The sequence below is a fragment of the Rhopalosiphum padi genome, chromosome 3 (genome assembly GCF_020882245.1).
Source record: "Rhopalosiphum padi isolate XX-2018 chromosome 3, ASM2088224v1, whole genome shotgun sequence".
Classification (NCBI taxonomy): Eukaryota; Metazoa; Arthropoda; class Insecta; order Hemiptera; family Aphididae; genus Rhopalosiphum; species Rhopalosiphum padi.
This window is the reverse complement of record NC_083599.1, coordinates 62,250,310-62,322,398: the sequence shown is the minus strand read 5'-3', so window position 1 is coordinate 62,322,398 and position 72,089 is coordinate 62,250,310. Positions and strand designations below refer to the sequence as shown.

At 25.9% G+C, this 72,089-nt stretch overlaps 7 protein-coding genes across 13 annotated transcripts in view; 3 read left to right on the top strand and 4 right to left on the bottom strand.

Annotated features, from left to right (window-relative positions):
* LOC132924191 (one cut domain family member 2-like) overlaps nt 1-7,897 on the top strand; it is a 29,153-nt gene extending 21,256 nt beyond the window's left edge. For 3 of the 6 annotated variants that reach the window (XM_060988347.1, XM_060988343.1, XM_060988344.1), the window contains 4 exons: nt 308-379; nt 2,535-2,558; nt 4,456-4,574; nt 4,967-7,897. In XM_060988347.1, coding sequence (XP_060844330.1) covers nt 308-379; nt 2,535-2,558; nt 4,456-4,574; nt 4,967-5,194 — 443 coding nt within the window. In that variant the 3' untranslated portion in view covers nt 5,195-7,897. The remainder of the gene's footprint in view (nt 1-307; nt 380-2,534; nt 2,559-4,455; nt 4,575-4,966) is intronic. The other 3 variants (XM_060988348.1, XM_060988346.1, XM_060988345.1) reach the window with 1 other exon arrangement.
* A 6,007-nt stretch (nt 7,898-13,904) lies between these two features.
* On the bottom strand, nt 13,905-21,074 carry LOC132924584 (TATA box-binding protein-like 1). Its single transcript, XM_060988979.1, has 5 exons — nt 20,540-21,074; nt 17,092-17,361; nt 16,739-16,992; nt 14,356-14,450; nt 13,905-14,264 (listed from the first exon to the last, which is right to left on the bottom strand). The coding sequence occupies exons 2-5, from the start codon at nt 17,353-17,355 to the stop codon at nt 13,990-13,992; spliced, it is 888 nt and encodes a 295-aa protein (XP_060844962.1). The 5' UTR covers nt 17,356-17,361; nt 20,540-21,074; the 3' UTR covers nt 13,905-13,989.
* Nucleotides 21,075-27,051: 5,977 nt separating this feature from the next.
* Nucleotides 27,052-30,671, top strand: LOC132926294 (uncharacterized). Its single transcript, XM_060990641.1, has 4 exons — nt 27,052-27,653; nt 30,009-30,077; nt 30,145-30,222; nt 30,299-30,671. The coding sequence occupies exons 1-4, from the start codon at nt 27,600-27,602 to the stop codon at nt 30,416-30,418; spliced, it is 321 nt and encodes a 106-aa protein (XP_060846624.1). The 5' UTR covers nt 27,052-27,599; the 3' UTR covers nt 30,419-30,671.
* A 450-nt stretch (nt 30,672-31,121) lies between these two features.
* LOC132924313 (protein arginine N-methyltransferase 5-like) lies at nt 31,122-36,712 on the bottom strand. The gene is made up of 2 exons (XM_060988543.1): nt 36,393-36,712; nt 31,122-33,395 (listed from the first exon to the last, which is right to left on the bottom strand). Exon 2 carries the CDS (start codon nt 33,349-33,351, stop codon nt 31,567-31,569), a length of 1,785 nt encoding a protein of 594 aa, XP_060844526.1. The 5' UTR covers nt 33,352-33,395; nt 36,393-36,712; the 3' UTR covers nt 31,122-31,566.
* A 1,407-nt stretch (nt 36,713-38,119) lies between these two features.
* LOC132924314 (peroxiredoxin 2-like) lies at nt 38,120-41,425 on the bottom strand. The gene is made up of 4 exons (XM_060988544.1): nt 41,241-41,425; nt 38,966-39,100; nt 38,523-38,893; nt 38,120-38,460 (listed from the first exon to the last, which is right to left on the bottom strand). The coding sequence occupies exons 2-4, from the start codon at nt 39,094-39,096 to the stop codon at nt 38,381-38,383; spliced, it is 582 nt and encodes a 193-aa protein (XP_060844527.1). The 5' UTR covers nt 39,097-39,100; nt 41,241-41,425; the 3' UTR covers nt 38,120-38,380.
* A 3,539-nt stretch (nt 41,426-44,964) lies between these two features.
* On the top strand, nt 44,965-54,720 carry LOC132926298 (uncharacterized). The gene is made up of 8 exons (XM_060990645.1): nt 44,965-45,401; nt 46,990-48,320; nt 48,415-48,669; nt 49,540-49,665; nt 49,722-49,932; nt 50,040-50,257; nt 51,046-51,279; nt 51,706-54,720. The coding sequence occupies exons 1-8, from the start codon at nt 45,323-45,325 to the stop codon at nt 52,015-52,017; spliced, it is 2,766 nt and encodes a 921-aa protein (XP_060846628.1). The 5' UTR covers nt 44,965-45,322; the 3' UTR covers nt 52,018-54,720.
* A 5,566-nt stretch (nt 54,721-60,286) lies between these two features.
* LOC132924420 (ring-infected erythrocyte surface antigen-like) lies at nt 60,287-70,917 on the bottom strand. 2 transcript variants are annotated; one of them, XM_060988728.1, is made up of 4 exons: nt 70,388-70,917; nt 69,544-69,737; nt 65,193-66,227; nt 60,287-62,031 (listed from the first exon to the last, which is right to left on the bottom strand). In XM_060988728.1, the coding sequence occupies exon 3, from the start codon at nt 66,213-66,215 to the stop codon at nt 65,208-65,210; it is 1,008 nt and encodes a 335-aa protein (XP_060844711.1). In that variant the 5' UTR covers nt 66,216-66,227; nt 69,544-69,737; nt 70,388-70,917; the 3' UTR covers nt 60,287-62,031; nt 65,193-65,207. The 2 variants fall into 2 exon arrangements, with proteins under 2 accessions (XP_060844711.1, XP_060844710.1); XM_060988727.1 differs by lacking the exon at nt 69,544-69,737 and having other exon boundaries at nt 70,388-70,913.
* Between the last annotated feature and the right edge of the window lie 1,172 nt (nt 70,918-72,089).

Here is a 72,089-nt window from a genome sequence, read left to right as displayed (position 1 = left end):
GTAACTAAATATTAAAGGCCAGCTCTAGAATAGCAACGGACGGGATTATATATCGTGTCTCGAACGTAATTTTTATTTAAAAGAAATTTACTACCAGGACAACGATTGGTTCTAATAATCTGATGTAATTCTCGTAATGATACACTGTGTACTGTTTTAAAGGTTTATTCTCATCATGATTAAAATTAACAGTCATTGATTTTTGTTTTGTATTTTTACGGCGTAACGATGGTACCTCGTTATTATTAACAAAGGAAGAGAAAGTTGTCAATTTTGTAAACTAGATAACGTTTTATTTATTTTTCAGGTATGTTATTGGCAGAAAACGGACTGCAAAATGTTACAACACCAAATGTCGGAAATTACATCAACAACATGGGTTAGTACTATAATTATTATATTTAGGTACATAAGTATTTAGTATATACAATAGTGTCTTAAATCTTAAAACATTTTACAATAACTTTTTTTTTTACATTATAATATACGTTCCACTCTTATTTACCGACTAATATAAAAAAAGAAAAATATAATTAAAAGCAGTATTAAATCATAGAAAAATGCAAAATAGTTCCTAAAAATAATAAAACCGCAAATTGTAAGCACGGAATGACATTTTTAAAAATTGAGGGTTGTGTTTCAGCGTTTGATCTTATTCGAATATTTTGTTTTTAATTCGTTAATAATGTACACTTTTCTTTTGGTTCCACTACTACAAAAGTAAAGATATTGAATAAATTGTGTATTAAAAGAAGTAGGTATACAAATAAAATACTTGGTAAAAATATTATTTTATTTTTAACATAAAATAAATCAAAATCTATTCAGTAATATAAATACATCCAAAATAATATGAAAATGATATTTGGTTTTTTTTCTTACCCTCTATATTAACTCGTATTCATTCGGGAACTATTACATACTAATTTTTGAAAAGGTACCATCTGATATTGATTTACCTACATTCTAAATGTAAATTCTAAATTAGTTTTATTTGTCGTACTTAAAACCCCAATTATTTGCTTTTCATAAAACATAAATAGAGGTATCACATATCATAATATTTTTTTTTATGAGTACACAATTGAAAATTTATATTGATATTAAAATGATTTGAGTTATTTATTTTTACTCAATATTTATAATTTTTTATCTATTAATTATTATTCTGATATAATTTAGTTAATAAGTTTAATTTTTCGTACTTTAAATAATACATAGTATATTATTTTATTATTAACATTTTTAGTCTGATTTATTCACGAATCTAAACAATAATCATCAATCAAAACTAAAATAAAATTAACTTTAATTTTATAAAATAGTTAAAAATTAAAAAAAAAATTTAATAACATTTTATAATTTAAAACCTAAAATATATTAATTATATATAATCTAATTATATTAAAATTTAAACTATAATTTACGTTTTTGAACTTACTGCAATAATAATAATACCATAATAATAAATATCATATGTGTCATGTACATTAATCACCATTAATTTAGATTATTAGCTATAATTAAAAACATATTAATAACTTTATTCTAACATTATTTTAAGTTAGGTACAAAAAAAAAACGATTAACCGTATTCAAGACATTTTATTTTAAATATTTTTAATAAACACGTTTTTTACAAAGTAAAATTATAAATTTTTCTAACAGTATTTTTAGTCTTCAAAGTTTTTTTATCTTTTCGTAAGAATTAAATATTAGGAAAACAATATTTATTTTACCCTGTTCAGGATAAAAAAATAAAGCATGTCATTATAATAGAATATTAAATGTGAAAAAAATAAACAAAACTGAACGACCACGTGGGTCAAAAATTAATTTCTTTACTAATATAATGTTCGTGGATGTAAGTTTCAACTTATTCCTTTACACGTTTTAAAAATGTTTTCCTGGAAATCACTAATAATAACTTCCTCTGCAACTCTACTTTAATGCCAAAATCAATATTTTATTCTGATGTTAAACGATATAGTCTTTAATATGGTCTAACACAAAGTTATTTTTATTGATATCCATAACACAATAAAATGAATGTCAATTGTCATCCATCTTGGAGAACTATGCTTACCTATATAAATCGAAAGGATATTTTTGTATCCTTACAAATTACATTAACCGTCATAATCAAATCACTCGGGTCGTCTGTATATTATATTTATTGTAAGCATTGGCTGAAGTATTTCGATTCAATCCAAATGTTTGCTCGTGTTCATCGGTTTTGTCCCTATTCTGGTTTTCTATGATTTAACACATAAACTTAATTCCAATTAACGTTATTCTGCGTAATTATGTATAGGTAGATAGTTAATTTATACTTACATAATTGTATTGTATTGAAACAATAAACTAATATGAACACACATATTATAACTGTTCTCATTTATTGTCTCGAGATAGTACAATGAAAATCAAATCTAGATATAGTTAAAATAAAAAGTTTGATAAAAAAATGTATATATTTGTTTGTTTTATCACCAAAAATACATACGTATAACTTTTTTGTTTTTTTTTCACAGTAGCTCAAATTCCACAGCAAAACCGTAAGTTATCATTTAAAATAACCAGTACAATTATAAATCACCTTTGTGCTAAAAATATATGTAAAGATTCATGTACCTATTAGAAATTAAAGGCTATAAATACAATGAAAATGTTCTTAAAAACTAGTCTCTACTGGGGCAAGTATATTAAATTTAAATCCATGATGGACTATTTCCGAAAAAAGGTTTCTAAGTGGAAGAGCTCAGTTTACTTAATAAAATTTAAGATTTTTGTTAAAATGTGTGCGTTTCCCATGTACATGTTTTTTTTTTTTGTAACTATCTCAAATATCACCTAAGTATTAAGGAATTTAAACAACGACCTTTCTTATTTTACCCCTGTTTCAGTTTTTAATCCACGAACTTTAATTAAAACAGTCGAGTTGAGCTTTAATAAAAAAATATAAAAATAATTATAATATAATACTATGATAAATAAGATTTTTATTACCACATTTTACTAAAAATGTCAGTATTTCTTATTGTTGGTTTAATCATGTTTATTTTTGATACAACATTGTTGAAAGTAATTTATTCTATTTTTATTAATGCCTTGTAAATTTGATATGTTTAAAAATAATAATAATCGAATATAGGTATACCATAGAATGTAGATAACCATTAGCTTAATACATTTTTTCTGAGTTTGATATTTTGTCGTCCAAATGTAATATAATATACAATTTATAAAAAAACTAAGTATATAGGTAAATATAATATAATATATATACGATATGTATTTATATTTTTAATCCAACTTAATTAATAATTAATTAAAAATATCTACATACCATGTACAGTAAACTCACTGTGATAATTATAAATTGTATAAAGTAATATAATTATATATTTTACAACATCATGTTACCTATGTGAAAATGTATTCTGTTTTACTCAATAATGAGTTAATTAAATTAAGTAAATCAAGGAAAAACTTACAAACGAGTTTATAATATGTTTTGTAGACTTAAGTGGGCGTTTACGTATTACACACGTCAGTAAGTGAAAAGCAGGAATATACGATACGCTTTACAACATTAGGTTAGCTCACTCATTCTACATAAAACATAGAAATATTTAATTTTATAATTCCAGACATTTTAAAGTCGTAACTATTCCACCCTATACTCTTTTCATGTATGTAATCATACTGGTTTTAATATTTTTAAATATAAAATATGACATAGTTACGAAATGTTTTGTTTTAAGTACATATTATCTTAAAAAGTCATAAGGTCATTAAAAAAAATTAGTAATTACTAAAAAATACCAAATTTAAATATATAATACTATATATTATTACCTATATAAATTTCTAGAATGCATTAAGTACTATACATTTTTCTCTAATGTGGCCTTTTTTGCATTAATTATCCACAGACCATATTAATATTCAATTAGATTTAAAACTAAAAGTAAAAATATATCGTTTCATATTTTTTTATATATACTATAAAACTAAAAACTACGATTTGATTTTAAAATTGTATTTCCCGAAGCAATAAGCTTATAACTCGTACTTCTTTTTTAAGACAATTATCATTTTAAAACATATTTTATAATTATTCTTCATCATAAGAATCAACTTACCACAAAATTAACAATTGAATAATTGTAAAAATTGAAAAAGCTCCTATCAAGTTTATTTTTTTTAATAATTCCATTTTATTATGACAGTTTTCGACTATGTTTAATTTTGTTTACTCGTATATTATAATACAATTTTTGTAATACTTTGGATCCCTATATACTAATATAATTCGTGAAAAAAATACTTATATAAAATTATTGATTAACGAATAATTTATCAATGTATTTGTATGATATGCACCTAAGTTTACAATTGTATCTTAGTTAATACTAATATTTTTAATTATTGTTTCTTTATTTTTTTTAGCTCCTTGCAAACGAAAAGAAGAATCCCAACCTATTGTTCCTGATCATTCAACTGCACCCAAAAAACCACGTTTGGTCTTTACTGATCTTCAACGACGAACACTACAAGCTATTTTTAAGGTACTTACATAACTATAATAATATTATTGATTTTTTTTTTTTTAACAATATTAAGAAACGTTTAAAATAACACTTTAAAAATATACCACTGATAAGTATCTATTTAAAAAATGTTACGAAATATGTAATTCACATTGTAATATAAAACGATAAAGTTGAAACTTACGTCAAAAGTGGGAAAAAAATGGAAAACGTAAACTTAATCGTTTAAAATAAGGTTAATATTAAAAACGCTAATAATATTTTTAGAGATTTAAAAATTAAAAACGTGTGACCGCCATTATTGCATCTAAAATAAACAAATTATACATAATCAAAATCAAAAACTTAAAAATTAAAAATATTTATAATTCTAGGTTAAAAAACTAACTTTTTAAATGTTAATTCCGTAGGAAACGAAAAGGCCGTCAAAAGAAATGCAAGTGACCATTGCTAGGCAATTAGGTCTGGAACCGACTACAGTCGGCAATTTCTTCATGAATGCCAGGAGACGATCGATGGATAAGTGGAAGGATGAAGATCCAAAAGCAATGGCGGCATCGAACCACCATCAAGACGACATTGTAGTTAGCATGCAAACAGGGACACATATGGGTAACCACCAGTCTGAAGTGTTGTGACCAATAATTAATTAGGATAAATATAGATATTTATTCCAAAATGTTAGAGTACAATATCGAAATGTGATTTATTTTCTGGTCAGTTATACTATAAAAGTTAATAGGTATATATTTTTTTCTGTTTTTACATAAAAATATTATCTCGATATATATATATATATATTATGGTAAGGCAACATAACATATTTCCCTATAATTTTATCCCTATTTGATTTAATCGAAACACTTAACCATAACCGCATGTTCCCACTCGCCATCACAAAATCATGGTAATTGAAAACAAACAAATTATGTAAAAATCGAAAATCGATTGACTTCTGTATATATTCATTATTTGATTATACCAATAAATGTATTTATTTATTTTCGTGGATATCTATAATACCACTACTACGTTATTATAAAATAGTTTATACCAATGATTACATATTTTGTTTTATATAACAACAGTATAATATAATTACGCTTTAAATATTATTATTTTAAAACATATTGTACTGATTTTGTTGAAAACCACTTCACTGATGTTAATACAATATTTACCTAATGATCTCTTCGCATATGTAGCCATATTGAAGTAAATAATATTATTAAGGCCCAACTACAACCTTTAATGATTGTTCAATCGAATAAAATTATCTAGTCAAAAACCGCTCAATTTACATAAAAATTGAAAAAACATATTTATAAACAATTCTTTTGAAGTGTATATTTTTATCGCAACTTTGTGCTTTCACAAATTTTACCAAAATATATTCCGTCATAATATTTTGTAATACCTAACATAAAAACAACAGTAATAAAAGAACATAGTAAAATATGGTCTTAACAAATAATTCATTAAAACAAAATAATTTATAACGAGCTTAAATATTTTTAATTGAATATTAATATTTTTTCATGAAACTGATTACCAAGTAGAAATTCCTACCTAACGGAATCGCATTGTTTGCGTCCGAGTTTCTAATAGAAATTAAATTTTAGTGATACCTTAAGCATTCCATAGTTATTATCATTTCTAGTCAAAATAGTTAGTGCAATCGACTTAATGTCAAATTTAATAATTAGTGATTTTTTTATTATTTTATTTAATTTTAGTTATTAATTTATTTATTTTTGTTTTCGACCCGAGTTTTTTGTTTTGTGGTTTTTCTGAAAACAATGCAATGGTTTAATTTATTTTTATGGTGTTTGAAGTGAAAAAGAAAGTATCAAACAAAACAATAATGATTAAATTAAGGGTAATTTGATTGCTCAGAGATTGTTAATTTATTGATTTTAACTTAAAATCTCTTAAGGAATCAATTACCTGAATCACATGCAATTTTTGTTTTCGTCAACAATTTTTTTTAATTCGTTTTTTTTCTTCTCAACTTTTGAAATCTATAAAATGTATTAATAAAAACGACATTCATTCGTAATATTATCTTTTTACCTGCGGTCAATAGTATTCCACTATTCCAGCCAATTATGATTAAGTATTTTTTACTAATTGATTATTATCCCATTCCCATATAAAGAATTCCAAACATCAGATTAAAATTCAGATTTCTTGCACAGATTCTTTGTCTGTTAAATATTTTATTTTTCATGTGTACATTATAAGAGCCCAATAGTGTGTAGTATAATTTAATGTAAGTTTAGTGCGTATGTGTGGTTGCCTAGCCAGTAAATTATTTTTAATAAAACGAGAATATATTATTATTATATATAATTTGTATCATAGATTTTTCTATTATGCATCCGATTTATTTGTAACAAAATAATTAATACACATGCACATTGACACGTTAAAAAAATCATTACAATCAAATATGATTAGTTGTAAAATATTGTATATATTATATTTATATTTTATAACCTTAAGGTTATATTTTAATATGATTGTATTTTTTGGGCAATTTTCTGTGCGAATATATAAGTATCTATTTAGATTCGAACACGTCTTTTTTTTAATACTTGGCAATTTAATTAACTGTTATTTCAAATGTATTTTTAGTTGTTTAGTATTATTATTATTATTATTATCATTATTATTATTATTATTAAACAAATTTATGTGTTACCTACTATAATTTATATACCTAGTCATTTTTTTTTTTTTAGTTTGTAAACAATTTATAAGAAAATATTGTATACTAAAATGTATTTTTTAAAAAACCGTTTCTAGTCTTGGAATGCTACCAATGTATTAATACTAAATACTAATCTAGTCATGTAAAACCATTGTATGTTTTATACTTAATTTCATTTTCTAGTGATATTATATATTATATTATGTATTAATAAATTGTTAACAATTTTCACAAACCAAATTTTTGATAGACCAATAGACCATAAATATTATTTAGTTAAATAACTATGAAACGTGAAAAAATAATTTACTATGGAAATGTTTTATTTCATGATTATAAAAATAAAAATGTGAAAATTTCTTTTTATTATCCAAAGAAATGTCTAAAAGAATAGTGTATTAGATGTTTCTGAAAGTAATTTAACATTTTATCAGTACTTTAATAATAAAGCATTACTGTAAATTCAACGGAAAAATTATTTTTGTTTAATTTAATATACTAACTTCGGCGTGCATGAAAAGAAAAACTCAAAATTATCTTATAACAAACGATTTAAGGTACCTACCTACACGTTTTTTTTACAGTGCAGTGTATTGATAATTATATAAATATATCATATATATATTTACGTTTATTTCTTTCATGTATAATGTTGTACTATGTAGTACAAACACGTTAAATATAAAATAACATATTGTCCAATACGTTTGTCACACGTATGTCTTATCAACAAAATCAATTATATAGGTAATATGTGAATATTAAAATTATAACCCCACGGCGTCTTGGATAAGCTTTTCAGCCGCCACACCACTATCATGAATAACCTATTTTTCCGTTATTTTATATGACGTATGAAGTGTGATTTTTCTAAATTATATCAAAGTACGATACAACTTACTATAAAAACGTGCCTAAAAATAAATAAGTTACTGAAATTTGTTTTTAGATGGTGCAGTGTTTAGAGTGGATTCAGCATTTAAGTTTACAGTTAACAACGTAATTTTATTTGTTTATTATATTTATTACACTCTGCCAGTTGTTTAAGAAAATGGTTTATATATTAATGTATCTAAATATGATCAGTGGAAGATAATCAAATAAATTTTGTTAGAATAATTATAATATAATAAAATTTAATTTAATTTTAAATAAATTATGTTTAAACTTTAAAATGTTAATTGATTTACTGGATGTTTAAGTTCGTGGAAATTTAATAAATTTAACAAGGTAATCAAATTAAAATTAGAAAAAAGTTTTCAAATTAAAATAGACATTAGTTAACCCTTGTTTGGTCGACCTAAAATGTTCATAGTCCATGCTTGTACGTATAAACACATCACTCTACACTCATTTAATGTAGGATCGGTGAAATCAAAAACAATCAGTTTTAGCTAAGGAAATCCCCACGACCCTCTTTCTTAGACGTATATTGAGTGTATATAGAAATGTTCATTAGACTAATTGGGACTAATAAACGATATTATCATGATATAATTAATAAAATAATTAAATATTGTATATTATAAATGTACAGCAGCAGTGTTATCTGTAATTGCTCCGTGTAGGTATTAAAATATGCATACAGTAAGTAGAGTCTCCAAACTTATTGAACACCGCCACACCGGGTATATACTGTATACTAACCAAAATATATTTAGTTTATTTTTCCATCTATAATAAAAGATAAATGATAATATGTGGATTGTGGTCAATCCAAAATAAAAGAAACGGTATTTTTTTTTTTTTTGTACTGTTTGTATAACAGAAATATATGTATTAATATGAAAATCACTTATTTTACTAGTAACGAACTAACGAGTAGTAACTATAATCGATTACAGTAGGAAAACACAATTGATTTAATCGTTTTGTGTAAATGTATAGACTAATAATTACAAAATAACGAGTATTTGCGTTATGCGTTCTAATGTATATAGAGCAACATCTGTGTCCCCATGTCGTATAACGCGCTTCAATTTTCCAACTATGAGTTAATTTTAATTTTATTTTTTGATTACTCGTGACACTCGACGTAACATTGCACTTATTTTTTTGACTATTTTATTATTTTGTTGTCATATTTAATAATAACAATAATCGTTCGTACTACGCATATCGAACACCAACCGGGACTGCCCACAATATTGCACAATAACAACACTTCTTTCAACAATTAACTATTATACCGGATTACCTATACCCCCAATTTTGCAGGGTTCTAGGTCACTTTGTAACGCGGACACTTGTACGGTCGGGTAAAAAGGTACATTGTAAAACGTGGACACACTTTGTACTATTACGAGTATATACAATTTTATTAAAATTGATACTAAGTTTAAAATTTTAAATATTATTCGGTAAATCTAAGTAGGTATCTTAAACATTCTCCGAGTTTTTGGACAGTTTTGCGGACAATACAATTGGACGAACGTGGCAATAAGAAGCAAAAATCTAATTCTGATGAAAATAATAAGATATTATAACTTTATGTAACCAACACCAAAACAATGAAATAATTTTGAATTTTTAAATTCCATGTATTATATATTTCGGTTGTAACATTATTTCTCGTTTTTAACATATATTTATATTCTACACATTTTCAATTGATTTAAACTGATTATTTTGACTAATAGTAATATACTAATATACTATATTTTACAACGTTTTTAATAAATTTACTTTTTTTATATTTAATTTTTACATTTTAATAATTTACATTATATACACATAACACTTAGTTATATTACTATATACATTAATATATACTTTATGAATATAATAGTACAAAGTGTCCGCGTTATGCAGTTTAAACCGTTTACCATTTTGCAGCTGACGACGATCGGTTCGCGTCAGCCCGTTTGTACTTTCCTTTCGACCGTCCAAGCAAAAACACCTGTATATTATAGTTGTTCTATATATTTTTATATTACTGAATTTCCTTCAACACGGAGTGACTACTGCAGACAATAATCCTCCCAAACAATGTCCGTGGGCTAGAACGTTTTCCGGGCGACCATCGACGATTGACCGGTGCCTGCGGTCCCTAATGTTATTTATATCATATTATTATTATTATTATTATTATATATAGGTATATATAGGTACATATTGTGATTATTATTTTCCTCGTTTAATTATCTGACCAGTACGTATCATTATATTATATTAAAAAAATATTAATGTATTATCACACGCCGGTAACCGTCCATCGGAGCCACCATATATTATATACGCCTTACATAATATAATATAAGACAAGTAGTCTGTTTATACATTATTATTGATAATAATACAATGAAACAAAAGTCACGGAACAGTCTTTTGTCCCGCCGTCCTCGTTATTTATTTATAATATTATTATCTCTGTGTACGTGTTTTTTCTGTCTGAGTCTTATGCTCGTTTGACTTTCTCGGCACTACATTAATTATTTTTTCAATATACATAGTTTTGTTCTACGCATTATTTTTTTTTTACGAGTTCCTCTTTTATTTTCTGTTATTACCTAAATGTTCAAAAACGTGAACTTTTTTAAAATTCACGATGTCCCAGTCTTTGGGGACTCGTATGGTGGTGGTGGTTGGTGACCGTGAACAAAAACGACAGGCGACCACGGAAACTCGACTGTCGTATTTCGGCGAATAGCCGAATGGTCACATAATTTTACACTTTAACGGTAAGAATGGTAAATAGTAGCCTATAGTAAAATTGACTTTTGAAAAATTGATAAGGATACCCAACTTCGTTGAATATTTATGATATATTATTCATGTAAGGTATAATAATACCTTTGGCTGATGATAATTAACAATGTAACACTATTTCAAATATATAAAAGTAAAATATAGGTTCTATATTATAGAATGTGCCCAACTTATTATTTCTACAAACAAAATATACAACTAATACAGTAATTCATTAATTGATCATAAAAAACGAGCAATTTCTGTAAAACATTATTCGACTAAATTTAAAAACTATTTTTGTATAATATACGTTGGTGTAATTGTGTGTATATACCAACTATCAATACTAAAACTAAAATAGATCATATAGATTAATTTTATTCATAACCTTTGTTGCGTACCGAGTAGTGTGTGACTTATATATATATGTATATTATTATCAATTATATTGCCGCGACGATCTACACAGTCGTGATCGATGCGCTATCGATTTACGTAGCCGTCGTCAGTCGCTTGAACAAACTCGGAAAGCACACTACGAAGTGCGCAACGCGTCCTCTGTGTTTTTTTTTATTTATTACACTTGCTTACCACGTCCCAACAACCTTCACTTACTAAAGTATACTGTGGATGGATTATATGACGCTATCTCGTGTAGGACGTTGCGATATATAATTAGGCGCCTGTAATGTATCGAAATGCAACTAAACGTACAATGTAACTTTAAATAATCACAAATCGTTTATAATGATATTGAACATACAAAGTAAATTTAAACGCGTATTACAAACTACCTATGTTTAGTTAACCAACTTCATATTCATTTTATTAATACTAATAAAGTATTTATTTAGTGCAATGATTCGACGTTAAAAAAATATACATATTGAAGGTACCTTATTGGTTTGTTTTACTATTTCATACTGTTTAGTGTTACGAGAATAATATTTTATATTACAGAAGAATTGATTTTATTTATAAATAAAAAAATGTGAACTTATTTTGACAACTCAATTTAAATTGTAATAAATAAAACATAATTTATCAATAAATTGAAAGTAAAACTTATTTTATATATTTATTTTTTGGAGTCAACGATTATGTTAGTCTTTTTTTCTTGAGATTGATTGTTGTACCCTAATCATTTTTTTTCTACTTAACGTAGTTGTGATGTCGTGTATAATACATTTTAGTACCACCTAGTATATATATGGATTATTTTATAAAGATAACAATTACAAAATTAAAAAATTGTATTATTGAATAAAAATTAACAATTCATACTTATACGTATCTAATGGTAGATACTTACTAACTACTTTTCACTTACCAATTTCTAGAAAATTTCAAATTTATCAATGATATTATACTTACTAAATATTATTATATACAATTCAATATTATAAAACAATTGCACTTTTGACATTGATAAAGCTATAAGAATATAGGTAGTTAATTAACTGAAATAAAAAGTATAACATAAATAGTATACAATAAATATCTCATCATGCGTGATATATGTGAATATTTATAAACATATTACTTATTAGTTATTAGTAAAATAAATCAAATTAAACACATTTTTTATATTTTATTAACAATGTATTATTACCATACCTATAATATAATACTACTAAATTACCGACATCTTTATACAACCAATGAATTAAATTGAAAGTGGCCACTGTTTGCAATATAGGCTTTGTTTGTTTTTATCCTTATCACACATCACAAATAATTTAGATTTAATTTATAATCATGATGCAGAATGATAATATTATTACTGTTCATTTTAAAATTATTTTTATTAATTTCTTACGTAAATATAATAAATAATAATTAACAATGATTAAAATTTGAGTCATAACTATATTAAATTATGTATTATATTTTTACCAAATATATCAAAAAGTAAATTACAATACAACTGTATATGTAATATGATTAATAAAACATATAAAAATAGTTCATAAAAAAAAAAAATGCTTACTACTCGTAGGTAAGTATTGTAAGTACTACAAAAAAACTGTATAATATTTATAATAAAAATAAAAAAGTACAACTAAAATAATACTAGTAGATATAAAATAATACAACCTATTTTATTTTATAACACTTATTGAGTGATAAATAATATTTGCAGTTTTATCAATTTATGACAGTTTAATAATAGTTTAATATGTTACAATAAAACATTTTACCAAAATGTTCTTCTTCGTTAATCTTTTTATTTTTATTCCATTTAAACTTTATTAAAGAACCAAAAACGCCATCATCAAAAGTGTTGCAGTTACTATTTGATCTATAGGTATTTAATATAATTGTTCAATAAAATTTGTTAGATAATAGTTTTTAATTGGTATCCTATTCGGGTTATTTGCTCTATAACGTTGTGTATGCGTGCAAATAACCATTTAAAATGGTCTTTAGAAAACATAATATATAGGTTAAAATATATTTCAAACTAGATATTTCTTAAAAAATTATATATTCGGCCGAAGAAAAAAGATAGGCAAGTGGGTACCGCTCTGCTGTACGCCTATACTGTAACTTGTAAACATCGAGTGGGTCACCGTAATAGATGTGTTATATTTTAATTCAATTGTATACAAAAAACGATTTTAAACAAAGACAGTCTATCGACCGTCAGCCTATTATATCACTAAGTATATACATTTTCATGATGTGTTTTTTTGATATTTCTATAAAAGTAATTTTACTATTAGTATTGCGGCAAGTTAAATTATTTTTGCCGAAAACATTACATTTATTAAATAATTAATATTTAATTATTTTAATATTATACATTTATATATTTTAAATTTTCAAGGTGTTTTTATTGTGCAAAACAAATTTTATCAAAAATACATTTTTAAAATATTGAATTTTAATTACCTATTTATAATACGAGTATAACAATTATAAATTAATTGAGAAACAAAATATAATTTTATATTAAAATTCCTTTTAATAGAATCAACATTTAATAACATAGGTACATTATAACCGCAGAAGAAAAAATGTATAAGTTTACGCAGTATAATTTAATAAAATATCATTATTTTTGTCTACTTTAGGTACCAAAGTGTTTAGTTGCCAATTTTTAATTAATTCTCCAACGGGGCTATGATATAATATTGGCAAATGACCAGTGGATTCCAATACTCTAGTATTTTGTTCGCGGTATTTGTTTTCTTCGGTCACTCCTACAAGACACGTATCGTCCAATATCTTGTTTCGCCCAAATGGTAATACTAAAGGATATATGTGTTCAATGGCAAGTTTCACTATTGCTTCACTCGGAGCTGTGGACAAAATATAATTCAATGAATAAATGTTACGATATGATATGCTAACAAACATTTTTTTTTCTTATTTCTTTGATAATTTTCTTACCATTTACTGTTATGCTACCAGTAGAGTATATTTTTAATGTAGCTTTAAATTCTTTAATTCTGTAAGTGACGCCGGGGTGTAATTCAGGTTCATACCTATTCATAAAATACTGAAGTTTAAAAAAAAAATCATAAAGAAGTTTTTATCAGACATTGCAACTACTTATTGAATAAAAAAACTCATCGTTTTTTTTTTTTTTTGAAAATTACTATTCTTTTTCAGTTGAAAAAAAATATATAATGCATACATACATTCAAAATAAAATAAAAAATATAATTACAATAAAAAATTTTTAGTAATTATAATTCATATTTAAATATTAATGTGATAATATTATGATTTGGATTTATAATATGCATTTGAAATTCAAAATAATGTGCAGTATGCATATCAGATATTTTTATCCGTACTTTCAACAAAAATAAAATAAGTATTTATCAACATATTCTCATTGGTGGAATTTTATAATGCTTTGGCTATTCCTAAAATGTTTACTATGTTATATTATCCATTAGATATATAAAACTAAATTTAAAAAAAATTATTATATGCAAAAGTAACAACATTTAGTAATAAATCTAAACCAGTAAATATTAGTAAGCCAATAATCTTTAGTTCAATATTTTATTAACTATATTTTTTTCTGCTTAAGTGAATTATTAGCTTTTTATAAATGTAAAAGTTATATTTAGCTCATAAATATAAATATTTTATCTAATGTAATCTTAGACATACCTGTATAATTATTAATTACGAACTATCAATATTGTTAAACTATAGAGTATAGTTCTAATGACTTAATACCGCTAATTGTTATTATTATTTTTTTTGATAATTACATTTTCATAATTTTAAATAATAGAACAAACAAGAAACAAGAGATTTAAAATTAATAATAAAATGAACAATATTTTTTTAATGTTTTGCCTACACTATTACCGATACAAAATATGTTCGACTTGTCTTGCGACCACAAGTCACAACTATCCATTTTATATCCATATTATAGTCCAATACTCCAGTAATGACATATTAACATAATTAATTAGATTAGGTTAAATTATTATATTAACAAAATATAGATATATATTAATATACGCCTATAATAATAAGCAATTAAAATTGTATTTTAAAAACACATAATACGATGTTTTTTAGTTGAATATTCCTTAAATCTAAATTTTTATGATTTTTCATTGATTAGTATTCCGGTCAAATTTTTCGTTCACAAATAAGTATGTTTAATTATAAATTTGAAATTGTACTAAAAATACAAAAATAAAATTTTAAATTCAAATCTATGTGTTCTTATCTTTAGTTATGTGTCCTGATATTTGTAATTTGTTATAAATTGTAATGTACAGGTTAGTTAAATATTGCACCAATAATTTTCGACTAAATGGATTTATTTTTATTTTCTTTAATTTAAAAATGACACAACAATGGAACTTAATGATGATGTTTAAATGTTTTAGAAGATGAAATTTATTTGCGCATAACACATTTGACACTACACAAATACAATAATGAAAACAATGGAGTTGTGAAGATAATATTGGCCTATCATAATTTAATTTAATTTAATTGATAATTTTATAAAATTGAACTTAATAACAATATTAGTAAATAAATAATAATAAACAGTTATTAGAGTTAACTATATATCATAAATTCACTAAGTTATATAATGATTAAAAAAAAAATTGTTAAAATTTTGAATATACTTATTATATTAGGTATACATATTATCTTTATACATATGTACAAAATAAAAAAAATGTATTTTTATTTAATCATACTAACTAAATATTAATATGTCTATTATATTAACTATGTCAACGATTTTTGTGAAACATATTATGGACAGCCGTGTGATATCTGCCATCAGTATAATAGCAATTATTGTTGATCAATAGTTAATAAAATAATTATTAAGTAACTACAAGTTAAGTTATTAGATAAGTTATTTTTTATTAATTTCTTATATACTGGCGGTTATTCTACTCGTATCAATTCCTTTATTTTCAGTAGACACTGAGTTCCTAGTACTATATAGTCTATATACAAAATGAATTTCTTTCATTAACGCTAATTATTAATATGTCAATATGTCATATTAAAACAATGAAGACAATTATCTTATTTTATTTTCAAATTACCATTTATATTACTATTCACTTATATTTCTAATAAATTATATAAAATGGTAATAGAATTTATAATACACCTAAAATAGTATATAAAACATTTAAAATATCCAAATTAGGTACTAATTTTTTTTTTTTACATATAAATAATATTGAATCTATAATATTTATAACGATTTACATTATAGTTTATATTTAGTAGGTATACTGAATAATTTTTAAGTAAGTATACTTACTGAGAATTTGATTTGTATTTTTCGGAAAATTGTATAATTCTGATATAAAATGGAAAGCTACATGTGCCGAGAACATTGACAATTTTGAAACCACTAAATTTTGCTTCAGCATATCCCAATCTTTGAATAATCCTAGCAATACGTTTTGAAGCTATTTTCGAATCATATTCAGATGCTGAACCTATACAAACTATTTTCCCACTCGACCATATATTTGCTGTAGTGCTTGGCTTACGTAACTTCATTATAAGTTTCTAATATAATAATAATAATAATAAAAAAAAAACATAATATTAACGTATTTAAATTCAAAAGTACTAAAATAAAAGAAATTATGAATAATATAATATTACCGCTTTTTCACGTTTATACTCCACATTATGACCATGCAATGCTAAATGTCTGAGATTTAAATGTAATTTCACATTAAAACTAGCTGATACGTTATTTATATTGATCAATAGTTGATCGTCGACATTTAAACAATCTTGTATAGATTTTAAAGGCTTTTCTTCTTGACCACGAAGATTATTATTAAAATAAATCATGTTTGAATTTAGATTCAATGGAGATACATTTAAATTATTTTTGTTTTTTAGTTTAATAACAGGTGTCATATTGATCTGCAAAACAATAAATGTATATATATTAATAATTCTGTTGTTGAACATAAAGTATAATAGAATATAAATACTAATTACTACATGTTTTACTCTAAATTGTAAGTATAGGTATAAATGTATTTAAGTACAATTGTACATTTTTACCTATCTAAAGATTGTTCTAAAAGAGATATTATAGAATAATTATTGCTAAAAAGATAACTCTAGTAAGGCCTAAGCCGCCTAAGGAAGTATAGCGATTAGAGTCAACAATATTTATTTCTTCATGGATTTAATTATCCATAATTAATTAATAATCTGGTTTTTAGGTTTAATAAACTATTAACCTCTCTTAAAACGTAAACTTTGTTAAGCGAATTTACGCCAGAGTTCATTCCGGTCCAGAGGAGTGTGTATGGAGATGGCACCTGGGCCATATCCCAAAATGAAACTTCAAGTTCGATTAAAATATATTATTAAAACCCCCGATCCCTTAAAAATATAATTGACCCACGATGAACATAATTCTTATGTGCGCCACTAGCCTATGATAGTATAATATGTACTACTTTTTCTGCAGGTCTTAATACAACAAAATCATAATATCAAACACCAAACTCAAATTAGCTCTTGAAAATAATGTGCACTTGAAAATTGGGACTTAGATATTTTAATATACTTTATCACCTAATAAATGTATTCATACAAACAAAATATTCTGTTAATAGGTATAACTTATTTTAATGAATATTTAAAAATTAAGTACTTATTAAATTTAAAATTAATTTATTATTAACAACGTAAACATTCTTCTCATTTAAATACATTCTATTAAGTCACTGGGAACCTTATAGGTTCATTTAGGTATATACTACTTATACTTTTACATACATTAATTTATATTTAAATAAATACCAGAAATGTATTTAATATATTTGTAAACAACGAATTCTTAAATATTGTATTAAATAGGTGTGTTAATTTCAAGGAGATTGTATTTTATGACTATAAAAGTTAATTTACATTATCGTAATCATATCTTAAGTTGGGTATTGAAAAAAAATAATAGAAATATTTAATTCATGAATTCTCTGTAATTATTTTTATATTCTAAAACAATATTAATTGGAAAATATATATTACGATGACTAAAATAGACATACCTATAGTTAAATAATAAATTATATTGTGGATATCATCTTCAATATAGACTTTACGACACTATTTCTTATGAAAAGTATTTTTTTTTATTTTTTTAGGCAAAACCAATAGTTATTGCAATTTGTTTTCTAAATACCTAAGTGTTTTATATTAAATTTTAGATTATTAAAAACAATTGTAAAGCAAAAGGATGTCACTTAAGTTATAAAAAGTGATCAAGGACAATCGCAAATTTATTTTAATTATTATTACTAGGGCTCGGCTTTTATAGCAAACGCTTTTTAGTAGGGAGTATGATAGAAAGGTATCTCTTGTATTAGATAAATCCGTTTTGTATCATTCTAATTACAATGAAGATCCTCAAAAAAAAAAAATGTCAACTATTTCTAAAACTGTTTTAACTTAATCTACTTATACGTATGTTATTACCAGAAATAAAAAAGTAACAACTAATAAGTAAAATCATCGAAATATAATTAATGAGTAATGACTGACAAAACGATTATTTTATTACTATTATTGTGTGATATTCAGTCGTAAAAAATATAAATAACATTCATAATACCTACCACATGATATCAAACATTAATGCAATTAAACAATATCATTTAAATTATGTAATTTATATGAAATATGCTTCTATAACATTATTTGAAGAAGAAACATCATTTTAAATGCATAATGCTATTATAATATACTATTAGCACCTAACCTGAATTTTAATGAATTTAATCTACTTCAATATATTATACCAGTTGCTAGTAAAAATCATTTTTAAATCTTGAATGGTACATTATTTTAATTTTTTTTTATTTTTGCAGTCTTTTTTTATTTCTCAGCTCAAATTCAATAAATACTTTTTGGGGGACCTATTATAAGCACTTATTTCAAGATTTGCTTTGCTATAAAATCAATGTCCTATTTCCTATTTTTTTTTTTTCGTAATAATAATTAGAACAGTCAGCAATAATTGTTATGTACGTTATGGCCGCAAGACACAAAAAAAGTAATTTTTAAATTTTTATTAAGCATAAAATGATTGACATTTTAGGTGTAATTAAAATGGAAAAAAAAAAAAAAACTTTTTACTTTTAAACACTACAAAAGACGAAAACAACAAAACCATGACAGCGTCAACGTGACACAACCGATACGACAAAACTAATTAGTAAGTACCTAATACCTAGTAGCTATGGATGCATAAGCATATTTAGATGTTTAGTAGGTAATTTAGCTGCAGTAAAAATATATCAGATAAGAATTATTAATACCTGCATTCTACGAACAACGTAAAGTTTACAGATAGGTAAACGTTTCCACGTTTTTCTAAGTCAAAATGTACTGTGTAATCAGTAATCACGATACCTGTTCTACGTTAGAACAGAGTACCTACTATAATACAATATTAATGCCATCGATCTTTGTAGATTTAGAGATGAATGTTTTTGTACGTGTACCTAGTAGTTTTAAATGAAATCGAGGCACGGCAGAGACTTCTACTATATTATGTAATGTTTAAATTAAATTACGAATATAATAATTTATTATAAAACAATAAGTATAAACATATCGCAAAAACTATACGTCACAACGTTAAACGCGCTAAAACTAATAAATAACGTAATAATTCTTAATGACATAAAATTTAATTCTATTTTTGAAATCCAAGCCCTATAGACTTGCGGGTACATAACACCTTTGATTATTATAATATAATATAGTAATATTAGACAGCATAGTGTATAATATAATCGATGATGATACCTACATACCCATGTATCGTCATTATACCCAAATACAATTTTTTCAAAACGGTGATGAAGACGTAAAAAATAGACAAACGCGACTATATAATTATTTTTAGCTAGTAATTTATAATTTATACACGCACGCGAAAACAGATACCGAAATATTATGTTATGTGTGTGTCAGTGTGTGTGTATAATGACACATTATATTTGAGTCAGTAGGTATAGTTAATTATATTATAAATTATAATGTTAGTGCGATAGAAAAAAATATATATATGTATACATACGCTACGTATCTGGACAACACGGCGGGGTACTGTGCAAACGGCGTATCGACGTATATACTACGATGTTATTATATTGTGTATATCGATCTCATAATATAATATTATGATATTATTGTTTTACTATGTTCTATCCGACTGACGGCGCGATGAAACGCGTGCGGCGACGATTGCGAAGTGACCGATTGTGCGTTTTATGAAAAACAAACGAGAAAATAAGACGGGAGAGGCGTACGGTATTATATATATATATATATTATATATAATATGTATTGACTGCGAGAATATAATGATATCGTTATGCGGATAGTTATTAAACGGGATCGATCGTACGTACAAAAATAATAGTAAGTACTGTACGACATACAGTTGTAGTAGATAGTGTAAAACGAGACCGGGGAGACGACGGATAAATAAAATAAAATGAAAAAAAGGCCGTAGGAAAGAGGGTACGGGGAAAACAAAATTAAATAACAAAACGTCGAGACAAATCGCAATGATACAATGCCGCTGGGACTGCGATGTGTATTATAATAACTTACAGCGGCGCACTGCCCGCTAGCAACGGAACAATACGACATTATATTATATTATATTATTATTATTATTATTATTATTATTATTATAATGGTATAAACGAATTATGGCGACGAGCGTGCATAGAGGAGGATGCGACCAAACTCTCCGTGTCTGACTGCAGGACGGTGTCGCGTTCGACGTTACGCGCACAGTCGTCGGAAATGCGTAGGCATACCATCATCGTATACCTAATATCATAATAATATTATTACGCGGTCCATGTGTGTGTGTGTGTGTGTGTGTGTGTTTGCTAAAAATTAATAAAAATTATATATATTATTATCACACAAACGCACATCATTGTACATATCCGTTGTGTTATTATTATTATTATTTTTATTATTGTATTCAAGGCCGAAACTGAAAACAAATTTCGGGGGTGGGGGGGTGTAATATTTTTTTAAATATAGATACCGGAAATCTCGTAATTTCTACAATAAAAATGTAAAACCACCTTTTCATTCTTGTTAAATAAAAAACATAAATCGTTAATCTATAATAGTACATTTACATTATAATTATAATAATTTATACAAGTACACAATGTACAGCTGTTGTACTGCTCTATCTTTTTAAAGACCAAAATTACTTAGGACTTCGTCCACACTTTAATACGTCTATGAACACTTAATAAGGCTAGGCCATTTAATCGGTTTTCTCCAGTAGTGTTTCGCAAAAATGTTTTCGCCCGTTTCAACGTTGAAAAGTTCTATGACTCTATGAGGCGTTGCAGATGAAACTGGTAATGCAGCTAACACACGTTTTTATTTAAACAACAATTTTGCTAATATCGTTTTGTCAATATCAATTTTATTGTTCCGCCATAGCTTGTAAGTACCCATTATTTTGTTTTGTTTTCGATTTCAAATTTCTAATTTTCACAATACCCGGGTTTGCTGATTAGATGATAAATCTATATCTATTTGTGTTTGCACAGTGCATGGGGACATTATTATAATCTAAAATAAATTAAATTAAATTAAGTGGTCTATACTCTATAGTATACTATAGTATAATATACTATAATATTATTTATTGGTAAACATAATACATATTTTGTAACAAAACCATTTTATGTATAATAATAATCAATACATTTTTAACACACCTTTTGACTTCCATAAAATTATTTTGTATTAGGTTTCTTTTACTCATTTTCACAAGTTTACGTTAACAAAATCAGCAGTAAAATAAACGTTAGAAAAAGTTCTACTATACGTCTGTATATAGTACTACAACTGTTATCTATCTTCTTAAATAATTTAGATTTTCCGTGCTCGATTTTAGTATCTATAAGTTTAGATAATCGTCAATATATCTGTGACAATCATCTACTCGTATTATTCTCTTTTTAGCTCTTCGGCAATCCTCATTAAATCAACTACTTTTTTACTATTTTTAGAACCCTGGCACTTTGTTTGGCTGCCTTTGATACAGGATGTATCTCAGTCTGTGTCTATATTCTTTATACTTTCGATTTCGATGGATTTAAACATTTTAGTATTTTTTAGTAGTGAACTTCTTATTTTAGTAATTTCGATAGTTTCTTTTTTAAACATGTCCACCACATAACCACATATTTATTCTTATTAATATTAACTCCAGAACGAGATCAAAGTTCTAATAGAACAATTAAAAACATAAACATTATTTGATCATTTGTTGAAGAATCGTCATTAAATTTTCATTTAGGTATACTATACTATGACCACTACTGCCATCATAACCCTTTTATATAAAATATCTAGATATATCAAACTTATATTAACTTTACATACTTCTAGTATTATTTGAAAGTTGTGTGATCTAAAAATTGTTGTAATGATATTTGAGAACTTGATTCTCTAGTATCCATGTTATTAGGATAGCAATTTTTTTCGCCATTATATATTAATAATAATAAAATTATACATAATTTCATACAATGGATATAAAATACTAAAATTCTTTCTTTTTTTTTGGAACCCAGCCAAATACTTATATATTTATTGTTATTTAATAAGCTCATTGTTAGTAATATATTTCAGAACTTTATCTGTTGTATATAAGGAATTAAATAGTTTGGATAAGTATAACACATTTTTAATTTTTTTTTTTTTTTAGCTCTATTTGGAGATACTTGAGTTTCCTAAAATAATTGAGAAACAATTCTTTGGCCAGACAAAAACATTTTATTTTTTGCAGTTCATAGAATTTCTGGAATTATTTTCTGGTCATACTGGAATTTTATACTAACATTTTAATTTTTTGTCTCCGTTTTCTTTTAGAACACGATGTAAATGGAATAATTGCAATAATTGTCGACCAGAAACTGATAAAGTAAATTTTTAAAAAGCCATTCGAATCTATTTTTTTTAAACATTATAATTTTTATTTATTTTAAATCATTTTCTTAAAGCCTTCATTTTCTACACCTACTAAAAAAATAATAACTGTGAAAAAAAAAATTTCATAATTAAATTTAAAACAATATAATTAGTAATTACAAAATAAAGTTAAAAACATAATTTTTATCGTTTTTAGTGAGAAAATTAAATATTATAAAAATTTACGAAAGTTCCAAAAAAAATCAATTAAATAATAAATGTTTCATTCTGAGAGCTCTATAAGACCACAATATTAATCAATTAATTATAAAACCTATATTTAGCTTCAGAATATTGTAAAGATAAATTATTGATAAAAATAACTTCAATTTTTCAAAATAACACTTTTGGTCACTTAATATTGACTTACAAAAATACTAATATAGACACATGTTACTACCTGTACAGATCAAAACTAAATTACTTTATACTTGGTTGTTTATGCTTCATACATTATATTTCGAAGCAGTTGATGTTGCGTGTTTGTAATTTGTATCACCTACTGATGCAAGTTCCTAGTTCAGAACTCATAGTTCGCATTTCCAAATACCGCTACAGGTACCTATGCGTTTCATTTTTGTTCTGAAAAATATTCAATTTCCCGATTAATCATAACTGAAAAATTACTACGGTCTATACTCTATAATAAAATGTTGTATTAATGCTCACTCATTTGTAAATACGGTGTTAACAAAATTATAATAATTATTATTATACTTGTACATATTTAATTATTTTACATACATTAAAATTATAATATTTTTCCAATGATTAAAAAAAATTCTTAACTATTTTGTTAAATCTTTTGAAAAAAAATAACGATAACTTTAAAAAAATTAAAACTATGGAAAGTCTGTGTTTAGAATCAGCCATTCGTGATCCAAGATAAACAAGCGAGAAACTAAAAAAATATTTTACCCGTAATACTCATGATATATGTATAGGTAGGTATCTCTAAGTATAATACTTTCAATAATTAAGTAACGATATTATCGTTATGTTATTAATAAAATATTTACAAAATATTATTTAATTGTTTTTAATTGATTATGAATTATGATAAAATCTGAACAAATATAAATACATTTAAACAACTCAATAATAATATAGATATAACAAAATAAAACAAAATATTTGTTAAATATTAGTACTAACAGTTAATAATATTACTTTAACATAGTATTAACGATTATTACTGTGTATGTGGAAATTTAAATTGAATCTAACATTTCAATATGGGTCATATTATGCCACCGCACCGTAGCCAGATGCCCTCCTTGGTTTCACAGTTCCCCTTATATTGTATAAATATATAATACTCCACTTGACATTGATTAGTGGTAAGTACCTTTATTAGTCGTTGAAAAAATAATATTATACATTACATATTTGAATGCTACATAATAATATAGATTGTGCCATTGAGGCTTCGACAGTCTATGTCAGTGATTCTCAATTGGGATTCCACGGTCCGCAAACACGATCAATGGCTCCTTGAAGTGCCTAATGGAAAATATAAAATTGAAAGTATTATTTTTTACAAAGTTATGTTCCTCAAAAATATAGTTTGTACTGGACCTAAAAAAAATCTAAAAAATATACAAATAGATTTATTCTTTACATATTATTATATTGTTAGTTATTAAATAGACGAAATCACATATGCTAATGATGAATAAAGATATTAATTATCTTTTTAATTCAATAACATTATTTATTATTATGAATTTTACTATACCCAATGCAATTTTCAAAATATTAATAAAAATAATAATATATAAATAATATTAATAAATTCATTTTAAGATATTTTCTATTTATACTAAACCTCTATTCAGTATTCATACAGTTTTAGTGTATTTTCAGTAAGCCGTAAGCCTGTAAGGTACTATAATGTATTATTAGCTCAAAAGTTAACAACAATAATATAATATGATGGTATATCAATAATAATTAAGTACTAATAATATAATAAATACAATATTTTCGGAAAAATTAAATCATTTTACCATAGCACTAAAAATAAAATAAATGTCTTATTTAAGGTATCATGAAGTATAATAATTAATGCTAACAGACTAATCTCCGCTCAAAATCATTTTTTGTATACATTATAATAATTATAATGCTGTATTATTGAATTACAATTTAAAACACCCACAACAGTGACCTACTCGATAACTAATGTTCAGCAGAACGGTATCCAATTGCCTTTTTAAAACTTTATCATATATCTATACAAAATGATCATACAAACATTACAAACATTTAATGGTAAAAATTTCAAGTATCAACGGTTATTCGTTTTTAAATAAATTACAACAAAATATCGGAAAATGTTTAATGAAAAATAGATATTTTACAGATAAATATGCATTATCATAAAAATTAATTTGAAATTCTGGTAGAAATTTTTTTAACATGTTTAACATTTTCTAAAGAACTTTGTACTATATTTTCAATTCTAAAATATAAAAATAAAATTTTTTATGAATTTCTATAACAATTTAAAAATGTTCAATATTACACGAATTTTATTAAAATTTAAAAATTTTATGATTTTAAACATTCGATAATTTTAATAAGTAAAGCACAATTTATGAAGAACCTTGTATTAAATTGTCAAACATTTTTACCCAGCGAATAATTTTTCATCAGAATTTAAAATAAAAAATGGAAAGTGTACATGAAATGTCTAGAAATAGCTTCAGTTTATTTACAGTAATTAGTTTTTGAATTACGCCTAATCGTGACAATCGATTTTGTTAAAAACTGGTTTCGCTTCATCATTTTTGTTTTACATTAATTTTTAGTTAGTGTTTGCCAATTATATAGAAAAAATACTGGCAATTTTTATTTTTGACCTCTTCGAAGTACAAACTAAACCCAATTTTCTATCCAAAAATCTCCCTCAAAATTGAAAATCTAAGGATTTATACAACAAATTATCGTGTATACATACACAAAAAAAACCACACATCATCATAAAATTTATACATTCACCAGTCACCACACGACTAATACGAATCTAAAACATAATATGAAACATTCAGTATTATAAGTTATAACATTAGTATTTAGTAATATAGGTTGATGGCTACCTGGTAGAGTAGTAGAGCGTCTCCACTCAGAAGTCAAGATCGTTTTCGTATATCTATAACGTTGAATTCAAAAAAAAAACAAAAATGTGTTACAAATAGTTACAATACTACAAGCATCTAAAAGTTTATTCTCTGGATCAAATTAAATAATATTTGTTGAATTAAGATTTGGTACTATTTAGTTGTAGTTGAGTTAAACGCTGGAATTGTTAACTGCTTATACTGAAATAATTGTTAAACTATAATCGAAAAACATAAAAAAAATTGAATCGTCGTACATCAATATTATAATCCTATTGCAATTTTTAGGTATTTGTACATAATAAATAGACACTGTATAGCGATAAAGCACTTTTATTTTTAAATAATCGATCCTAACACAATTATATATATATTATATAATTGTGAATATACAATTATAAAAAGACAAACAGGTTTTTGACATTATTTTTGAAGTACCTTTTAAATTAAATTATGATATTATAATGGCTAATGGCATTACAGTCATCATATTTCGAGATATTTTTTTTTGAGTTGCCGGATGTATATAGTGTACCGAACAGTTAATTAAAATAACTAATAACAGAGATGATAGTTTCATGTAATATTATATACAAATAAAACGGGATGTTATGTGTAGGTGCTGCTAAGTATATTTTTAAACACGGTGAACGGTGTTTGTAATAATTTTTCCTATAGTTTAGAAGCCAACTGGAGAAATAAAGTTGCAATGTAAGAAGGGTTGGGCTTCATGGAGGTTTAATTATAGATCTCTATTTCTCACCAAATAGTATATAATATATAGTTATTTTAAAACCGTTCTACACCGTCTACAGTTCGTTTACTCGTGTCTTTGAGAGCATAATATCAAAAACCAAATGACACAAACGCTGTAGTGAAGTAGATACCTACGCCGATACGCTTAATACAATTAATCAATAATATTGTTGTATCTAGCCCGACCTGCCTACTATTGTTTTTACATAATAAATAGATTCGACAAAAGGGGATGCTAAAATGGTGATATTCAACGCAGAATACATTCCAGAATATAAATGGATAATGCTCGAGGTAAAGTACTAAATTCATAATATTAATTATTTATTTACAAATATTTTTTTATTTTTGTGTTTATAACGTAGTTCGAATTGTAAAAAAATATCATCTTTTTAAAGTAAAATCATTAAATAAATAGGTACCTACCTATAATTTATTTTAAAAAATTTTCATTTTGCTACCTTTTTAAATTATAATTATACATTTTTCTTGCAAGAATAAATTATAGAAAAAGTTTAATGCAATTCCAAAAATAATTTTCATAAGCGTCTGCGATTTTTACTTAAATTTTGGCGAAATTGGATTTTTCATAATCAAACGATTTTATGTGTATATTCCATCACTATTATAGATCTATACTCAGGGGTCGGGAACCTTTTCGTAGGAAAGAGCCATTTTTTCAAAAATTACAAAACTATGATATCCAGGGAGCCGCACAGGTTTGAACAACCTTTTTTTTAATTGTGGTGTATAAATTATTACTTTATTAGTACATATATTAGAATAAAGATAGTATTATTATTTCATTGAGAAAATAGTAGGCAATAAAAACATAATAATACGTCTTAAATTTAGAAAATATAGAAAAACTTTATTTATCACTATAATAACGCAGGAATAATATAATTTATATTTTACGGATCTCGATTGATAATTATCCAAAGAGCCGCAGGTTGCATGTTAAAGAGTCCACATGCGGCTCCGGAGCCGCAAGTTCCCGACCTCTAATCTATATTCTATAGACAGGTAATGCATATCTATTATTAATATACCTATTTCGTCAAATAGTGTAATCCTCAAATCGGTCTTAAATAAAGATTAAAAATTTTGATTATATTATTACTTATTAATAATTTCCAACAATTCTTAATAATAATGATTCATGAAAGTATCGCGTAATAAATAATGCTTATTTAAAATAAATAACAACTTATTAAAATCAATTATGTTAATCGGTTAGTGTAACAAGTAAATATGTAGATAGGTATCCTATTTTAATTGTATATCTTGTAAAACTATGTTTCTGCTGATTACGACATATGGCCTTTTAACCATCAATATTCAATAGATATATTTATTAAAAATAAGTATGAATTAGGTATAGAAGATATTATTGAATAAGAGATGGTTGAGTGAATAGTTCAAAAAATATGTTGCTAGAAGTATTCGAACATTTTAAACTATAACTACTTAATTTGTTATCTCATATTTAAAATTTAAATTTGTATGGTCAATGTGAGTATAGGTATATTTATAAAAATGTATACCAACTTTTAGTAAATATTCATAATTCTTATTAGTACTTAGTATTTTTATTATTTCATTGTAAATTATTACTTAAATTATTATTATTTATAAATTTAGTGCACGGATGTTGTAGTACTAAAAAACTAGTAAAATTGATAGCAGTAAAATTATAAAAAATATTGCACTAAAATATACCAAAAATTACATTTATCACTATTTATCATTAATGCATTAGCTTATTGTATATTTTATATATCACTGACTAATTAGTAAAAAATTATAAATAATATATATATATATATTAGGTACTTAAAAAATATTGTTGCATTAAACCGTAAATTATTTTTGTATTAAATACTTAAATATATAATATTATCTGTACGCATTGCAAATACGAAAATCGCAGTATAACGAAACCGATACCATTCAAAAATTAATCAAACTATCGTTTCAACTATACATATACAAATATACAATAAAATCAATAGACAATAGTCAATAAGTCTTTTAAACTGAAATTTATATCAATACATATTACATTATGTACTTCAGGATTAAAGCAATTTGACAATTTTATTTCATGACATTTGTATAAAACCGTTTAAAATTGTTAACATTTTTTAAAAATGAAAAATTCTACAAAACCTAACCAAAAATTGAAAAAAATTGCACTTAAAACTTTTAGATTTTAGTTCGTACTTGCATGACACGCATTTTAAACTTACTTAGCAATTAATTGAAAAAGTAGGAAAAAAAGTTGCAAATGCAACAACAACCGTGCCCTATTTATAATAAACCAATCACTTCTTACGTATTTATTGCTCATTAATTATAATTTATTATTTATTATTTCAATTTTAATAAAAAACAAACTTTTCTGTTATTTCATCCCAATAGTTATCTAAATATATAATTTATCGGAAATCAAATAAAAATATGAATTAGATAGAATTTACATCAATTGAATAAATAATCCTCATTCTTTGACATTTGTATGATTAATTTTAAATGTGCTTAAAAATATATCTACTTGTTAATACCATAGATTAAATATATTTAATTAATTATTAAGTTTATTTAATCTATGTTAATACCTTTTATTATATGTAATTTGTATTACAGTCAAATTCCAATAGTAACAGCACTACCAATAAAGAAATAAGAGCTTTGAAATATAAAACCCAAAATAACGTAAGACTCTTAATGTTTCATAATAAATATTAAATTACAAAATAAAATTTTTAAATAATTTTTCCAGATTCCAAAACAGGATCATCATAATATTGAAACCGATTTTCAATCAATATTTTATTTAATCAATTTAGTAGAAAAAATGGTAAGGTTATTTAAATTATAAGTATCTATATAATGATTTCCTTAATATTATATTAATCATCTCATCTTAATTGCAGATAAGATACAATAACAAATATTATGAGAGAATTGAAAAAAGAAGAAAACAACAAATTATTGAATTACAAGGGTTAACTATGTTTTTGCAAGATATTTGTAATGATCTAAAAGATCTTTAGAATTTGAATTTATAGTTATACAATATGAAATAAATTCCATAAAGGCTTTTTATGTTACGTTAAAAAATTCTTTAAATATGTAAGTAATTATTATGTACATTATTTTCGAATTATTATGTTTTCAAAATTAACAATTTATGTATTGACATTTTTGTAAATATAAATCACTGATTTACCATGTTCTATTTATTTTTCTAACTTTAGTTTCTTTTTAAATCTAAAAATATTATAATAGTATTAATGTATACATTCAATTGCCTTTTTTATGTTAATAATAATTATTAGCAATTATTATATATTAATAATTAATACTAAATAATATCTTTTACAATATTTTATTTTTAAACTATATAAAATAATTCAATGAAACTATTTTTTTGTAATATTTACCTACTTATACAATTAAATATAAACATGCATATCAATGTAAAATATCCAAAAATAATTTTTGAATTTATATTTTATCTAAGAGTTTAAACAAAATAAACCCTTCATAATACATATTTGCATGAAATAAGCGTTTAAAAATGTAATAAACTGTAAGTTGTAACTGACACAAAAGTAATTTATATACCTAGGTATTTTTTTTTAAGGTTGGTCATTGGCAGTCACACATTACAGTAACAATATACTAAATTAATACACGTTCCATATACATGTATGTAATGGATGAATAAATAATTTAAATTTAATACATTAAAAATTAAAGCTATATGCATTTATTTTAAATATGTTTTATAAAGAAAATTTGTAAAATACAATAATATTAAAATATAATAGTCAATCTTCTACATAATTAAGACTACTTTACATCATTTGTAGGTTACATAAACATTATAGAAATAAATTTTTCAAGTATGAAATGCAATATGACACAGGTTAGTATAAGTATATAAAAAAAACTGTATACAATATCAAAATTTAATTTAATTATCCAAAAATATATTATTTAAAGTTGAGGTGATTTTTATTATTATCAATTATTTGCAGATTGATATACGATAAATAAAAAATATTCAAATATATGTTAATCATGAAAAAACATTTTATAACTGCAATTTAATAATATTATAGAAAAATAAAACATATATTTCAATTATTACAAAATAAACACATTGACAATAATTATTGATGACTAGCAAAATGAGTTAAAGTGACATAAAATACATTTCTCCATTTATATTGTGTATAATGCTCTGATATGGTTTTGTCACACACCATTCATACCACACTTTGTACTTGCTACTGGACCGCCAAAAATTGATTTGAAGTTCTTCTCCTTTATTAAGAAATATTGGTTTTACTAGAGGAAAGTAAGCAGGAAACCAACTAAACATGCCTTCACTAAATGATTCTGGAACAATACTAAGACATATGTCCTTATAAAGTACAGTTTCAAAATAACCAGCAAATCCATGCAATACACAATCTTGAGAAATATTAAACTTCAAAAACCCACTTCTGTCATTGCTCTCTTCTACATTTTTTTTGGGGTGAATAAATGTAAAAAGAGCTTTTGGTGGAGCTATAGAATAAACATTGTTTAATTGTACTACATAGGGTTTTTGAAAGTTACAATTATCTTTATTATTTCTAATGGACGATATTTCTGCATGCAATTTACGTGATTGTATTGGGCCAAGATAAGAAGTATAACTTGAAGGTATACTGATACCATCTATTTTTAAATAACTTTGAGCCCCATCTAAACATTCTGGAGATAATTCATTATCTCCAAAAGATCCCAATAGTTCTGACACTAGAATGTCACATTTTTCTGACGGATTCCATGACCGCATATCCACATTAATAATAGTAACACGATTTTCCCATTTTTCTTTATTTTTTAAGTACAGTGATGGTAACGCATTTTCATTTTTTTCAATGGCACTTATTTTAACTTTAATATTTGATTCCTTCGCTGCTTCGAATGTAGCATCTACTAATGGCCCACGACCCGCGCCAACAACATAAACAACAATTACTTCATCTTCATACTTATCAATTAAAGCTTTTGATATTGCTCTTTGATACTCATAATACTTGATAGGATCTTGCTCAAATGTTTCATAAACATACGACTGTAAATTATGTTTCAATGGTTGTAATGGTGTCTGAAGATAATCTTCAAAGCCGCTAATAAAATCAGAACTATAAGGGGTTAATGATGTGGTATTTTGGTATAGATGACCTAAATAATTGAATTGTTGTTTAATACCTAACTGTCCAGATATTACAATTTGACAACCTATATTGAACATTTTTTTGATAAATACTTGATGAGGCTTAGGTAATACTGGGTAACCTTTTTTATTTGTCAAAAATGTTTTCGATTGTATTATTAAAGCAGCAACTGGTTCTCCTAACCAACGGTCAAGTTCTTCGTCGTTAGGTAACTCAGTCCCAATTTCCAATGCTAATTTTATTCTATTTACATTTCTTATAGATGATATGAATTTAGTCCATTTTTTCCATGGATCTGTTTTTAAGTTGACTATTGGTACTAATGCCCAAAACTGTATTAATACAGCAGAATTTAAATAAATATCAATTTGATTGTCTAGCAATCTAACTAAATTTACAACATCTCCGTGTAGTGGTAACTCAAACATTATGGAATATACGTTTAAAAATGTTGCCCATGAAATATCTTGAGTAAAAGATTTTTGATTTTCTAGTCTAGTACTTTCAATTTCCGAATCAACATTAGGTTGAGAAATTTTTGCGACAACACAATGACACCATTTTTGACAAAACTCGGGATTCATAACAGTATTTGATGGATCCAATACTTTAGAATTAGATTTTAACCTAAGACTTGACAACGGTAAACAAGCAAAAGTAAGTTCCAAGTCTCTAACAGAATCCATACATGACTTAATATCTGTGTCTGTTAGAAAATTGAAACCAAAACGAACATCCTTAATTGACATAGTGTATTAGTTGATTGCAATTTCTGTATTGAACGTTTCAAGACCTGCAAAATAATTATTAGATTATATTACATTATATATAAAGTACATAGAATATTTGGTAAAATACTTCTTTAATTCAAACAAATTATTATCAGTTATTGAGATTAGAATAAAAAAACAATTATATGCTGATAATAGGTAATACTTTTGATTGAATACATTGATTTTTGGGAAATAAAAATTTTATTAGTATATTATAGGTCTATGTTATAATAAGAAAAAATAATTAAGTATGACATCCTTGGTTTATACTCTAATAAATTGCAATATTAAACCAAATTAAGAATTTGTAATAATTATATATATTCAATATCGAAGATAAATATATGTGAATATTAAGCTAGAAAATTAGTGTATAAAATCCAATGGAACAGACTATTTTGGTAGATAAAGTATTGAACTTAATTATTGTACTAACCCATTCCAACAGGTATAGGGGCTAGTAAATGGTTTAAAATAGCGGTTGCGAACGTTTTGGAACTCACAGACCACTAAGTCCATAACTCTAAATTTTACAGACCACTTTTATATTATATTATAAAAACTATACAACTATATATAAAAAAAAAACTGTACATATTAAGTTTATAGTTAATAAGTTTTATACTATAAAACTATTATTTATTTATAAATGTACATATGTGTACATAAATTAATAAAACAATTTTTAAAGTTTAATTATTACAAAATTTTAAGCTTAATAAATATGAGTAAAGTATTAAACATTATCAATTTTAACGTAATGTTTATTTTGAATAATATAACAATAATTGACGTTTACCTATTATGAACCTACATGGTATTATACAGTATAATTTTGTTTGTATTTAATGTACAACACATGCCTGTTATTAAGTTGATATAAAATAAGATTGCAAATAATGTTCAAATTTCTCTGCCGACAAACAACATATACCTTCGGATCACTACAATTTTCCAGCAGACCAATAATTGGCGATTGCTGGTTTAAATACAGTGGGAAAGTACTTACTCTATCTGTCACTGGTTATTGATTATCTAAACAATATAATTTTTAATATGATAACAATAAAGCCTGATCAATAAATTTCACTAATTAATGTTAGAATTTACTGATCATATTTAGTAAAAGGCTAAAGCTTAAAAGGTTGATTTTATTCATAAAAGCTTTAATTATAAATAGGGCTGGGATTTTAATGCCCTAAAAAACCCCAAAAAATGTACTAAAAAAAATGCTTTTATGACCTAAAAACTCTAAATAATGCCCTAAAAAAAAATGACAAAACTCGTACTGAACGTCGTACGATAATATCATCGGACGTTGATTTTACCGATTTAAGATTATTTAACAGGAAATGCGGGTAGAGGTTACTCAAACCTTGTCCGATAATATAATACGAATTACGAGTACCTACTTATAATCTGTTATATTTATTTAAAAACCATGTTGGTGTAAAAATCTTAAAATCTTAAAATAAAATTTCAAATTCATACACATGGTTTCCAAAAACTCAAAAAATGCTCCAAAAACTCTAAAATGCCCTAAAAAATTAAGAAAATGACCTAAAAATTAAAAAAAGCCAAAAATTACCAAAAAATGCAAAATAAACTTTCTTATTCTCATTCAAATGTACATAAAACAAATTTGGGACAAGACGAGCATTGCACAGTAAGCTTTGAAAAACAATGCAAAGTGCATCAAAATCCCAGCCCTAATTATAAATGTTATATATAACCTAAAATGTACAAATTATGTCAGTTAAGTTGATTGAACCATAACTGAAAAATAATATGAGTTTTTACCAATATTTTATAATTAAAAACCAAGTTTTGGTAGAGATGTAAGTACCAAATTCATATTTAAACATGTGTATACATGTGTATCAGACACCACTGATTAGACTCAGAAATCACACATAATATAATATACAACAATATAACAATAAAAGAACACAACATCAGATAGGAATGTAACAATTATAAAGAATCTTAACTTTCTTGAGCAAGAAAAAAATCAATTAGTTTTAAATTTCAGTAATTTGTTTTAATAAAATGTATTTATTTATTTTATTTTTATATAATTAAAATGTTCAAACAAAAAAAAAATACATAATTTAACTTAATATATAAATAAGTTTTTAATTTTAAGTAAAAATCATATTAGTTTACTTACATAGATCAATCAGCTTTAACTATCATGAATTATACAACCTAGGTTGTACACAACTATTTTAGTAAAAACCTGAATAAAACTTTCCGATTTGTACTGAGAACGATTAATTAATTTTATGATTAACTAGTAAAACTAACTTTACCTTGTTATCTAGCATATATTAATCCTCATTCTCACACGTCAAACAGGGATTCATGGGACAATAGACCCCCACTCCACGGTAGACTTTGATTAAATTTCTAGCCGTGTCTGTTTTTGTGCCTTGTCCCTTTCCCCCTTCCATAAATAGATTCTGATTATACGCATGTCACACGGGACACATGTAAGGAATGACTAAATCAAGAGTATATTCAGACATTATTTTTCAGTCTAAAGTAGGTATTTCATATTGTACTTGGCACTCAATTATTCTGTAAAAAATGTATCATTTAAATACATATGAATGTTTATATTCAACAAGTGTTATAAATTATAACTTGTAACATTTAATGTTCCCAATCATTTTATTTTACGATTGTTCGATTGACAAGTCGAATACTCAAACAAACAATATCATTAAATTAAATATTAGTCCGATATTAATATAATCCACAAGTGCATGTTTAGAGTGTACTGATCGGTGATCATTATTTTCTACACCTTCAGAGCAACAAAATTACAAACATAAAAAGAAAGTAGCAACAACAACTTAGTTGAAAACGGGACGCGACAACGACACTTGTAAAGGGGTTGTGTTTATGAAATTATTAATCTATAATATGCCTACCTATGCCTACTACATTAGTATCCATTAAAAAACCATAAGAGCGAACCGAATTCGAATAATTATTATAAATTGCGTTATTACCGTACGGCGTTATCGAATCCTCCGGCGAACCGTTTGTTCAACTTTCTTCGATTCCAATAGGAATGGATCCTGCGAAAGTCTAAGTACTATACGTTATCCACTTGTAAATAAAATTCACCAGCTTTTATTCAAATTTCAAAACCTCGTTTAGAATGATAAAAAAGAGAAATGTAAATGTTAATCACGCGCTATGATAACAGTAACAAGTACGTGCAACCGGAGAATAGATAAAATGGCGCAACCACGGCAACCTAGACCGGCCCGAGAACGGACGCGGGTCACGGAGAACAAAATATAAATCCGTCAACAACAGTGTACTATCTACATTCTACAGTAAAGCGAACCACGACAAAAAGCCATTCGACAAAACCCCACCCGACAAAAAGCCACGCCGGTTATTTGTCGTATGGGCGGTTTTATGTCGTTTTCTAAATCTAAATGCGTCAAAAAGTCATTCGACATAATGCCATCATGGTGTATATTGTATAGTGTATACCGACATAGTGCATTAATTAGGATAAACGGAATATATAAATATAACTAATAATACAACATTTAATTATTAATTTGATGGTTTTTTGTCGTTGTAAAATCTTTTTTAATGTTGTGCAATATTGGCAAGACTGGATGGTGGTCTTGTGTCGGGTGGCTTTTTGTCGATGTCGAATGGCTTTGTTAGGACAGAACGTGTAACCCGGAGTACAACTACAACAACGACCACTAACAACCGCAGATAACTACATGATTTATACATCCGTGATAACGAACAAATCCAATATCCATTATTCTAAGGTAACTGCAGTCGGTCCACAATTTAGTTCTACACCACGATTATAAAGATAAAAGATCTTGTCCAACGACAACCCAACCGGCGGCTTCCACAGAATAGATATTCTGATTTCTGAATATTTATTTATGATTAAATAATATTTACACGTTCCGTGATGGCAACCGATAACTACGTCTTGGCCTTGGACATGTTTTTTTTTTTTTATTTCTCGGCCTGTGGTCGCCCCGATGATTATAGTGATTACACGAAATGTCGGTCATTGAAAACGTCCGACATAAAGAATTAGAGAGTTTATAAATCGGCGTTCACGCTTGTCGAGTAGGAAGGTATACGCTGTATAGATGAATAATATAATGATAATCAGCATAGTTATTTTGTTTACGTGCGGTGCGTGATTAGACTTCGTGTGAACGTCGCCGATGCCTAACATCATTATAATTATATTATTTATTATAATCTTGACAGGTTCTGCTGACTACTGACTAATGATTAATGATTGATTAGGTATGGTGAAAAAAATGAGATAGACTATGCGAGCATTAAATAAAATTGATATTCTTTACTTTTCTCACGCTCAACGCCACTGGTCAGTGTTCACGTTTTTAATTTCCTAGCCAAATTGTTCAAAATTGATGCACAAAGTATAGATGTAAATAACCTTAAAATGCTTTAAATCATCTTTTGTTACCATCTAAACGCATCTACAAACACATTTCACTAAATGTTACTTTTTTACGCCCACTGCATTTTGTATATGATTTTTATAAATGACGCATTTTTTATAATAATCTAGTTGATGTATATAAACATTGAACAACCATAATGTGATACATACAATCAATACACCTATTATAGATACTTCTCTCAAATAATATTTCTACTATACTATAATGGAAATAAAAAATTTATATTAATTCTAAATAAAGTACAGACAAAATATAACGGAAAATCTTTTATTTAATCAAGGTTTTTTTAAATTAAATTTTAAGTAAATGGCAATAAATAAAAATCTGGATACAAAAAAATTTATCACTTAGTTAACTGTGGAACTGCTACTTAATTTTAAAAAAAAGTTTAATACCTTATTCCCACTAATTTAACTTTTGTCTTATAAACAAATTAATTTCAATAAGATAATTAAAAAAATAATTCATTAGTAAAAAGAAACATAGTGTTATCTTTTATTATGTGATAACATTTATTCGACAGTTTTGAAGTAGTCCTTGGATTTTGATGGGTTAATGGTCTTGCTACCTGGTTTCCAGTTGGCTGGACAAACTAAAATACAAATAAAATAAATTTATAATTCTAGAAAATCTAAAATTTGTTAAAAGGCATACCTTCTCCATGTTCATCAGTATATTGGAATGCTTGAACAAGACGCAAAGTTTCATCGACAGATCGTCCAACAGGCAAATCATTGATAGTAATTTGTCTCAAGTTTCCTTTATCATCGATGATAAACAAGCCACGGTATGGTATTCCAGTAGCTTCATTATAAACTTGATAGTCCTTGGCAATAGCAGCAGACTTATCAGCCAACAAAGGAATTTGCATTTTACCTAAACCGCCTTCATTACGAGGAGTGTTTACCCAAGCCAAATGACTGAAGTGGCTATCGCAAGAGGCTGCAATTAACTGACAATTGATAGCAGCAAATTCATTAGCACGATCAGAGAACGCAATTATTTCAGTTGGGCACACGAAAGTACTAAAAATAAAACATTTATTATTATACAATAATTATACAATAAAAAGAAATATAAAATAAAATATATATTACAAGTCCAATGGATAGAAAAATAAAACAACATATTTTCCTTTGAATGATTCTAATGAAATGTCTTTAAACTCTCCATTGACAACAGCAGTACCCTTGAATTTTGGGGCAGGTTGTTCAAGTACTAACACCATTTTTCTAGAAAAAAAAGTTATAAATATATAAGAACCAATTGTATTCAAAATTTAAGTAAAGAGTCTCTTGTAAAACTAAATAATTCTTCTTTAACCCGCCAGTAGTCGCGTATGAGCGCGGCGCTCACTCGATTTCTATTTTTGCCACTACTGGCTTTAAATTAATTCTAATATTGTTGATATCTAATTAAACTTTATGTTATCATACCTAGGAATTTTTGTATAAAGAACATAACCCAATCCAAAGTCTTGTGCTAAAATGACAATGGATTGAAATGACCAGTCCCGACAAAAGTGAGTGCCACACTATATGTACTATAATGTAAATCCCGTTAATCAGGTTCAGAAACAAAATCAGATTCAGAATAAATAATTGTAACTGATCTGTGCCTATGTATTGGAATTTTTTAATAATAAATAATCATAGCGATCCTAATTAATTATTCATACTGGAATTTTCACTTACACTTTGAATAACAACTTTTAATAGTAAAAATAGGAGAAGTGAGCCTAATACGCGCCTAATTGTGTTACAAATACTAACGCGCCTACTAACGGGTTAAATTATAATATGTATAATAGTGATCGTAATCAAATATCAGATAAAATACAGACTATATAATAATAGCTTTTTCTAAATAATACGCATGTTTATAGCTGCAATATAACATAAAACAAATATGTAGACAATACATGCATATCATTTTATGTAAATACAATTTAATATTGTAAGTTAATATACTGTTTAATGTACATGCAAAGAAATTATTATAAAGAATATTAATGAAAAAGATAAAATAATAAAATATTATGAAATAGAAGAAAAAAATATTTGAATAATAAATTATTTTGATTACATTTTTTAGCCTAGTCAATTATTTTATAATTTTACTGCACTAGATAATCACAATTAAATAATATTGTAATTTATTGATTATATTAAAACTGTAGATTATGAAGTCATTAAGCTATATTTTAATTCTAATTCTTCTAAATAAAATTACAAGCAGCACTGATTACAAAATATGATTAAAATTATTTAAAATAATTACTTCGTTATTTCTAACATAAATTACTATGAATAAAAATAAAATGAACCTATTACACCACTTAGTAGTTAGGAATTTCCATATTGAAATAGATACTAGGTTTAAAATTAACAATTTATATGATCAACATAAAAATTAAATGTCAGAGTAAAATAAAATGTTAACAAAAAAATTTATCTTTTTTTAAATCAAGTATAGTAGATATATTTAATATGTACATTTTGTACTTCATACAACATATTATTCAAATAACAATTATTTGTTTTATAAGACCCTATTTGCATTTTGATAGTAAAAGTAATTAATTCTTTAAACAAACATAAAACGATAGGTACCTATTGTTTTTTTTTCTTATTAACTATATAACCCTTTACTTAATATTTTAAAATTCTTAAATCATAATATGTTATTTACTAGATCAATACTCAAAAATATTATCTCATTTAAGTGAAGTATGATTCACTTGAGATCATGTAATACCAATAATGTAAATAAAAAAAAATGTCATATCGACATCAGTACAGTTATTTATTTATTTAATAATAGTAATCAGTGTCGACCAAGATAAACAGACATATAGTAACAATAATTATTAACGTACCTACACAATTAAAAAGTCAAGCTAAAACGAAAATAATTTAAATACCAAATAGACATGAAATAACACATTAGTGACGCATAAATACATAATAATGATTGCACAATATGAGTACATAAGCACAATAAGTTAATTTGCATAAGCAAACAAGTCAATCGATCAATTGTACATTTTTCGGCGGTGGTACTTAATAAATTAAGTAAAATAAGCTGATCGCAGAAATTATTTACGAATCACGCGATAATGCCGTAGCCGAGTCGCGCCCGAACAGAGATACATTATAATATTATTATAATGACAATTATCGCGACAGAGACTGCGGCGATAAAACGTGCACAGCCAACATGTCGGCATCGTTGTTACGCAATCGGTCAAAAACGATGATGGGAAAACATGCGACATGCGGCGTACGACACAGAGGTCGGGGACCCGGGCAAAACACCGAAAAACATCGCCGGACCTAAAAGTCCACAATTTAATAGGATCGTAATATTTACCTGCGGTTTTTGTTGCGACGAAACTCGTGAAAATCGACAAGAAAAAACTGTTGTCTGCGTATGGCGAGCGATGTGTACGTACAGAACGGACGCCGGCGAAACGAATGATTGAACGCGAAAACGATCGGAACCACCGGAATGCGGATTGTGTACGGCCGATTAAAATATTACGGGCGCTGGTGTCGTCCGTGGTAGTAAGTGCCTGTTCGTGCGTAAGTCGCGCACCCGCGCCGACATGCAACACCGCCGCCCAAGCAAGCTGCGTAGTATGTTGGACACGGAATATCGACGGCACGTTCAACCGGTTTGAAGTTATTTCCGCGACTCGTCGGCGGGACGTGGGTGCGGGGTACGGGTGTCGGATAATAATTATTGGATTGTTTGGATTGTCGTGACCGCTGAACTGAGCAATTACCGCGGTTGTGTAAATGTATTAATTCGTACCGTACGAACGTACGAATATCTCCTTGGCGACTTGGCGTAATTATTATCGGAATAATTCGGCAGGCGAACACGACGGTCTCCGATCTCCGTTGTAATCGTTGTACAAAATATTATACATAATTTTATGTATTATCTACATAATATGTACTACATATTACATTGTAACTTACGGTTCATACGAACCCACTGCTGTCTACATTTTTTATAATAATATTATAATTATACAATTATTGTTTACGTTCGTGTAATAAAATTGCGTATCGTTATGTATATAATATCGTTAAATCATTGTGATATGCGATTAAATACAATTATAAACAATATTATAATACTTCTGAACCTCTGTGTAGGTACTATTACTACTATTTTGTGGTGAATGAACACTAAATAATAAAATTAAATCAAGAATTGAGGAAAAAATTCGCTAGTACCTATGAAGTCAATATTTATAATAATTAATGATAATTTGAGCTCGGATTTAAATTTCTTCAAAATTATCAACATTGCCTTAAAAGAATAACTCATATTTTTTTGATAGGCAGGCAAGCCACGAATATTAAATACTTGACATTCTTAACATTTTTTTTAACTTCACTAAACCAACAAAAAAAAAAAATACCGAACGTAGGCACACATAATTTTAATTAAATTTAATGTTTCTATCGCATTATATTGCCTTACTTATACGTGTACAATTTCTTAAATATTTTTAGCATATTTTTATTTTATATTTTTTATAAAATTCATTTTATTTTTTTTTTATTAAATTTAGGTAATATTAATTTTTATTATTATATAATTTATAAAATTATCAATATTATAGAATTATTCTTAAAGATGTTTTTATTGAAATAAATTTAATTTGCCCGTGTCGTATTATTTCCTTAATTTTTTATATTGGCGATTTTTTCCAACTGGCAATTACCATAATTTATTATGGAGTTGACTACTGGGCAATTTGTGTGGAATTACTGGAATAGTGGAATTCGGCAATTATTTTTAGTAACAAATATGATCACTGATTACTATTTATTATTACTTTATCACTGATATTATTGTCGATAAACTCATAAATTAGCACCTGCCACCTAATGAAGTAGTGTTAAATGCTACGTAGAGCAATTAAAACTTTGTCTATTTATGGATATATACGCAGACACAGATCTAGAAATTAAATAAGGGGAGGGGGCTAAATAAAAAAATTTATTTCAAGCCCATAAAAGCATAGGCATTAAGTTTAAGTTTTGAAATATTTTTAGTAGGCACCTAAGGCCTAAGGGAGGGCCCCCTTGTATCCGCGCCTGTATATATGGAATTCCATTCTAATTTGAACCCTAATCAAATGTCTATAAATAATAAAAATTATGTCTGTTTATTTTTTGATTTTTGAGTTGCCGTATGAATACTATTTATGAGGAACATTCTATTGAATTTTAAAACCATATTTATAAAAATTAAAGATTTTATATTTTTTTTAGAACAAAATACTTCTAAACTTTCTTTTATGAACTTATAATTTATAAAATTTAAATAATTAAATATTCAAAAAAAGGAATAGTACCAATAAATATGAATAATTATATTGTCAAGTTAAATTTTGAATCCTATTTTTAACTTTAACATGTATCTCATATTCTTTATAACAATAATGCAAATAAATTTTCAAGACCATTATTATCACTTGGAGTAATAATTACGTCATATTATATTTTGTTTCGCAAGTAATCTGTATACTGAGTACTCGTATATACCTATAGATTATAGGTACCTATAGTGTAGATATATATATATATATATATATATTATATATTGGTAATCTATATTGAATAGCCTAAAATGTCTCTATACATATATGATTTATATTAATTTATAGACTTATATCTTTACTCTCTACTCAGTCTCTACTTCTCTAGTATCTTCTATTTATAGTTCTATATTTGTTTCATTTATATTATTTTTCTATTTATTTCAAATAAAAGAAAATTAACAATCATGAACTAGTTAAATTACATTGCTATTATGCTAACTATTGTTTTTTAATACGTAAATGTTTTAATTACCAAAATACCAACCATAATTTGTTAACTAAAATAAAATTACTGAAAATTATTGGAATATTTTTTATTCGAATAATCAGTTGAAAATTATTCAAATATTTTTTATTCGAATAATATTGTTTTTGAATTATTCGAATAATTGTGAAAATGTGAAATAATCATTTGAATAAAAGTATTTTCTAAATAATCATCTAAATAAAATTGTATTCGAGTGATGCTCAACTCTGTTACATACTACATAAAGTTATGTACGTTAAGTACACATAACACATTATCGTGAAACGTAAGTTATGAATACAAAATATAAAATTGTTTTCAAAATTGTTTTAGATTATACTGTTAAGATTACAATGAGCTTTTAGAGTTTCTAACAGAAAATAGAGTAACAGTAATGATTCGGGGTCCTGATTAATGAGGCCTCTTTTAAAGAAATTTAATTTATTTCATAAAGATAAAAATAAATCTAATGCTAACGAACTACGAACATCAAACAACTAACAAAAAAAAATAAAATAAAACTGTAATAACCAAGATAAATTAATAAAAAAACAAATTAATCACCGACACATTCATCGTTTGACTGTGATTATTTTTCTGCATTTAAATAAATCTATATTTAATAATTACAGTAAAATAATAAAATGTATTTACAACTATAATAATTATACTCATCCTAATTTAGTTTGTTTAATGCATATTATGCACCTATGTGCATATTGGTTATTCCTTTGAAATTTGCCTATAATACCTATTTCTCACTTCTCTGTTTCTAGGTCGTCGCAAACAATATATAAGCCAATTCATAGACTGATGATAGTGTCACGATTGTAGTCTATCATAGACCATAGAACATAGATAGTGATTAGTGAATTATAGTTATACACTCATAGTTCATAAATCATAATGTTCATATTGTTCATAAATCATAAACGTTAGTCTGTGAACTGTGATGATATATTGATATGATAATACTTCTATGATTTTTCGGCAGCAACTGCTCGAGCTCGACCACTTAAATCTATTCTGTACTTTTCGTATTCTGTGGCTCAAACCTCAAACGTCGTATATAAAAAAAAATAGTTGGTTTTATCCATTTCATATATACATAATACATATATATGTTATCATATAGAATTCAATGGTTTTATTCATAGAGTAATATATAGAGAGGGCATTACAATACTCAATGGTTTTATCACACGATTATACTAAAAATTACGTCTTATTGTGTCTTAAAACTTAGCCAGGCATGCGCAGTATTGCAGTAATGACACCACGACTTCGTTGCGTTTTCTCGAAATAATGATCGACTACCTCCGTGGCGCCATCATCGCTAGTGTAAGTGATGATGATAATAATGATAATAATAATACTATAACCCAACGTCCGAACGCGCCATAATGCCATATTGACGATTGTGTTTTTTTCCGTTCTTCGTGAATTACCTCTGTCGGCGACTAGTATATCCAATTTTTATTTTTTTGTTCCCTTTCAATTTTTTCCTCGACCCATTCTGATTTTACGTGTTTGTACCAGTTGCGAAGGCCATAGGACAACGATATTATACCGGCACCGAACGCTATGGAAACCAGTGATAATATCCGTTTCGTCTTCGGCTTACTGGACAATATTAACGAGAACATCGAAGCAAAATCTACGGGTACATATATTATTATTATTATTATGTGTATACTTAGTAGGTAGGTACGTGAGGTAAATCTATTAAGCGACGCCAACCTTGATCTGTCGCCCTATTATCCTCTTCGATTGTGCCATTTCGATTTTAAGAGGACGTAGTATCCACATGTGTTGTTTCCGTCTTACACACTTACAACATAGCAAATTTTTATTCACCAGTTTTAATATTGTGCTGTTAGTTTTAATATTAGAGTGAACTGACCTATTATACAATTTTAAGGTAAGATTATTATTCAGAGCCCTACGTAGCCTTTTATTGATATTATTATTTTTAAGTAAGTTATGATCTTTTTGAAACTATACATTTTAAAATGATCATTACTTACTTAAAAATAAAAATATGAATAAAAGGCTTTATGGGGCCCTAGTATTATAACCTTACCTTTTAATTTTATAATAGAAAAATTAACTCTAGTATCAAAACAACAGCACACTATTGAAACTGAAAATTTGCTATGTCGTCCGTGTGTAAAACTGAGATAACACATGCGGGTTCTACGTCCTCTTAACATGATCACCTAACCTACAGAATCTAACTGTAATTATTTTCAAAACCGATTACGTTCGCGTTACGTCCATTAATAACACGTTATTAAACTCAATGTCCCTTGGAGTCGTATTCCATTAACAAAACAACAACGACGACCATCAGCCCTTAAATTAACTGCTTATTTGAGAAACGACCCAAAATATTGAAAATTGAAATAATGCATTGAATTTGCAAACATTAAAAAAAAAATATTAAATTTTAAGATGGTAGAACTAAAAATAAAAAAAAATCAATAAAATTAGGTAATTACAGTAATCTACTACTCCTTTTTGTCCTATCAATAAAGAAAAACAAATAATATTTCAATAATATTATTTTAGGTGTAATTAGGGCTGTATATGTGTATTTTAGAATAAATATGGACCTATAAAAATTGAGCCGCCCATTTATACCACTGAGAATCGTATTTAATAATTAGTATTTTAGCTTTTCAATTTCATTATGTAGAACCAGTAATAGCCAATCTGTATCTGTATCAACTAATTGTTTATGTCATTTCTAATGTATGTAACAACCAACAACAATAATAATATGGTACTATTTATAAGTTACATTTAGTTGGTATTTAAGTATTACCATTGATTAAGTATACACATTTAAAAATTGAAATTGATTTCAACAAAAAAAAATAAATAAATAAATACTCTATATCACAAAAGAATACATACAGCTCTTGCTTCTAGATAATTCTGTTAATAATCTTAGATACTCTGTTAAGCTGGTATACAGCTGTCATCAAAAACTAAAATGAATCAACAAGACCTGATCTACTATGTTTTATACTGGAGATGCACGAGAATAAATGAGTTTTTCGATCCACCATCATATGTGGTGTTCTCCTCTAACATAGAGTATTCTGTATATTTAATAAATTCTAAAAAAAAAGATTAAAATAATGTTATGTAATTTTTTAGAAAACAAAAAATATAAATAATATATTCTTACATATTTGGTAAGATTCAAAATTTATTGATAAATCCCTTTTGTTTTTTTTTTTCAGATGCACTAAGCTACCTTAATATAACAGAAATTAGAATTATAGTTGATAATAATTTAAAATCAAAAAATTATAAATTCTCAAACCATGGCCAAAGAGTAGTACATTTTATTCTATACTTGAACACTGAGTTGGGTAATTGTGAATGGGTTAAAGAAGATACATCGCTAAACCTCAAACGATATGTACACGGCAAACCCCTCTCTAATACAATTTACTATAAAGTTGTTGATGTATTAAATTTAAAACCATTTATATTCGAAACTATAATGTGTACTCCTTACAGTTTTTGTAGCGATTTAATTGAAATTTATTCAAATAAAATAAAAGCTATGGATGGACTTTCACAATTAGTTGCTACTGAAAAGCTAATTGTTGCTTTGATGAAATCTGTTAGACGTGCACCAGTAAAATCTAATTCAGAAGGTTTTGTAACAAATCATTTCAATCAAGCCATGCTAGTATTTGGTAAGGATAATTTACCTCATGATATAAGAAGACTTGATTTTGAAGACGAACAAAAAGAAATAACAAAGTATAATGGATTTCGAGTGAAAAGCATTTTTAACATTTTAATAGAAATTATTAAATTCAAAAGTATTCCTGATACTTACAGACTATATCCGATGTATAAATTAAAAACATTACGCTCTTCAGTTCCGTCAACAGATACTGGACATATTATGTTTAAAAAATTTTTTGATGTAATTATGTACAAGTGTATGAATATGTGCAATTTCAGCATTGATACTTGGCTTGCTTGGTATGAAGTGGAAGTTGTTGAAGAAGACACTAATCTACAAGCTACCATTGGCCATCTGTGTTATGAATTATGTAGTTTGATAGATAATGGAACTATTAATGAACCTGTATTAAGAGAATTCCAGCCAATTCTACGTAATATAGCCATAGAAAAGATTGATTTTAGCAATGTTGATACAACTAACATTGATGAAATGATTAAAGGTGTAGAGAATTCTTCCAGATTTCATATCAACAGTTGGATTAAAAAAATGATACAAAACCCAGATGTGTTTGTTCATAACAAAGCTATTCCAGTAATTAGCCATCATATAGACTGTATTGATTACAATTGCTTCAAAGCCATCCTTGATAGTGTTATGGCTTTTTATAAAAATGGAGGTGTAGTGTCCGAAGCCGCGGGAAATTTAATATTTAAAGGAATCAAACGCTTGGATGTAGAAGATAAAATGACTGTTCTAAAACAATTTCTTGTCCATTATGCTGATTGTACATTTTATATATCAAATGATTTTGATAAACAATTCCATTATGTTGCCCACAATGAGTATAATGAGAATATTGATCAACAAGTAAGTCATTCAAAATAATTGAAAAAAAGTATAAATATTTTTATTTATATAAAATTCAAAATTCATTTTTCTTATTTAATTTAATTATTTACAGGAATTATTATCCATTTTAATTTGGCTAATGATGCAACAACCAAAAAAAATATTGAATTTATTAATAGCGCAATATATAACCGGTATTTGTGGATTACGTCCTAAAGGTTTTGATTCTAAGAGATCGTGTTTACACCAAGGGATGGTTAGTATTCATTTATACATGGATTCTAGTTATATTTATCAAGAATACAAGAATTGGTTTTCTATCTATTCAAATTTATCAGATTTTGAACAAAGGCAGCTTCATCATTGGGTATGCTTTTTTTATATTAGCTGGTTAAAATATATTCTATTCAGGATAAAAGTGAACCACTCAGCTGGCTAAAACTAGTTATAACGGTATATCCTTACCCATAGATACATCACACCTTAAAGGTATGATGCTAGATGAATGTAATAAACTGCTAATAACATAAAACTGATCACCTTGTTATCTATTATTCATGTTTCTATATGTCATTTACACATCGGTTTTCTACCATGCATCTTTAGTTATTTCCAACGATTTAATGTCAATAAGGATTGAGCTTTATCCTTTTATGTAACTTCTATATTAATAATATAACACTATAATAAAACCTAAGTCTAGCAGTAATCATGACCGTAGCTGTAAACATAAGAGGTAATCAGTTTAGTTCATACTGTTAAACATTTGCATGTTTTTTTAGAGACATTAAATTATAATATACCTAATATAAATAATAATAATAAAAAAATTCTAACTTTAAATAAATACTGGCATATTATATTGTAATACATGTTTATTGACTTAGGATTAGATTGTGATGTGTATTATTACACATTATTATACTATAATTCTGCATTTATATATTTATTCATATTTTAAGTAAGTATTAAAAAATTGTAGTAGACCTCTTATTATGACGTATAGAAATGTATGCAGTAGACTGCATATGAAGGTAACATGTAGAAACATATTGCAGACTGCATACAATACAAACAAAAATACCATAAATCTTAGCTTTTGCCTAGGAAGCTGATGATGTCCTGCAAGTCAGTGCACATCAACAAAAGTGTTCACTCTTATCTTGAATAAAATATAGCACATAATATATTTAAAAGTACAATAACAATATATATGTTGTTAATATTGTTTATACAGATTTTAGGAGTTACCAAAAGACTACATTTCATGAAAACAGAAACATTTCTGACACATATCATAATACCTCTCTTAAACCCTTCACCAGATTATAGTCTTTTGAAATATTTGACATATTTAACTAAAGTGAGTATTTTTTTTTTTATAATTAAAAATAATTATTTAAAATGTCATTTTGGTAGTATCTTGTGGAAGACTGTCAAATTATAGTTAGCCACTTACATAGTTGGGATAAAATAGTTATACAATTGGCTACATTATTGGATCATGTACGTTGGGACATTCACAACTATTCACCTATTAGAGTCGAAATATGTGAATCGATCATTTCCACTATACAGCCTCTTCTGCACCATAATATACGTTCAAGACCAATTGATTTAGGTCTTCTAGGTAAATTATATATATTTTAGATTATATTATCAAAGATATTAATTTAAAGATTCAATTATTGACATTACTTTATATAATAAAAATTATTGTGTATATTACTTATATAGGGAGGACGGTACAAAATGTCAAACAAAGATTATCAGGGTTACACTTAATGACTCGTTCTCATTTCTTACGTTTGTGGACATCTGAATATATTACAATTGATGGAATGGATGAACAATTGATTATGACCGTACATTCACAGAGTCATATTTCATACTCTAATTTGAATAAATCATCAACTCAAAGAGCCCAAGAAGAATTTATTTTTAGCATTGCAACAGTAATTTTCTTGTTAAAAAATATATTATATTAGTTATTGGTTATTGAAATATTATTGAATATAATAACTGAAATATAAAAAATCAATCATTTAATTCCATTTTTAAAAAAACAATATGATTTTTACTTTAATAATGCTGAAATTGAAATAAATGATGTACATTTCCAATGGTTTTCATAATTTTATATTATTTTATAAAATTATCAAGATTTACATATTATAGTACAAAATTTAAAGCTAATTAAATATAAATTGTAATCATTAGGACAAGAATTTATATGCATTAGTATGCCTTTTTTTACAACTTCCTTTTACAGATTTAATTACTTAATAAATCACCCCATAACAATACATAGTATGATCTTCATTGTGTATATTTTTGTTTATTTTAATTATACAAGCTCTTAATTTCAATTTCATAAAACCATTGATAAAACTATGTTAAAAAGTATTAAATATAATAAGTATTTATTTAAATGCAAAACTAATAAAAAATATTTAGCTTACATATAATGTAATTTAATTCAATCTATTAAACAATTTAAGATGTTTCTCTTCACTTAATTTAGAAATTATCGATAAATTGTTTATTTTGTATTTTAGTATATTCTAACAAAATAAAATACATATTTTAATACTTTACATTGCATATAAATCCTAGCCTTGACAAATCACTTTTATAAAATTTTTTAATATCTTTTTAACAACTGTTACTGTGAAATCATTTGCTTTTATATTTATTATTAATTATGTGTATTTTTATAAAAATTTAATCTTTGTTACTATAGTTTATGCCAAAGTTCACATCGTATGAAATGAAAAGTTTCATAGCAAATTATTTAAGTTCAGCTAAACCTCCAAACCTTGTTGATGCATCATATTTCTTATTGGATTGTGTAATGAATTCTGTGATGAGAATTATCGTTTACTTGAAAACTGCTACACAAAATGAATCTTCCGATAACAGATGTGAATGGAACTATGTACATCGTGCTGTTATGGATTTTTTTACTGCTGTAAATGTAAGTATTATTTATTTATTTAATGTATAGAACATATATAAATGTAATTCATTAGCTCGCCTGGTACAATTTGAATAATATTATTTTATATAAATGATAATTACTGAACTAACAACATTGTTATGAATATTTATTTTTATTAAAAGTCTTATAAATTTGTTTTTTTTTATCTTAAATAAAATATAACGGAAGAGTAATAATATCAATGTGTAATATTACATCTTGATATTTGATATTTTGTGAGTAAATAATTATACTAGTAATTTAATACTACTATTACTTTTTGCTATAGTTAAAAATTATTTTTCTTAACAAAGTAATACATTTAATATGATACTAATATTATATAGTTATATATTTGTATAATGTGATACATTTTTTAGTTTATATTATTCTTATTAAACTAATAAAATATTTTATCTTTAGGCGTCAAAAATGTCTTGCATATATGATGAAGATGTTAATGTTAACTTGGCAATCAACACTATGACTAAGATTATAATGGTAATAAAACAGGTTGCTGATAGAGAAATGTCGTCTTTAACAGATATGTTATGTCGCTTAATTGAAGTAACACAAACTCGAATGACTGTTGAAGAAATTTCAAAAATTTTGTCTTTGTTAGCTTCTATAAAAGCTCAAAACTATAAAGAGTCATTGAAAGCTATTATGCAAGGATTGATGGATAAACTTTTACACAAAAAACAACTTAATGTTGGTAAAGAGATGTGCAAGTAAACAATATTTAATTTTTTGGTACTCTTTCAAATATAAACATACATTATGAATGAGTAAAAGTTTTAGTATTTTAATATTAAATGATATTTTTCAGTTATTATTACATACATTTGTTGTTTCACATGTTTATAGTTAATTATTATTATTTTTATTTAATAATTTGTTTTCCTAATTAGATCTCATTGATAAGATAACTAATAAGGGTTGACAATGAGCGAGGTTGTTATAAATATAATAACAATTAATAAAAAGTCACAACACTTAAATTAATTACATATTAAGTTGAATATGTCTAAATAATAAAACCTTAAAATATTCGTCTTTTATACTTAGCTACATTTATAATTAAAAATATTGGGTTACAACTTGTAAATAAACATCATTTTTAAATATGTATGAAATTATATTTAAGTAATCATTCCATTAAATATTTAAGAATTTTGTTAATCCTTATATAATATATATAATACATTTTATATAAATATATATTGAAAAATGTATTATGTTTTAATGTGCTTTGACTGATTATTGTCGTTTATACTATTTCTTTTTTGATATAATATTTGTCATATTTTTATGTTTTTATATATTATTGAATTATTCAGCATTTCTTTTATTATGTTATAAATTGCTTGTTTAAAGTTCCTAAATTAATATCAGCAGCTTAAATTTAATAAATCAAATATTATATATTAAAAATGACTTCTTGAACTATAAAATTTACAGTTGCACTGGTATTCTTATATTGATTATAAGTTATATTGTGTGTACAATTAATGAACTTTGAAAATGTATGAATAACTTGATTTTCTTGTGTAAACTATATAATATTATCAATATTAATTTTAATCTATACTTTATTTTTGTTTCATAACCTATTATTGTATCAAATGATGCTGATTAATAATAGTGGCCATAGTAGATAACAAAATTAACTAACTTCGACAATTATTTTTAATCTAATCTATTGCTGATAAGACATTGTATTGACATATTATTAACATTTTTTTGTGGTTCTATTTTTGTTAATTATTATTTTTATTTAGTATCTTAAGTTTATAATTAATGATTTAATTATACTTTCAATATGAAAGGTAAATGACAAAAATATTTATTTGTACTAAAACATGCCTACTGGGAAAAAAATCAATTTTAAACTTGTAAAACTGCATTATTGTATCATCATTTTTTAATATATAAAATATTGTTAGTTATATTACTTCTTATTATAATGCTTAAAAGAACACAGATGACAATTAGAGTATAATTTATGTATGAATTTGTATGCTATTTATCAAGATTATAATAATTTATCTTCATCATAATTTTATAATTGATTATTATTTTGTATTATAAAGCAAAAAATAGATTTAGTTAAACTAAATTATGGTTTAATACGACTAAACTTGAATATTTATTTATAATTTTATTTGTTTTACTTTTGGCAATTCTTAAACTTTTCATTTGAGCAATAGTATTACAAATAAAACATTAATAACTAGATTATAATTACAATTTCCCTAAAAATAGTATATATAATTATATATAAGATAAATAATAAATAATGTGTATTATAAATAACAATTAAGTTTTTGTATCAATTCTTAAATTATTGTGATACATAAGCTGGGGTTAACAATAATATAAAATGTTCTGATATAAAATTTTGCAAGTTTTAAATTCACGAAATAGTTTTCTAATATTGATATTAAACAGTCTTATCCATATTTAAAAGTATTTACTAGTGTATTTATTAATTTGTTTTTAAAATTAATGTACATTTCAAAACTTCTTGTTTAATATCAAATTAAATAAATATATTTTATCATTAACTGATTATTATTTGATTTTTTATTTTTTTATTATTATTTCATTATATTGAAAATAATAATTAGAGCCAACAATTATATGCCCTAAAAACCTATAAAATATGTATGCAATTAGGCCCTGAAAATTACTAATATATGCTTTAAAAAAGTTTTAACTTTTGTAGTTTTAAAATTATTTATCCAATTTATCAATTTAATAACGCACCACATAAGTATGAACCAGGATTGACGAGTACGAAAGGTACGATAAAATATAATATTACTTATTTATGTGATATTGTTATGCAATACCAATTGGACATTTCCGGTTATCGATTAAAATTAGTTATCTTACCTAATTTTATCAATAAGTTTAATTATTATCCATAAAAACTTTTATGAGTGAAATAAATAATTAGTGATTCTAGATTTGTCAAGTCTTAAAATCATAAATATGCTCTTAAAATTTACAAAATCTTAAAATATGTCCTGAAAATGCAAAATTATGCAAAATAAAATTTCATATACAGCATCATTGTTAGGTTATAAAACAAATGTTGGTATAAACTAGCTATTTTTTGACCAATAAATTAAAATATGTGATTGCATATAAGTGTTGGCCCTAGTTATAATAATGTACAAGTATTATAAATATTAATATAATTTATAAAGTTGAAACAAAAAACTGTGCGTTTAACAAGTACGCGCGGATGAAGTGAAACTTCTTTCAGTCATGAAACTGATATTAGGTGTGTATTGGGATAAAATAAAAATAACACACTTTACAATTTTATTTTCAATAGAACTGTATTTTTTAAAATTTTATAATTTATTTTAATAAGTATTTTTTTATTATTTATTTGTAACTAATAAAATAATAATAATATTAATAAAAGACCGTCGTCTTTTTTTTATACCCCCTGTAAAGAAGTTTCACTTCAATTAGATTCCATCCTTTCTATAATATTATTTAAATATGATAATTATTATTTTAACCCCCTATATAACAAGAATTTTATAATAATAATAAAATATATTATACATTATAAAAATATTTTTTATCAAACATTAAAAAATTTAAATTGTAAATGTATATGGTTGTTTTGAAAATATGTGTTATTATTTTAAAATCACTATAATTTAAGAGCACTTATTATAGATTACCCTTTATAGATATATTATAATTAAAAACATAAATGTCAAATTTCATAAAATTTAATAAAATAAAATAGTTTAGAAAGAAGTCATTGATAGAAATTATGTAATAGTAATTATTTGTATAATAAATTGAATAATAATTTTCAATTTGTGTGCAGTATTACCTAATATGGGTTATGCATTTTGGTGTGGTCATGGAAAGCATCAATGAAGCTTAATTTGTTAAGATTTTAAATTTTTCCCTTTAGTTTCTACACAATTTAATTATTAATTTATCATTATATTTTGTATATGTTACAACTAATAATAAGTTACTAACTTGTAGGTATCTGGTGATTACTTGTTAAATAACATTGTTGTCATTTTTTAAGGTTTACTTATAATATGTTAGTCATCAAAATACATTAATGATAAATTCCATATGTTGACATGTTGTGAGAAACAAATTTGTTTTGATAAATTTCAACAGAGCTGTCTATTGGTGAAAAATAATTCTTAACTTTTAATAAAAAAAAAAAAACAAGTAACTTTTTCTTCAAAAAATATTCTTACATATTAAAATAATTTCAGTGGTATCTGTTATATAATCTTGACAATTACAAAATCTTAAAATTTGAATTTTAAAAACAATTTGTTAGTTTCAGTATGAAATACATGTAAGGAGTATTGTATAAATTGTTCAAACCTTTGCTATAAAAATTAAAGATTTTATATATTTTATTAAAAATATTATAGTTAGTAATTTTTGTGGTTTTGACAAATATATACAAAATGTATACTTTTATTAAATGTATATTATGTAAAAAATGTTTACTGAATTAACCAGATATCAAAATAGTTTATTTAGTACCTTATATTAATTTTTCAAAATTTGACCCATTAAATATTTTTTTTATTAACATTCATGTAAAAAATATTAAAAATGTATCATGTCTATAAATAGCTTAAATGGTTTCAAAATATTTTAAAAATTTTAAATATCTGGTGAAAATTTCAAGTGTCTACGGAACTATTGACTGCACATAATTTAATACAAAAATAATCACAAAATTATTATTAAATATTGTATAATATTCATTGTATACTTGGGCATATTCGCATATCAAAATTTAGATTACGTGAAATGTTAATAATGCTGCAATTATAGAAGATCTAATAAAATTCTTATTATTTAATAAAACATTTAACATAATATTTATACAATCAAATTTCCTAAATGTCAATTGTCAGTGCTGTAAAGTGTAAAACAAGATGTTTTAATCAAACTATTTTAAACGTCATTAATATTATCTGAAGCTTTTAATTTGCATGTTGTAAACACATTTTTGAAATGATTGAGTGAATGTAAAAATTATTGAATATATTATATGTATTTCTTAATTACATCTATGTACCTAGAAATAAATTAAAATATTTAATTTATAGTATATATTATATAGAATGTATTAACAAAGATAATATTTAATTAACTTTTACAAAGATAATCTATTAAATAATAAATACAATTAAAAAATGACTTAACTCGCTCTTTTAGTGACTGAGTTTAATTTTACTTTTTAATATAACAATAACAAATAATAATACTCTGCTATATAATATTAAAACTATACTATGTAATCTTCAAACAATTTTAATACATTTTTGTTTTAATACTGATAACTGTATAGTGTGGCTACATAGAGCATGATTATTTATATCTATCATGTCAATGCTAATGGTATTGACTATCTTTTTAACATATCTAGATTATCTAGATTATTTGCTTACCGCTTTGATCACAGAAAATACTTGTTTAAATAGAATTAAACAAAATACATAACTTGAAAAATACAACTGCTATATTATAGGCACGGCCATTTTTGAAATTTGTACGTAACTCGTTCTATGAGAAAAATCCATTTTTGTGTGGGGCGGCTGGGGTAACGTTATTCCAGTCCCTCTAAACCACCTAATCGACGTCCCCGGGTCCCGTGTGTGTAAAGGACCTATAGTCTTCTGGGCTTAAAAATACATTAATGCTTTTGTATTTTTTATAGTACTTACCTAAAAAAATATTTTTATTTTCATTTTTTTCTTGTTTAAACTAACGGGCGTTGGGGCCCGTCACCCGTCTACCACGTTTATCACCATTGGCATAGCAAGTAGGGGCTAATGGTTAGGTTCGTGTGTATAGGGAATAGCCAATAGGGATATATTTTGCTATTTAAAATAGAATTATTAGAGAAATTTGTTGAAGTGACCGTCACGGTCGTAGATACTTAGAATTCAGATACCAACCGACTACAACTGTCTACAATGCCACGAGTTACCGGTGCCTGGTCTTCATTGTAAGTACTATATTATTTTTATCGTATTCAGAGGCTTGTCGTGCACTCACTATAAATTATAAAACAATATTAACTGTACTTTTAAAAATATTTAAAAGCAAATATGAAAATGGAAATATAAAATACAAATATATAATGCAAACGCAAAGGTGCTGTTGAAAAAAGAAACAGGCTATTTTGTGTCTATTAACTAATTTGGAATGACATTTTACATTGTAATAAAATAGCTATTCATTAATAAATCAAAAACAATGATATTTCAAGGGCTGTAAATTTGTTGGAAGAGTTTGAAAAATGTTGTTACAACTTTAAGAGATTCGAACATGATCTAAGAGAGTAGGGTTGGAGTTTTGCTCCCAAATAAAAGATATACATATTATACAAAAATAAAATAAAAATCGTAAAAAAGTTTCTTCGTGGCGGCCATAAAGCTTTTATTATACATACTATTAGTGGTAATGACAAATTTTGGGTTGAAAACGACATGTAATAATTGATAAATTTTGTTCAGAACTGGACAAAAGAATAAATGCATTATGCATATATAGGTAGTATTATAGTTGAACATTTTTTTTTCATTATAGACTACATGTTGAGTCTACTAATGATGTTTAGGAAAGTTTTGATATATTCATTAGTGTATATAAAAATGATGATGATTCAATAATCCATACAAATGTCATGATACAAAATGTTTCGGTTTTAATGTAATGTAATACACAGACAATCTGACCTCCGTAGTATTGTGGTACCTCTGTGTAGGTATTACATTAAAACCGAGACATTTTGTATTAACCATAAATAAACCAAAATGTAATATTATAATTATTTATTAAATAATTAAATAATTAAATAATTTTTGCGTTACGTAATCTTGTACTCAGAGCCGTGCCGTTAAGATTTGGCGCCCAGGGAAAAATTAAAAATATTCTCCCCTATTTTGTTTATCATTATGCATTTCAATTTTTTTGGCGCCCCTTTTAAACCATGCCCCCTAGGCCACACCCCTCGGCACGGTTCTGCTTGTACTTAATAAGTGTTGTATAAATATAAAATTTGTAACATATAGGTATATCAGTATATCATTATTCTTTACTGGTTAGGTATTTATAAATTTATATTCAATGATTATCATTTATCAATCATTGAAAATATACTGTTTGTATTTAATATTAAAAAAATTATTAACAGTGGTATAAACACATACTCACAAAAACATACATATATATAATATATATAAAATAATTAATAATAATAAATATAGATGTAATAAATAATCGTCAAATTTTAAACTTTAATTATTATCATTAACCTATGGTGAACACTCGCATGTATAGTTCGAGAAGAAATATAAAATTCAACATTTCAACTCAAATTTACGATATAAACGGTATAGGTATGTAAAGTATTCGAAACGAAAATGATTGGTAATCAGTGGTTAACAACCTAACCTAACCTAACTGGACTAAAATATTTTTCAAGAACTCATGTTTCACGATAAGCTGTAACGGCGCCTTAAATCTAGTACAATTTTTAAATGTAAATAATGCAATAATAATATAATTTACTTTAATTGCAAAAAATCTGCAATTTTAAACAGTGCAAAAACAAATATCCGTTGAGCGAAATATGCTTTTTGGAATATAACTATAAGTACCTGACATGTGCGTATTATAGGTAAGTGATTAAATTATTAATATTTTTTCATTTAAATTATTATAAACTAGGTACCTATGAAATCTGTTCATACAGTGTCGGTCTGGCCCACCCGGCTACCCAGCGATCGCCGGGGGCCCTTCGATATTTTACAATATTAAGGGCCCCTAGCCAATCGTAAACGTAATAAAAAATATGTATGTGTTTAAAATTTTAATCGGGTACAACTCTAATAAATATGTAAAAATTGAACATAGATACATGGTAAATATTGTGGTCTGGTGGTAAGGATAAACGCAGTATTTAGCTACTCTATGGGATAAAAATAGACCTATATTGACAAAAGCGTTGAAAAAAAACGACATAATTTTATTAATTATGTATAAAATAGTTTAAATATTTAATTAAATGACAGTTAAATTTTTTTTCATTTAAGTTGAAATTAAGTTTGTAGGGGGCCCATTCGAAATTAATTAACCAGGGGCCCAGTCATGAGCCAGACCGACACTGTATTCATATACAGTTTATACAGTACAAATAAGCATAAGAAATTAGAACAATTATAAACAGTAGCTTGTATATGTGAGGGAAAAAGAACCATCCAGTAATCGCACTTAGGCATAAATATAAGTTAATTAGATCTTAGGATTTATTTTTTTAATTTAATGTATAAGGTCTCAAAATTATTGTCACTTGAACAACCTCCGACGGCTCAGAGATCTAGGAATGGAGATAAAGAGTAGCTTGGCTGTTTCAATGAGTGTAGGGATATAGAGATCTATGTGAAGAATATGATTTGAAATGTATGGGGGGAATAATTAATTATAATTTAAAAATTGGATTTCTGCAGGCTACAGCATGTTTAGGTAAATTTTTATAAGACAACCGAGGTTTTAATACCCGTGGAATTACATTTTTTGTTTACTTATTTTGGGATACTTTTTGAGTACTGGTTATTGGAATGCTTCGAGCATGAGATTTTAAAGGACCACATCTTTTATTCTAGTATCAGTTCATAAACATTTAACCCTTTCAGACTAGGTACTTTATAGTACATATTATTCTATATTAAGTGATAATAAAAATATATTTAAAAGTTTCAATCTAAATGTCTAATTAAAAATTATTAGCTCTTAATAAAATTATTAGAGAAATGGTTGAAATCATTTAGTAATGAAAATATTATTTTTAGAAATGATGAAGTTCACCATTTTGTTAAAGACAATAGGTACATGAATTAAAATCATATAAATGTAATTTTTTATTTGATCTTGAACAAAATTCGGTTTTTATTTAAATGAATGAAAAAATAAAATAAAATAAAAATGATAGACAATTTTATTAACGAATTAACAAAATATTGAACTAATATTGATAATGAACATAAAAATAATTTACATCAAGATTGAAAAACAATATTGTTTATCTATCTTGATAATATTTTATCAGTCCTATTATAGTAGGCAGGTACTGGATACAGTCTTGTACAATGTATTAAATTATACAATAGTATAGATATAACCGTGTACACAAAGTTACATTTTAAGATTTTTACTATGCAAGTTATAGATTAAATTTAAAAAATGCAATTCATAAACATAAATAAAGTACATTTTAACATTGATTATAGACATAGTATTGTCAAGTAAAATCAATTCAATCAGTTATATTTAACAATACTATCAGTTCTATAGCCCTCATACATGTAGACAACCACGGAGGATATTTGAATTACATTATTGTACTACACGTAGTCGAGAATTAATAGTAGTTAATCAATAATTATTGATACTAATTTTGTTTTTGAATACATGTTATTTAAATTTAAATCAAGTATAGGTATCTGAAAATAACGTATTTTAAATAAAAACTAATTCAATTATAAATAAATGTTTAAAAATGATTAGCTTAATGAAATGTCAATTGTATGTAAATTAATGTTTATATAGAATTACCATTATACATATTACAGAATTTCAGTACATATACTTATGAGCATAATCAAAAGTTCATTTAAAATAAACTTGCAAAATTTACTTGAACTTTATACATCTTAAGAATAAATTTGTAAAGTCTACCACTTTACATAAAATATATTTCAATATATAGGAATACAATATGTAAGGTACCTTCCTTAGGTCCCACAACAGTATTAAATTGGTAAAACAATAATATAGAAAGAGGTAAAAATATATAGATTTTAAAATAAAACATTAACACTCATGTGTTCAAGATCACAACAAAAATGTTTTATAAATAATATTTCAAACAAAAAGTACAAACACATCCAATATTAAATAAAATTTTAACTTTTTGTACAGAAAAAAAAACACGGAATATTATGATAATTTATTTAATAATTTAAAAAGAAAAACACTTCTAATATAAGATACTTTACTAATAATTCCTAAAAAAAAATTTTTAATGTCACTTACTTATACAATTTTAATTATTTACACGTCTTGTATGATAAATTATAAAATGATTGCTTATAAAATTAAAAGAAATTTATCAGCAGTACACTTTTTTTGTTTATTTTTAATATTAATGATAACTTTTTATCAACATTTTTCAATAAAATAACCATGATGTAATAATTAGCAAATTATGAACACTGACAACAGTATTCATTTTACAATTGGAAATGCCATTAAATGGACATTAAATTAAGTTCAAGTTTTTCATCAAATAAAAAAATAAACAACGACAATATTACACATACAAACCAAAAATATGCTTAAAATATAAGTACCAAAATTATTTTATCCAATTTTTTAATTATATAAATACAATTTAATTTTTTTTAATACTATAAATTATAAGTAATCTTTCAACATAAATTTTGTATAAATTCTACATAAAAAAATGATGAGTTTTCGTGATGGCCATTTGGCAAAGTACAATTAACATATATATTTCCAAATATTTACTACAATCCTTATTTATAAAATTGTATATAAAGTAAAGGAAAGAAACAAAATAAGAATATGTTAACTACTGAGCACGGTTATAAAATATTATCAGTAGAAAGTCAATGCAAGTCTAAATGTTCTTCATTATAAAACCTGTAAGAAAAGAAAAAAAATAATTAATAAAATATTTAAAAAAAAAGTTATCGATAAATGTTCTACAAAAAATATGTTAATATAAAATTGAGCTCATTATTGTTAATTTCATCACAAATAAAAGTAAATCTTTGGCTTCAAAATATTTTAGTCATCTTTTATTTTATATACAGTAATAAAAAAAAAATATTTAATTTTCAATTTTTCAAACTAATTTTAGTTTCGACTAAGTAAAAACTTTTATTTCTTTTGTAAAGAATACGTAAAGAAACGAATATACAAAATTAAAATTAAATATAATTACAGAATAAGTGATTTAAAATTTATTATTACTATTTATTTATTAAAACTAATTTTTTAAACAAATTATCTTGCAAATTAAATAATTATAAATATAAACATGATTTGTTAATACAATAACATTTTCCAAAAATTGATGATGAAAAGTACAGTTATACCAAGAAATACACTTCTAGTATGTATTATATTATGATGCTAAATAAAAATACATATTTAAAATATCATGAACTTGTTAGCCTAAAACATTAAATAAAAACTTGATAGATAGGTACTCTTTATGATTGATTATATATTTAACAGATAAGCAGCGGTGAAGGAATATTGGGATTTTCAAGGGACATGTTCATTAATATGAACAAATTATTTTTATAAAAATTACAATTTTATTTTATATAACGTGATTAGTGATATAATATTGTAAATAGAAAATTGAAGTTTTATTGTTTACAAAATAGTTTTATTACTATTATAAATTTATAATTAGTGAAAACATTACAGTATATGAATGATATAAAATAGACTGACAACAAATAACAATGTAAAATGACACAATATCTTGCAATTTGTTTTGTTTAGAAAAACTAATATATAATTAAGGAATTTGAAATAATAATAAGTGATATACAAAAATAACATGGTAGGACTGGGTCATGTAAAAATTGTTTAAGTGATAATTTTTATAATTATTTTTAATTTTGTAAACACACTCATATGAGGTTTTTTCTGTTTGTCATCACTTTTTGAGGTAGAAAAATGCTTAGATTTAAACTTATGTTTTTTGAATGCTATGATTTATCATTAAATTCAAATTAATAAAATATATTATAGTGACTTATTCCTTAATAGTCAATATTAAGGATTGCTTAATATTTACTGTATAGCAGAGCATTTATCTACTTTCTTTTTTATTTTAAAAGGTATTTATTATTGGGTGTGTGTTGTAACCTTAAGAAGCAGTAACAAAGCTTAAATTTTCAACTATATTTTCTGACAGGAAAGTAAATCTACTTGATACTTTGGATGGTTAAAAGTAAAAATGTTCTATATGCTTTTAATAATAATAAGAAAAAATTAAAATAAAATATATTAACTTAATAATTTTTCATGGACATTTGAAGGTAAAATGTTGACCAAATTACATATTTTGATGATTTTAATTATGTTGTTGTTATAATTTAAAAATATTATTCACAATAATAAAAACTTACACATATATTTTGAATTTTTGTAACACATAATGACATAACAATTTTATTAACCTACCGTTAAACCAATATTAAAATAAATTACTAAAACAGTAATAAATAATTCAATTTTAATTATTTAACATATCCAATAGCTCATACAACACCTGGCTATAGAGCAGAATGGTACTCTCACCACTTTCCAACCCTATTTTTCTTACAACACTAACAAATTTAAAAACAAAATTATAACATTTTAACATTTTAACAAAACACTTTTTGTATTACGACAACAAGTGGCCAATGTCAATTTAAAAGAAGTTTTACTTGCTTTTTTATATCTATGTACATAAGTTACTGCGAATGTCTACAATTATTAACAAATGCTAACAGTCACCGGTTAATATCATCGGTGAATGTTGGTATATTGATTAAATTTTTACTGTTAGTAAATATTCACTAGTGAATGTCGACATTAATAAAAAGATATTGGTGAATGTTGGTAATGCTGATACCTATTATTTAAACTAATTTAAGGATAATGGAAGTTACAATAATAATTCAGTATCTTATACTATCTAGTACCTATGCAGTATAAGGTATTGTACAAGTTGATAATTTTGATAAAATGTTTAACTACCTTACCCAACTACTTTTATTATATCTGGATAACCTCCGTGTTATGCTTCCTTGCTATCATTTAGTATGATATTGTCATTCAATGTAGTTATATATTTTACTGTATGCCTAACCTGATTGATTATACAGCAAAAACCAATTTTCAGTACAAGGGGCGGCAATGCCCCACCACCACTCCCGTTCACAAAAAAATTATCATATATTCCAACAGTTTTTTTTTTAAAAAATAGATTATGACCTTTTTTTAGTTAATAACTAACAAATTGCCCCCCCCCCCTGTTTAGGACCACTGTATCCGCCTTTTGTTTCAGTATGTAAAGAAAATTTAATATCAATCACTGATGTTCAAAGGGATCAACAAATTTCCTTAAAACAAGCTCCTGCATAAAATTCATCAATTGATGGATAAGGGTATATGTGATGTAATAGTAAAACAAAGTGCACCACAAAAAAGTGTGGTTGTAGAAATGTTGGCATTCTAAGTAGTATACAATGTCATGACAGTTTGACATATTGTAATAAGTAAAATAATTTTCTCCGTTTTTTTAAAAATAATAATTTTTTGTAAAGTAAAATAATCATAATTTAAATAATAGTTAGTTGATTTAATTTAACATATGTTATTTCTATCTAAAATTATATATTCAACTATAGTACCATAATAACATGTGCTAATAAATACTTATATTAACATTAACCAAAACCATGTTGTGTATGTCAACATTGACCAAAATCCACTAGTAAATGTCTAAATTATTTTAATTTTTAACATTTACCAATTTATTAGGTATATTTAGACATACACCAATGATAGCAGAAAAATGAACTAACAGTACCTATTCAGTCAACTTTAATTACTATAACATTGCTTATCTGATTAATATAAATCAATGATACAATTTTTTTTTTGAGATAGTAATATTTATATATATCTTTTTTTTTCTTTCATTTGTATACAATAACAAATGATAAATAATTATATAGGTAACTATAAGAATTAATTATGTCGGAGATCATTATTTTTTAATCAATACTTACGAATAATGGCAAAAATTAGGACACAACTGTTGATAACTGGTCCACATTTGGTGCATTGTCATCAGCTGATACACTTATATTATCAACTACATTGTCGGCAGCTTTATCTAGCTCCTTTTCAACTTGTTCAACAATTGGTACATCATTGTTGGTGGTGATGGCAGTTGTAGTAGTTACAGCTTTTAAATCTGTTTCAACATGGTTAGTATCATCATGGAGAACTTTGATAGGTTCTATGGCCTCTTTTTCTGTGATTGATTGATCACCATTTGTAGACTTGACTTGTTCATCAGTATCACCATTTGGTGTTACAATATCTTTAGTTGCTACACGAAGTCCAATATCGTTATTTACAATGTCTTCCACCGACTCAACTGGTATTATTTCATTGTTTTTACCATTGCTATTTTCCAAAGCTACTGGTTCTTGTTTAGGCTCATCTTGAGATACATCATTCTCCGGCTTTTCAGTTATTTCAGGATCTTTTATTTTAATAACTTCTTCTGTAATTTCAGGTTTTTTATCTTCAATTTCCACTGACGTTTTATCCTTTTCTTTTTCATCGTTAGTAACTGGAAGTTTTTCAACAACATTTTGATCTTTAGAATCTTCAAGCGATACATCAGTCTTCTCCTCAATTGTTGGTAAATCTTTTTTCTCATCAGATGGTGGTATCACATTGGTTTCAACATTATCAGCATCCATTGTTGAAATACCAGAGACATCATTTTCAACATCCATTGGTGAAATACCAGAAATATCATTTTCGACATTATCAACATTGTTAGTTTCATTTTCTTCTGGATTATCAACCTTATCAGAAGATATCTTATCTTCAGTTTTAGTTTTCTTTGCTTCAGGCAATTCAATTGTTTCTTCAGTAGTTTTACGTTTTGATCGTTTAGGTTTTTCAGAACTCTTTAATGTCTTTTTTACAGTAATTTCTGTTTTTGGTGTAGTCATTATGCCTCTTGCAGCCAACCTTGAGCTTCTTCTTCTACCGTTATTGCCTTCTTGATCCATTTTGTATGGTATCTATAAAAATAAATGAATAATTAAAGAAAATTAGGTTACCATAAAATATCAAATTATTTTTAAACAGATACATAAATTAAATATGTGAATATTTTATATATAGTAAAAATGTATATTGAATAGTTCATACATTGTATATTTTGTATAACTCTACAAATAAAATAATTTTCAAACAAATAATTATAAATATTATTTTTATTGTTGGAATGTTGTCTAAATATATCTATTGATAATCCAGTATTACAGTATTGATATCTAAGTAGCATAATTAAAAATAATAATTAACATAGATTAGTTCAGTGTTTTCCAACATATGGTCACGAAATATTTCTGATGAGTCGAGACTCGTGGTGTTTGTAAGCTAATGCAGCTATATTAATAATAATATGTGAAACAAACCTAGGCATTATTAGGGGTTGCATACCCCCAAAAAACAGTAAATTTGCTGGGTTTCCATTGCATAAAGGTTGGGAAACACTCAATTAATTAACGCCATTATGATTTTTATGAAAAAAACACTTAATGAAATTAAATAACAATGAAGAAATAAACGTAACAAAGCAAATAGTTATACCTAATTAAAAATATATCATCGATCAACTACACTGTTTTTAGGCAAAAATAAAAATAAACATTGTATGTATTGTAGTTTACTTATTATGAATGCTGTGTCCTAAACACCTTATTTAGATTACTTACTCACCATCTAATATTAGATAGATACAACAATATTAGACGATATTAATATAATAATTCCTAGTAGATATATTTATACATTTATAAATTGCTGTTACTTAAATTGTAATTCATATAGGAAAATATCTTTATAAATGAAATTTAAGGGTAATGTTAGTTTTTTTAATATAGTACTACTTACTTGAATAATGAATAAGTACCTAACCTAAAAATTTCAAAATTTAGATTTTTTTTATATATTAAAAAAAAAAATACCTATTAATAATAAATTTAATAAAAACGATTTCATGCCAATATTACTATTTTAATTTATAGTTTTTTCATACATTCAGAGAAAGTAATGATTAAATCAAGAAGTTACCTAGAACCCAATTATTGTAATAAATAAGACTATTACTTCTTACAATCCCGGAATTAACTCTTTTTATGAACTAGAACTTCTTAATACCTATTATATATAAGCTACATAAATCTTAGCCAAGATCTTAGCTTAATTCAAGTAATTATATAAATGGATCAAAACCAAAAAGATATAAACACTAATCTTAAAAATGTTAAAACCAAAAACTAAGTTCTTGAGAAAAAAATATAATTCAATAATTATCAATATTAAATTGTTATTTTATTAATTCACGTTCAGTAAATAAAATGTTGAATGTAATATGGCTTTTAAACTTTACTTACCAAAATAAATCATATGTATAAGAATAATGATAACCAAGTAAAGAAAAACAATATTGGTCACTTATGCAATTAAACAAAACTTACTAGTAATTTTTTTTAAATTTAAGATAATTATATGAGGAAACCGCTATAAAATTAATATATATTTGTAATAGTAAGCTTAAATATAATATAGTACAAAAATTTGATGTAGGCGACTAAAACTTAATATTCATTAAGTACAGTAAAACCTTGATTAAACATCTTAAATGGGACCAAGAGAGTGACGAATAAAAGAAAAATTAATTTTTATATTTATAATTATTATAACCATATTAATTTTAATATTATACGTATTAGTGTATTATGATAGATTAAAATAATTTGAAAAAATTAGTTTATTTATATGAATCCCAAGCTTTTTTTTCATAAATAAGTTTTTTATTTTTCTATAAGTAGATGTGTACCCATAATAAGGGTGTACAATATTCTATTTATAATTTACGATATCTTTATGACAGTGGGTAGCATATAATAGAAGTTGAAAGATGAGAGAACGCTGCATAATCAGGGTTAGGTTTGCTTGTTATACAAATATGTATGAGCATTAATCAGAAACTATAGGAACTAGGATGTAATTATTTAATGTGAAAAATTGTAATAGTTTAATACATATATTTTATTATCAACAATTGTAACCATCAAAAAAAAAAAAAAAAATGCAATAAATATAAAATAATATAAACAGCAATCCAATCACATAAAAAAATAATGACGCTTAAAAATCTCATAAAAAATGCACACTTGCTAATTGATGTTGTCTATGTCACTAACTTTTAAAATTGATATAAGATCAAACAGTTAATTTTTTAGACACGATTAATCTTAAATCAATTCACCAGAATGGTGCTTACAACATAATATAAAAAATATTTATCTTGAAAAAACTGTTGCTTACATCCTTTTGGCTTGAAACTGTCAATAAATTAAATGTAATTGTCAATTAATGATAGCATTTTGAAGAGATATCTTTTCAAAGAAAAAATAGATTGCTTTAGAATCCTTACAACCAATTATATTAATTTTAGTTGAATAAGGTAATACAATTTATTCTAATAAATGGTAGACATACTCAGCTTTAAATTAACACTGATTTAAAACAATTTATCATTCGATGCATTTTCTGAAATGATAAAAACAAAACGTGTCAAAACCAAGCATTAAAACACCTGGCTTAACTTATCTGTTCAACTGAGTTATTGATTTCACTAATTTAATCTTTTTATTAGATTTTTACCAGAAAAATATTAATGCATATTAATTTGTATAAAATTTAGTTTTAAGATTATACTAAGTTAGTTTTAATAAATTATAATACAAACAATTTAATATTGGTATTATTTAATGAAATAACTTTTATAAGTTGTTTTAAGAGTGAAATAAAGATTTGTTGACCTTTTTTAAAATAAGTATTTGCTAGATACCTACCTAGTTTATAAATAATTGTAGTACAAGCTCGAGTACAAATATTAATATTGTTTGGTATAATTAGGTTAAATCTTACATAACCTATCACAGTAAGTCGATTATTTTTATTATCACCTGACATACATACATACATACATACTTTTAACTAGGTGAATTAAAATACTAAAAGCAATCAAGTTTCTAAAATCTATTAAAATAAGTATCTAAGATATTTTATTAAATAAGTAATTGATAATACTGTAGGAGGTTCAAATTTCGAAATACTAAATAGATGATTTAAATTAATAAAAATAATATTCAACTTAAATGATAAATATATTGTATATTATTTCTGGCAAACTGAATACATTTTCAGAAATAAATAACTTAACTAAAATTGTTTAAGTAAAATGATAATAAAAAAATTGAAATAAGTAACGGTTGATACAAATACAATACAGCGTTCTTAAAACTAAAAAACCATATATACCTAGATAATGAACAGTAAGTATAGGAGTTAGCCGGGTTTATAGGTACGTCTTCTGTCATGTCGTGTGCTTTTTATTCTGATTGACCATTGCAATCGTGGTAAAAGTGACTAACCATGATTTACCAGGATATTTCCAGTTGAGCAGATCTTAACTTTTCGAAACAGCACGACCGACGATGTAGCTGTAAACCCAACTTAAATTTCACAAAAAAAAAAACAGTTTTCATTCAATATATCAAATATGAGAGTACAAAATAACTCAAATTATTTACTAAATACTTATGCAAATATAATGGTAGACAGTAAAATAATAATCTACCAACAAAAGGGGTAAAACATAAAATAATAGAGTTATGATGATCGTTTATGAAACAACCGTAATTTTTGAATATTTTAACAGAAACTAGAACCCATGTATACGGCCATATGCGTGGGCACTACATAGTCACACAGAGTCAAACCATTTTTCGAAAACCACTCACCTCGCCACCACCTGTCAACAGAGACACGAGTCGTACGAGTACAACAATGCGCGCGCACCACCACTCCACCCCTCCTCGCACGCAAACAACAACAAAAATAACAACAACATTACGTATACAACACGTTTCAGGCCATCACCTACTGGGAAGCGAGAAGAAATGTCACATTACTATTGTACCGGACGCGGCGTCCGCTGAATCGATTTTCGACTGGACGACGCCGTTTGTACGACAACGACTACTACTGCGGCGGCGGCGGCGGCGTCACCCCCCGCACCGTCCGGTTATGATCACAGTAAGACCGTACCCAAAGAATTTCTACGTATGGAAATCGTTTAGAAATAATCTAAAAACATACTTACGCAGCAAGTCAGTAGACGATATTATTTTTACGAATAACGACTGCGTCGGCGGTGAAGTCTGGATGTGTCTGTGTACAAATACAACTTGTCGGCGGGACTCTTTCTCGTCCGCGGTTGACCGTTTCGGCGGTAATCGTGTCCGCTATAACTGTGACAACGCTACTACTACGGTTACTTCCTACTACTACTATTGCTGACAATGGGTGGGGGGGAAGGACGACGACGATTTGGTCGCGTACAACACGTGCGATACGGTTGATATTGCGAGCCCGGCGAATAGCAAGCGACGACGGCAAAACGTTCAAACGGCGATGATTAGAGGGCAAAATAAATGGCAATGCGGTTGACGATCGCCGAAAAGACGATTGAACTAGTCGACTAGCGATTAACACTAAATGGACTGCTGCTACAAACACTACCGAACGAAGCTGGTACGAATGGTGCGAAGAACCGCTTGGGATTGATAGTAAAACACTGAACAGAACGCACACGGCTCACGCAGTCACACACACACGCACACACATACAAGAGTGCGCGCGCACGCTCTCGAACGCGGTCGCGCACGCGTACGACGTACGCGCCATACACGAGCAGGCACACGCGCGCGCAACGGTTAACGCGGTCTAGCACGCACGCACACGCACCAGTCAGACGGTACCCGGGTGGGGTGACGGGGTGAGGTGTACAGGCACCGCCGAACGGTTCTCCGACTCGACGGCGACGGTTTTATTTTCTATGGTTTTCAACAACGCCGCCGCCTGCGCGTCCGTTTGGCGTCGGTGACCAGGCCGGCCGGCCGGCTCGCTCAGTGCATCCAACTTTCCCGCGGAAACTTTTCCTCCACCTTATCTGATATTCTCTAGCCGAGTCTTTTTTTCGTTCGTGTCCGACTATCGACTTTGGACTTGTACTCAAGAAACAAGATTAAACGTACATATGTATAATAATTATATCACGTAGATACGCGTGTTTTGTACTTTCTAATCTATATCAGCCATGTTTATTGCTTGTGCGATTGTGCATTATTATATATTTTGGACATTGCACCGTATACCGTAATTTGTTGTAGCTGATAGCTGTTGCAGTAAATGTAATCGTATCTTTTATAATGACTATTATAACGTGCACACGGTCGTACGACAATTGTCATTTTTATGTGACGATTTTCACGGTGAGTACACCTACCTAATTGGGTAAAGTTCGTCTTAACCACCACGCCAAGTCTCGCCGGTAATAGATACTTATAAATTATAATATGACTTATAAGTCGAATGCCGAGTACCTATGTCCTATTTACCTTTATCAACTGCTGTTCGCACGATGAATATTATAATTATTAATTTATGGCTTGTCAGAAACTCAGAACCTGTTGTAACACGAGTTACGACGATTCGAAACGATCGACAAAACTAAAAGTCAAGAGCGCCTTCTGTTAGTTATTAGTTCACGCCGTACTCGTGCTGCGAGTGTGCGACTTGAGTTTCTGAAATTACTTTTACGTATAGTAATAGTGCATGAAACGGTGCACTATTTTTATTTTATTTTAAGAGCACCCCAACTGTAATAAATTGTTTTATTTTCATATTAATGTTTATACCGTTTTTCTGTAAAAATATTTTTCTAGCATACAATACAGCCCCTTATTTTATATTTCTCACTTAAACATTGTATGCCTTATACATATTTCGTACGTATTATAGGT

Excerpts from the sequence above, each read along its gene's own strand:
- LOC132924584 (XM_060988979.1), bottom strand. The coding sequence starts at position 17,355 with ATGACACCTGTTATTAAACTAAAAAACAAAAATAATTTAAATGTATCT. Across the intron at positions 16,993-17,091 it reads AGTATAAACGTGAAAAAGCG|AAACTTATAATGAAGTTACG; the intron begins GTAATATTATAT and ends TTATTATATTAG. Across the intron at positions 14,451-16,738 it reads AAATACAAATCAAATTCTCA|GTATGAACCTGAATTACACC; the intron begins GTAAGTATACTT and ends TTTTATGAATAG.
- LOC132926294 (XM_060990641.1), top strand. The coding sequence starts at position 27,600 with ATGGTGATATTCAACGCAGAATACATTCCAGAATATAAATGGATAATG. Across the intron at positions 30,078-30,144 it reads AATATAAAACCCAAAATAAC|ATTCCAAAACAGGATCATCA; the intron begins GTAAGACTCTTA and ends TAATTTTTCCAG. Across the intron at positions 30,223-30,298 it reads TCAATTTAGTAGAAAAAATG|ATAAGATACAATAACAAATA; the intron begins GTAAGGTTATTT and ends TCTTAATTGCAG.
- LOC132924313 (XM_060988543.1), bottom strand. The coding sequence starts at position 33,351 with ATGTCAATTAAGGATGTTCGTTTTGGTTTCAATTTTCTAACAGACACA.
- LOC132924314 (XM_060988544.1), bottom strand. The coding sequence starts at position 39,096 with ATGGTGTTAGTACTTGAACAACCTGCCCCAAAATTCAAGGGTACTGCT. Across the intron at positions 38,894-38,965 it reads TTTTTCTATCCATTGGACTT|TACTTTCGTGTGCCCAACTG; the intron begins GTAATATATATT and ends TTTTATTTTTAG. Across the intron at positions 38,461-38,522 it reads TACTGATGAACATGGAGAAG|TTTGTCCAGCCAACTGGAAA; the intron begins GTATGCCTTTTA and ends TTTGTATTTTAG.
- LOC132926298 (XM_060990645.1), top strand. The coding sequence starts at position 45,323 with ATGGAAACCAGTGATAATATCCGTTTCGTCTTCGGCTTACTGGACAAT. Across the intron at positions 45,402-46,989 it reads CATCGAAGCAAAATCTACGG|ATGCACTAAGCTACCTTAAT; the intron begins GTACATATATTA and ends TTTTTTTTTCAG. Across the intron at positions 50,258-51,045 it reads TTATTTTTAGCATTGCAACA|TTTATGCCAAAGTTCACATC; the intron begins GTAATTTTCTTG and ends TTGTTACTATAG.
- LOC132924420 (XM_060988728.1), bottom strand. The coding sequence starts at position 66,215 with ATGGATCAAGAAGGCAATAACGGTAGAAGAAGAAGCTCAAGGTTGGCT.